General features: G+C 34.1%; 6 protein-coding genes across 7 annotated transcripts in view; 2 read left to right on the plus strand and 4 right to left on the minus strand.

Annotated features, from left to right (window-relative positions):
* The window catches only part of LOC123660554 (presenilins-associated rhomboid-like protein, mitochondrial), a 3274-nt gene extending 2926 nt beyond the window's left edge, over nt 1-348 (plus strand). The window contains exon 9 of the mRNA XM_045595612.1: nt 235-348. Within this exon, the coding sequence (XP_045451568.1) occupies nt 235-325 (91 nt within the window). The 3' untranslated portion in view covers nt 326-348. The remainder of the gene's footprint in view (nt 1-234) is intronic.
* A 187-nt stretch (nt 349-535) lies between these two features.
* Nucleotides 536-4549, minus strand: LOC123665016 (S-formylglutathione hydrolase). 2 transcript variants are annotated; one of them, XM_045599381.1, is made up of 5 exons: nt 4363-4549; nt 2883-3106; nt 2395-2640; nt 1320-1539; nt 536-879 (listed from the first exon to the last, which is right to left on the minus strand). In XM_045599381.1, the coding sequence occupies exons 2-5, from the start codon at nt 3095-3097 to the stop codon at nt 697-699; spliced, it is 864 nt and encodes a 287-aa protein (XP_045455337.1). In that variant the 5' UTR covers nt 3098-3106; nt 4363-4549; the 3' UTR covers nt 536-696. The 2 variants fall into 2 exon arrangements, with proteins under 2 accessions (XP_045455337.1, XP_045455344.1); XM_045599388.1 differs by lacking the exon at nt 4363-4549 and having other exon boundaries at nt 2883-3112.
* Nucleotides 4550-9707: 5158 nt separating this feature from the next.
* On the minus strand, nt 9708-11341 carry LOC123660563 (protein Mpv17). The gene is made up of 2 exons (XM_045595623.1): nt 10927-11341; nt 9708-10849 (listed from the first exon to the last, which is right to left on the minus strand). Exons 1-2 carry the CDS (start codon nt 11131-11133, stop codon nt 10493-10495), a joined length of 564 nt encoding a protein of 187 aa, XP_045451579.1. The 5' UTR covers nt 11134-11341; the 3' UTR covers nt 9708-10492.
* Nucleotides 11342-13115: 1774 nt separating this feature from the next.
* LOC123665035 (dnaJ homolog subfamily C member 5) lies at nt 13116-18780 on the plus strand. The gene is made up of 2 exons (XM_045599396.1): nt 13116-13840; nt 17380-18780. The coding sequence occupies exons 1-2, from the start codon at nt 13249-13251 to the stop codon at nt 17403-17405; spliced, it is 618 nt and encodes a 205-aa protein (XP_045455352.1). The 5' UTR covers nt 13116-13248; the 3' UTR covers nt 17406-18780.
* A 9353-nt stretch (nt 18781-28133) lies between these two features.
* Nucleotides 28134-42599, minus strand: LOC123661574 (serpin B10-like). Its single transcript, XM_045596530.1, has 7 exons — nt 42462-42599; nt 42032-42205; nt 40933-41142; nt 37980-38219; nt 34749-34952; nt 30432-30555; nt 28134-28414 (listed from the first exon to the last, which is right to left on the minus strand). Exons 1-7 carry the CDS (start codon nt 42597-42599, stop codon nt 28305-28307), a joined length of 1200 nt encoding a protein of 399 aa, XP_045452486.1. The 3' UTR covers nt 28134-28304.
* A 4828-nt stretch (nt 42600-47427) lies between these two features.
* On the minus strand, nt 47428-59960 carry LOC123665048 (antitrypsin-like). Its single transcript, XM_045599403.1, has 9 exons — nt 59829-59960; nt 59133-59227; nt 58846-58980; nt 58476-58679; nt 55272-55370; nt 54889-55029; nt 51663-51872; nt 50788-50932; nt 47428-48463 (listed from the first exon to the last, which is right to left on the minus strand). Exons 2-9 carry the CDS (start codon nt 59187-59189, stop codon nt 48339-48341), a joined length of 1116 nt encoding a protein of 371 aa, XP_045455359.1. The 5' UTR covers nt 59190-59227; nt 59829-59960; the 3' UTR covers nt 47428-48338.
* Nucleotides 59961-72089: the final 12129 nt, after the last annotated feature.

Raw genomic sequence — 72089 nt, forward strand, 5'->3', positions numbered from 1 at the left:
CATATCCTGGTTTCCTTACCACCAGGGATATGTCCTTTCCAACAAAAAAGAATTAAAATCGGTTCATAAACGACAAAGTTATCCCCGAACATACATAAATAATATATATATATATATACGGTCAAATTGAGTAACCTCCTCCTTTTTTTGAAGTCGGTTTAAAATAAAATAAATATGTAGTTTATTGTCAAATATTACCTACTGATTAATAACATTAAAACATTTTCATTACAGGGCTTGGTGTTTCTGGGGTAATTCACACATTTGGGGCAACAGAGATAAGTTCCTTCAGTATTACCACAGGCTCAGAAAAGATTCTAGATAACATTCTAAAGAAGACTAAATTAAATAATGTTGAAAAACATTATAGTAAAAATTACAAAAAATTGTTATATTTTATTTGAAATAATATATATGTAATTTTTTAGATAATTAATTATAATGTAAGCTTTAAAATGTGTTTGTTTGTTTGTTTATTAGTTTTAATTAAAACTAACTCATTAAAATAAAACATTTATTTACAAAAATATTTTATAAATGCAAATGTGATATAAGAAAAGTAATATATATATTCAGCATATTTCAATTATTCATTTAAATTTAAATGTGTTAAAAACCACTGTGTTATCTTCATTCATATAATGTTTTTACATTTTTTGTTCATAGTAGAATTTTATTATAATTTAGATTTCAATTTCAAGCTTTTAAAATTTTTGCATGGAAATTGAAATGTTCACCAATGTAAGTGGAAATGTAGTAGTAAGAATGATCATAGCCTTCACGCAGGTTCAAAATTATTGGAACTCCGACAGAACGACAGGCCTCTACTAAGTTTTCAGGCAGTAACTGCTTTTCAATATAAAATTTGTCAGATGAACCCTGAAAATATAATGGAAAAAATACCTAAATTATTGAATGCCAATTAATGTTATCGCAATTTACAAAAAAAAATTACTTTGATGTTTAAATCCACAGATCCCTCATTTTATTTCTTGCCGATAAATAGGAAAAATAAGTAAAAGTGGAATTTATGCTGAGATTGTTATCAAATAAGTTGAATTATAGGGGTTATTTGTTACTAAAATAACATAACAAAATCTACTAAACATAAATTTTATTTAAAATCTATTGTGATATGTAATAAACAATAGTGGAAGAAATACATAATTATTGTTGGGGCATTTATTCCTTACTGTATAACAACTGCCAGTCACATAGGACTTTCAACCAGTCTACAGGTTTATTACATAGACCCTAATACTGTAGATATAAACTGCTTCTGCTTTAAAAAGTTATATACAACAATGTATATGCTGTACCTGATCAATCAGCAAAGTAAGTGGAGGTCCATCATACTTCTTAACAAGTTCACTTGCATCCCACTCTGCCCATTGGCTTTTCTCGTCTCCTAAATATCCTTTAAAGGCCTTCTCACCCCAAGGACATTGGCTTGGGTTGCATATCGGTGCAAATGCACTGACTGACTTATAAAGACCTGGGTTTCTTAAAACTGACACCAAAGCCCCATGACCTCCCATACTGAAAGAAGGTAATTACAATTTTAATTTTAGTTTTGAATAATATTAACTTTTTAAGTAATAAAATTTATTTTTATATTTTCATAAGGCCTAACCTAAATTTAGGGACCTATGAATTACAGCCCAATATATATTAAAATTAGTTTAGAATGGTTGTAGCCCAAGACTAATTTTAACTGAGGTAGGGCACAGCAGGAATTTCCTGCTCAAAATATGGAGCAGCCCGACTGGGGTAGTACCTTGACCTTACAGAAGATCACAGCAAAATAATACTGTTTTCAAGCAGTATTGTATTCCTGTTGGTGAGTCAGGTGATCAGAGCTCCTGGGGGGATTGGGTCGGTAACGCGCTTGCGATGCTTCTGGTGTTGCAGGCGTCTATAAGCTACGGTAATCGCTTACCATCAGGTGAGCCGTACGCTCGTTTGCTGACCTAGTGACATAAAAAAAACTGTCAGCTTCTGGCTGCTTCTTTGACCTCAATAATTTTTAGTTTGAAAATAACAAGTTGACATTATTGAAATTAAAGAAGAGTTCAAGCCTGTGAATATTTTTAAAGAAGTTTTAAATTGTCAGTTTTTTTTTATTAATAAAATAGGTTTGCAAGATCTACTTTAATTTGTGTCATAATTATAGGTAACTTCAATTATGGACAGGCATTTCGTGATTTTGGGAACTGTATTGGGCCACATCATCTAAGTGTTTTTGTTCTTAAATTAGGTCTTTTGGGCAAGACAAGGGACATAGTGTTTGGGTTTTTCATAACTCCACAATATTCGAAATTTTATACATAAATTTTAAGACAAAAACATGAATTCAATCTCTCATCACAGGTTGAAATAAAACGACTGCTATACCTGTGTCCCATTATTCCAATTCTAGTAGGATCTATGTAGTTACTAAATGCTTGGAGGATAAGGTCATACAACTCCTTGTTCAAATAACTACCCATTCTGTAATTCTTGGACCATGGCTCTTTAGTAGCATCAAGATAAAATCCAGCTCCAACTCCAAAGTCCCAAGAATCATCATCACCAGAGACCTTGACTCCTCTAGGAGATGTGTCAGGTCCGACGACAATAATACCATGTTCAGAGGCATACCTAAATTGATTAAATTATTAAATAAGTTGGAAATTTTTATCGACACTTAAATGAAGTCAAAACAATTTGCATAACTAATTTTTTTTGTATTATTTAAAATTAACAATTGCTGTATACATTAAAGTTATTCACAAAGGTCAAGTTCAGTTTCTTATTCATTGATAAACTTATCAAAGTGAACATTTATCAATAATTATATAACTAACATAGACATATTTTATAAAAAATTAAACTGTTATCACCTTTGAAATCCAGATTTTGTTATAAAATTTTGTTCACTACAAGTTAAACCAGATAGATAATAAATAACTGGCAGTTTCATATCACCGCCTTCAGCTTGAGGGGGTAAATAAATTGAAAAGTTCATTTTACATTGCAACTCAGATGATTGGTGAGAATACACTTTTTGGAATCCTCCAAACACCTTGTTTGATGATACTAATTCTAGCCCTTCCATATTCAAATGCTGAAATATTTAAAAAAATGTATAAAATAATAGTGTTTGCTCGCAAACGAAAAAAAAACCGACTTCAATTACATCGACGAGTAACACAACGAAGATCGACGAAAAAATAGTCAAGTAACTACGCGTTATCAAAGATTACTCAAAAAGTAGTTATCAGATCTCGATAAAATTTATATGTGACCACATGATAAACATCAGCTTTCGATTAAATTAAAAATTATCAAAATCGGTACATCCAGTAAAAAGTTATTGCGGATTTTCAAGTTTCCCTCGATTTCTCTGGGATCCCATCATCAGATCCTGGTTTCCTTATCATGGCTCCTTTCCAACAAAAAAAGAATTATCAAAATCGGTACATCCAGTAGAAAGTTATGCGGTATAATACAGCGTAGGTCGACAAAGAAAGCGTCAAGTAAAAACGCATTATTCCATATAATTCGAAAGTAGTTGTTAGATCTCAAATAAATTTAAATGGGACCAAATGACACACACCACCTTTCGATTAAAAGAAAATGTGTCGAAATCGCTCCACCCAGTCAAAAGTTCTGAAGTAACATACATAAAAAAAATACAGTCGAATTGAGAACCTCCTCCTTTTTTGGAAGTCGGTTAAAAAGGTTAAATAAAATTCTATAATTTTATTATAAATTTTTCTATTAAATTATGATAATATAAAATCGAATAAATAACTGCAAAATGTTAAAAATATTCTATAAATCAAATTACGTTCATTTATTTAATTGCATTTATTTGATCAGTCATTGTAATTTTATTAATTATATATAAATAAAATTACAATGACTGAACAAATAAAATAAATGTTATAAATAAAATTAACAATATAAGATATTAATTAAGTCATTGTAACAAGTGAAATCAGATATTAAATAAGGAAATCAATAATAAATAAATTATAATACTCATGTAAAATCTTATTTTTGTATTTATTTAACTTCCAAACTGTTGTAAATTTTATATGATAAAAATAGCACATTTCGAGAACGTTCGACACATTCCGGTTAATTTTTTTTTCAGACAAAAATCGTACTAATGGTGATTGCAAGTGTGTTGGATATTATATAATTTACATCCTTCAGATTAATCTAAAAGGCATTATTATTGCCTAATTTATCTTTTTGGATTATTGATTGAATCAGATAAGAATTTAACAATAATTTATTGTGATACAACTATGTATAGGTTACATTTTGTAGACACTACTATTATTTCTAATAAATATATTCATAATTTCTTACCTTATATCCTCTACCTTGCTTGTTTTCTTAATCCTTACCCTCTTAACGTTTTCAATAAAAATTATATTTTGGTTATTTATGTTCGTCACCCACCGGCAGACGAACCAACCCAAAGTATAATAGCCTAATAGGTAGATTTGATTTTGATAAATAAGTTATATAGTATATTACAGTGTAAAGTATATACACTATACTATATTACTATCTTCGATAATACCTACTTTATTCTATAATTCTATATTGTCAATGAATTTTGTTTGACATTGACATTGTCATAGATTTTCCCGGTTAAATATTAAGCCTAACGTCGACTACAGCAGAAACGCGTCGAATTTCGCGATTCGCACTGTGCGTCTATCCCTGACGAATCGAATCGAATCGAATTGTTCATTCATCGCCAACTCTTCATCAAATTAAGTCGCTTTTGCGTCATGGATAGCTCGGATGAAGAGATGTTTTTGTTTCAAATACTTTTTGATGAAGAAGAGGAAAAATATGAAAAAGGAAACGGCATGCTTCAAAATACTGGGTACATGACATTTATATGAAAAGAAATAACTATGGCGAGTTTCATCATTTATATCCAGTTTTGAAAAGGGATCTTATTAAACAATAATAATAATAATGTATGATTAACCCCAGCCTGGAACCTATTTAGCCCATTCCCGATCCAATTCACCTTATCTACGAGCCTATACACCCCATAGCTTGACTCTAAATATAGGAAAAACAATATGATACTGTCACTTTCATCATAGCTTATTCCGTTTCCAAAAAACTGAAAATAATGGGGAAAACATCACTTTAACACAAAACTTCTGTCCGCTAACCCACATCGAAGCAGCGTGGAAGATTAAGCTCTGATCCTTCTCCCATATGGGGAAAGAAGCCTAAGTGCTCCCGCACACATACAATTAAGTTGGCCGACTACCGAACAACTAAATTGCGTACGTTTACAATTTAGTTGATCAACTTTATTTTGTTGGTTGGTGAGCCGCAGACTATTCGATTTAATCAGTGACAGTGTTGCTAGCGCGGTGCGTATGCGTGAAAATGCGGAAAAAACCGCTCTAATTGCTCTAATAATAAAAAGAAGAAGAAAACAAAAGAGAAAATTTTGGGTGCACCCTATATTAGGTAATAGATTGGAACATGGGAAGCATCATACATTGCATTCTAAACTCAGATGTTATCCAGCTAAATTTTTTTCATACTACAGAATGAGTATTTCGTCTTTGATGAGCTCGTATGTATATCTAATTGGGCCAGCAATCATCAAACAGGACACACCCTTCCGACTCGCTATAGCCGTTGAAGAAAGGATTTTTTTTTTTTTAAATATAATTAATATATATCCACGGGCTTTTGAAACCCATGTCCTTTTTTATTTCTAAAACATGTATTTTTTTAAATTAGGGTTCATCTATAAGTTCTTACTTTTTCGTTTGCAACAACTGATCGGGACGCAGACGTCGTATCCGTCGACGAATATCCGAAAGTAGGGAAATCACGCGTACGCGTGTAGTCGTCTTCCATCTTGCCATACGACTGACCAACTAAGTTGGAGATAGTCAGCGAGCTTGTATAAGGTAACCGTGCTAATGAACAGTTGGCTATTTTTTTTTTATTGTACGTCGATCGGAAGCGAATTTCGATTCTGATGCGATCGGTATCCAATTAATTAGTTGGACAATTTAGTTGGAGAAGATGTGCGGGCTTCCATATGCCACTATACCTATTAGAATACTCTGCGATTTAGTCGGCCAACTTACAATGGTATGTGTGTGGGAGCACTAAGCGCAGCAGTGGGATACTACAGAGTACAGACTAAAGCGCATAGATTATACACTTATATACTGGTACTAATGCGCGTTCTAATACAGCTGAGAAAATTTAAATGTTTTGTGGAGCAAATTTCATAAGTTTTTGAGCTGTAGAGACATCTATCGCGCAACATACTAACTACGTAATTAGAAAAAAACTGACGTATGCTACATCGCACTATCAGAGTTTTCAAAGTAATTGAGTATTTAAACAAGAACCCGGTAATAACAGTTGGGGCGTTAAACCACCAGACATAACAACTAAGGACACGATATCGCAACGATAAGTATCGATATCGATATAGTATCGGTATCGAAACAAAAGTATCAAATTAGTAATAGCATCGAAACTCAAGTATCGATATGAGTAAGTATCGAATAAATTTTGAGTTTCCCTATTACTTTAAATTAATTCACATCCACAACAGAGGCGCGCAGACCATGAATGAGACCTGTTGTGATTCATTAATGGACCACAATGAAAATAAAAATAAACAACTTAGATACAAAAAAAGGTTTTATTTCTACTAAACACATTATGGAGAAGAGATAAACATAATAATTGTGTTTGCGGACAAACGAAAAAAAATCGACTTCAATTACATCGACAAGTAAAACAACGTAGATCGACGAACAATTAGTCAAATAACTACGCGTTATCAATGATTACTCAAAAAGTAGTTATCAGATCTCGATAAAATTTAAATGTGACCACATGATAAACGTCAGGTTTTGATTAAATTAAAAATTATCAAAATCGGTACATCCAGTAAAAAGTTATTGCGGATTTTCGAGAGTTTCCCTCGATTTCTCAGGGATTCCATCATCATATCCTGGTTTCCTTATCATGGTACTAAACTAGGGATATCCCCTTTCCAACAAAAGAAGAATTATCAAAATCGTCAAATCCAGTAGAAAGTATGATGATGTTGATGATGACTGATATATTGACAAATGACAATCGAAAAACAAAATGTCTACCACAGAATGTAAACAGCGGAGCCAAAAGGTCCATGTCCATTCCGTTTCATCGTTTGCCGTCATATTGGCAGTAGTGAAGTGCGTTTATTTATTTTTATGTTTTATTAAATTACGTTCAGTTCAGAAAACAAAGAGTAAAGTCAGAAAACCTATTAAGCAGAGGCGTTAAATTGGTATTTACGAGTTAGTTGCTCGTTTATTTTTTCTTTTTATGGAATCGATACTTGATGCTAAGTACTGATATTAGTACTAAGTATCGAAAGGAAGTATCGAATTTCTGAATACTAGTATCGAATCAAAAGGTAGCGATATGAGTAAAGTATCGGATTCGATATCGTGTCCCTAATAACAACTGTGTCGGAGGATCCTCCCCCATTGATGACGAACGTGATTTTTCACACGGTTCACACCACGGTCCTCTCGCTACTACAGACCCAATGTTTTGTAGACATTTTTTTTTAATGGAAAAGTACCTAAAAACAATGACTGAATGTTGGCAAATTTTAGAAAAAATATTGTAAGCTTCAAATTTAAATCAAAACATAAAGAGTAACGCATAACAATATCAATAAAATAGCAATATAGCAATAAAATAAACATGTGAAAGTGAATAAGGTAGCAAATCAAATTTGAGGTTTGTATAACAATACACCTTCTAGACCCTATTATACGGTAATCAATTTTTTTCCTGCATATTGCATTGGAAAGTCCATTTTGGACTTGGAGCTGGATAGCTAGGAAGTGAGAAAAATAAATAATAAATTGCTGTTTGTAACTTTGAAGAATAACTAATTATGTTATTTGAAGTTAACAGTAACAGACTAGCGCCCGTTGGCGCAGTTTATAGAGACCCTACTTTCTGCTAGCGGGTTGTGGGTTCGATTCCCGCCTGAGTCGGTATAATATTTGTATTTATATATGTAAATAAATAAATATCTACAACATACACAGAAGGTCGTCTGTTCCTAAGGTAAGCAACTTAATGCTTGTGTTATAGGTAACAGTCGACTGGTATAGCTATATACATTTTTTTTTTCGTTAAACATACATATAAATAATTCATATATAAATAAATATATATCACACCATATGTATTATTTCCATGTATATTTATAATAAAAAAAATATTTTGCTATATCAGCCAGCTGTTACCGCTTAACACATTACAACAAACATTAAGTTGTTTACTTTAAGAACTTGAACAGAAGACTGTCTGGGAATGTTATAAGATATTTATTATTATAATTATTTAGTTGTCATAGTTTACTATCTTGTTTCTCGATATCTTCCGCAAAGCTTGGTAATATGTAATGTAAAACAGAACTATGTATATGAAGATTTTTTGTGCCTGTCTGTATGTTCATTTCTGTATCATGCAAATTCTACTGCACGACATTAGACGCCACTTTCACAGTTGTGATCCAGAAGACCTAATATAAAATTTGGTATAGGTTTCATTGAGGGTTTTGCCCATAGTTGCCACGCTGGGCAGGCTGGTTTGTGACCGAAGGGCTGGCTTTATCGCACCGAAGACTGCTGACCGTCTTCGGTCTGTGTATTTAAAAAGTCAGCTGTAGGATGGATACCCGCCATCGTCGGCTTCAACAGTTCCAAGGTGGTAGGAGTAGGGGGTAATTTTGCTATCTTAGTCATCTCTTTACCTTCTGCCGCGAACTTGGGCAGGCATAGGCCTCCCCAACTGGACATAGGTCCAGAAGTGGTCTGCAATAGGATGAACTAACTGACTGATAGGTTTCATTATATCACACTATCCAAAATTTAAACGTATTAGTTCATAAACCATTCTAATAAATAAATAATAAATAAACACCACACATTCAACGGCCCATACTAGAATATTGTTCTGTGCCAGGGGTCTGGAAACAAAATGCGCAAGCACAAATGCCCAGACCACAACAAACACCTTTATGGCCAATCCAAAATGTCTGTTGGAGCAGGGATCGAACATATAACATTTAAATAAAACTACCTGATACTTGTTTATACCTAGCTGCGAAGAAGTTGTGGTCAAGTGGGCAACAAAATTTTGAAAAGACGTTGCTTACGCGAATTTAACTCATTATAATGAAACAATTTTTTCGGATTTCTGCGTGATTTATTAGGTTTTATAGATGCCTCCGAGTCCAAGTCCTACCGTGACCATGGTTGCTGTAAGATATCCGAAACGTCAGGCATAATAAACCTAATAAACCACGATAGAATCCGAAACAGTTGTTTCTTTATAATGAGTTAAATTCGCGTAAGCAACGTCTATTCAAAATTTCTGCACACATTGCTGTGATAATACGGACTAAATATTAATTATCAAAAAAATTTTTACAAGTTTTCCGAAAATTAATTTATTTAATTTAAGTATTTGCAGTTACTTTTTGAATGGCATCCTGGTGATCAATCTATACTCCTACTCATAAATATATGTTAAACTTTGAATTTGATTACCTACATGATGTAGTGGTTTGTTAGCTGGTATTGTTACTCAGACAAAATAAAATATATTTTTTATAAGAAAAAGAACAACTATAATTTCTGTTTTTTATTTGATTTATTATTAGAACTAAAAGTTTACATTTTCAAAATGATTCTAGCATTAACAATATAAAGTACCTAAACGATTTATATTAATCTACTAGAACTTCAATATTTTGAGTGTCTGTACATAACTAAAATCACATTTAAAAAAAATATGATCTCATTATTTTAAATAGTGTAATTTTAGTGAGAGCTTAAAATCATGGCCACAACTAGGGATAATAATCTTTTTTCATTACTTCACCAGAAGATAATATATAATTTTTTTTAATATAATTTTTCTTAAACATGTAATTCTGTTGGTGGTTCTTACTAAATAAATAAATAAATAAATAAATAAAGATCCTTAGGAAAGATGATCCTTCGTAAGTAGTATTCTAGTTATACCAATTACTAAATAACACAAAGTTAATGAGCTCCTTCTAATAGGTTAAGAAGTAAATTACTATTACTGATAGATAAAAAAATTTGCATTTTGAGATTAAAGAACCTAAAGGAAGTTTTACATCCTTATTACTTAAATGTTTAGAAAGGTTTCTTTTCAATACTAAGAAATATTTTATAATAAAAATATTGTTTTTGTTATAAATTCTAGCATAAGAATAAAGATATAATTTATTGCTAAGCTATTTCTAAGTTATCCCTAGTCTAGGGGGGGCAAGAAGCATATAGTTAGCACCTAGTCTATGGGCTAAAAGTATGTAGTTTTTGAACATTTGCTACTTTTGTATCACAATAAAATCATAATTTAAAATGTGTGGTAATATTTAAACCATCTATTCCATTAGCCTTTTACGGTTAGTCTTCCAGGATAAATAAGTATTCCAAAAAAGTGCAACTGACTGTACAATTAGTACTTGATACTGAAGAGGTATATAATAAAAATTAGCTAGCTGAACCCAAGGCCAAATATAATAATTTGTCTTTAAGACATCAAAGTAATTGGCATTCACATCACTTTTTATAGACTCCCAAGATTTCCCTTGCAGTGTACCTATAGCGACTAAAATTAAAAATAAAAATGCTGGTGCAAATATAACTTGATCTACAAATACTTTCTTCATAGCGACTGTTTTACCAATAGCTCCAACATGTTTATTTAATAATCCGTACCACGCACGTAAGGCTGGACCCTGTAATTTAAGTGTTTGATTTAATAAAAAAAAAGTCGGAATAAACTCTAATTCTAATCAGCTTGTTTAATACTTACGCCAACAAAAAAACCGATACTTGAGAATTTTAATGTTCTTTTATATTCAATATTATTGAAACTGTTATTTTCTATTAAAGTTTGTGAAATAACGTCGCCAGCGCCCATTAGCGTTCCAGCTTGAATGGCTTGTACAAGATAAGGTCGATTATTAAGAAGTTTTTGATATAATTTAAAAACTCCACGAGCTTTCGACATGAAATGCATTTTTTCACTTTAGATCATCAATAGTATTAGGGAACAACTATTTTACATTAAATCTATAAAAGAAAAAAATTTGGAAGACATTACAAAATCTTAAAATGATTTCTTCTTTTTATTTATGTAATGTATTTATAGTTGAATATTAATGATCAAATTGCTTAAAATAACCATTACATTTATTTCAACATATTTTCTGTCAAACTTAACCGTCAAAGTCACAGACAATTTTATTTTTTCTTTTACAAAATCTAAATGCATAATCACTACACTATGTATCGGGCTAAGACGTTGTCCATATATGAATAGCATTCTATTGTTTTTAATTGTTTCTTCTGCCTGCCTCAATTTTCGTCTTAACTCCGCTACGTTGCTAATGTTTTTAGCGTAAACTATTTCTTTACAATATCCCCAGACAAAGAAATCGATTGGATTCAAGTCTGGGGACCGCGGCGGCCATGCAATGGGCCCTCCACGGCCGATCCATCTGTCTCTAAATCTTTCTGTTAAATGTTGTCTGACTATTCTTGCAAAGTGGCATGGAGCACCATCGTTTTGGAACCATATCACTCAGTCTAACGGATTTATCATTTTCCTCCGCACGAATACTATGCGTGTGACCCAGCTAGAGCGCCGACAAAACTATTTAACCTTAAAGGAATAATAAATTGAGCAAAAAAATTTTTTTTATTCAAATTGGTAATTTTAAGAATTTTCCACCTTGATGTCTTTGAAGGCAAATTTTAGCAAAAGTAGCCCAATTAAGTACAACTTTTTATTTATGATTATGAAAGCTGAGACTCTGGAGAAGTTTCTAAGCCTAATTAGAAACCATAAAATCGCCTGTTTAGATTTTTAATTCTAAGTTGAAAATTGAAGTCATAGTTCTCAAAACGTAAAATTTTCACTTTACACTTAGATTTTCACAATTTTCATCAAAGTTAAGAACCTGAATCTTTTAAGCGGGAAGCTACAGCTCATGACTCATTTAGATACAACAACAAAAATTCTAAAAAGTCCACAATTTTTTTTTAGAAATTTTTAAAATTGTTCAGGTGGAAAATTCTCAAAAACATATAAAAAAATTCATAACTCGAAAACTATGCAAAATCGCTGAACATACATAGGGGTGATTCGGATACCCCAAGGGGTGCCCTATCTCTGGAATTCCGCTTATCACTACTTTTTGGGACATTCTGTATATATATATATATATATGTATATATATATATATATATGTATATATATATATATATATATATATCATCTATCTATCAGACTAAATGCTGTAATCTGTTAAACAAAAGAGATTCGATATTAAAATGATATTCAAGCAGTCTAAAAAACTTTTGTTAATGTATTTATAATAATTTCATATTTCAATAACATACATATTTAAAACAATTTTATTTCGAACAGATAGCACGAAGGGAGCGATATCTTTAAATGTATTCATTTAGATTTAATGGTCATGTGAAAATGACGAATAAATTTTCATGTTAAGGTTGTTTATGACGGTTTTATATTTTAATCAACAGAATTAATATTGACGGCATGAATTTGATAAAAATAGAAAAGGTACAAGACAAGTTTTACAATCCTGGAAAAAATTTAATATAGGTAATTGTGTCCTTAGATTAAACGACAAATTTAACAGTTTAGTATAATATTCCAAATTATATGTCTTTTTTTTCGCTTTGTAATAAAAAAGTTCAAAGTTATTCATGTTTACCTTCTTAATTCATACTCGTACATTCCTAATTCTGCAAAAAATGTTTTGTTGTTCCGTGAAGAAAGTTCTATTTAGAGTGTATTTTACTTATTCCATTTACTTTTTTTTAATGTCCCCTATTTTTACAGTAATTTTAATAGTATAGAAATAAAATTTATTTCTATTGTTAATAAAAATAAAGACTTTTTAAAAACTATAGACAAAATTACACAATATGTAGACGTACAACTTTAATTCTATGATATAATCTGTTTATTTTAACAAATCTTCCTTCTTGTAAGGAAGGAAAACTGTGGTTTAGATCGTTTTAATGATTTTCGTGCGTGTATAATAATTTAACGTTTCGTAGTTAAAACTTCTTTTGAAAATCGAAAAAGAACAGTGTAAATATGGATAAAAGGAAATTATCAACTGCAGGCGATAGCCTGTATCAAATACTGCAAGTACCGAAAACTGCAACGGCGGACGATGTTAAGAAAAGTTATCGTAAATTAGCGTTAAAATATCATCCTGACAAGAATCCTAATAATCCCGATGCAGCAGAAAAGTTTAAAGAAGTGAACCGAGCGCATACTATATTAAGTGACGCTACAAAGAGAAATATCTATGACAACTATGGCTCCCTCGGATTATACATAGCTGAACAATTTGGAGAAGAAAATGTTAACGCCTACTTCGTGGTGACTAGTACTTGGTGCAAAGCACTTTTCGTCGTCTGTGGTATTTTGACCGGATGTTACTTCTGTTGCTGTTTATGCTGCTGTTGTAACTGCTGCTGTGGCAAGTGTAAGCCGCGTCCTCCAGAAGAGTCTGGTGACTATCATACCCTGGAACGGGATGATTCAGACGGTGTACAACCCGTTACGAGTCAGCCAGGTGGTGAAGGCCGGCCGACGGGCGAGCAAGCGCCGCCTATCGCAATGCCGATGCCGATGCCGGCGCCGGCTCCGGGCGTATCCGAGAACACGGGTCTCAACACAGGTGGGGTTAATTATGGAATTTCGCATTAACTTAATCATTGCCAGTTATAGCATATATACAATGATTGCTTTCATATTATACATTTCATTATATTTTTCATTTAATTTAGTCAGATAATTGAAAAATGTCTACACGATTTTTTTAAAGCTTTTATTGTATATTTACTGTTGTCTTACTACAGTCAGTTGAATGTAAGTTAAAAGAAAGAAGGAGTATTGACTCATCAAGCCTTAAATACTTTATTTAGTTTGAAGTATAAGGTGTTATCTAATCTATAGATTAAGAAATTTTATAGCCAAATGTGTAATGATATTAAATTTAGTACATGAAATAGTACTCTTTAAATATTTATAAAAGTATTAATTCAATCAATTTAATGATTTCAAAATTAGCAATGAATGAAATTCACATACATATATAGGATATTGATTATTATTTTACTTAGAAAAATTATTCCTTTTGTACAGTAAAATGTATTATTTAAATAAAGCTTTACAAAGTTAACAAACTTGTGTGTGTATTGTCACACTGAACATCTTATAAACTTTAAACTATAATGTAATTAGATTTTCTTTGCTTTTACATTAAGTTACAAAGTGAAAAATGTAAATCCCAGTCTTGGATGTCTCATATGTTTGTTAAATATTTAGAAAATAGTTTTTTTTAAATACTGAAAAGGATTTATTGTAATATCCTACTTATATATATATTTATAAAAATGGTTTAAATATAATAAAACTTTTAAGAAAGATTTTCTTTTTGCAAACAAGGATCTAAAACCTAAATTGATATATGTGTTCCATATTATTTAATACACTGTTTAATACAATGCTTATTTATTTTCTAATATTGATGTTTTTATACAAATTAAGCAAGGAAATTACGAAATCAATTTATGTGCATCAATTCAATCAAACTCATTTCCAATCATATAAATATAAGCTTAATTAAAGTTTAGAAATCTAAATTGTAATAATTTTTTTCTTTCATGTTCATTCTCATAATGTTTAAGATTTCGTTTGTTAATAAAAAAAAAACTACTTAACAGAAATACACATCATACTTCACTATGTAGGAAAGTAAAGCATAATTTGGTTTTTATAACGCTTGCTGACATTTAAGTGGAAAAAATCTATACCATAGTGTTTTCGTTGTTGATGTATTTCATAATTTAGATTAAGATTAAATTTACATTTCTTGTATTTTAAACACCTGAGAATGTAGTTGTGTTATGGATTAGTTATTTTAAATTTCTAACTTGAGTGCACAACTTACATATGTTTGTTAATGTTGCAAAAAAATAAACATTCCACCCTTAACTTATCCTAATAAATAACTAGAAAATATTTGTCGAATCACTCATCACTTAATTTTGAAATTCAAAATGTTTTATTTTTAAATAGTTTATGGTAAAAATTGCAATTCACATCTCATGCGCATTTTATATCATACCGTTTTATTTATCATGGTATAATTTAAACCCACATTAGCTAGTAATTAAATTTCGTATTAAATGTATGTTGTTTAAAATATAGCTTAAATTCATTGAAGAAGATAAAAACCACTGTTTGAGATAATTCTCTATATAAAAGTATAAGCTCAATATAACAGTAGTAGCTATTTAAAGTGTTAAAAAGTGACATCATAATGATTAGTGTCATTAAATTTGATTCAATGAAATGAGGTTGGAGTGCACGCAGGGCCTGTTTCACCAGTTGTAGATAACGCTATTTGACGGATGACGATATCTGATGGATAAAAGTGTTTGGTGTATTATTAGTTTTTACCATTAATTGATTCCAATGTATTAATGAGATATTTCTATTTTCAAATATGAATCTTAAATTTATAGTTATGATTGAGGTGAAACATGTTGCTCCTGTTCCTAAAGTCTGATTGTAACTTATTTGCAGAATAAACTCTATCCACAACTGGTGAAACAGGCCCTCTGTATATTAAAGCAATTGAAAAACAATCAATTGGTCCACTTCATTTCACTCTATTCTTCCAAAGTTTATATAGAAATGTGTTCTACAGTTTACTTGTTTAATAACTTTGATTATTTTTTTCAAAATCTTATATGTAATATTATATGTCATAAGGAATTGAGAAAAAAAAGTAGGAATTACTTTTCAATTTTCTACTACCTATCTACTCTTTTTTTCATAGTAAAAGAGACTCATTAGAATTGACTACTGGTTATATTGTCTCTGGGTTAATGACCAAAATACACTTATGACATAATGTTAAGATAACAAGTCTTAAGATAATTGTTAGAATGCTAGAGATGAAAGTTGTCCAGTATTTAATTTGTCTCTCTCTAATACAAGTAAGGTTAGGTTTATGTGTAAGTAGCAGACAGTAGTTTTGTTGTAAAATGGTGGTAGATGATTGTATTATAATAAATTAAGGACGTGGCTTTTAAATATTGTTGACTTTATAAAATGTTACTAATTAATTAGGCAGTAATTGTGTTTTACACTTAATTCATTAAAATATTACAACTTTCACTGATAGGCTTCAAAATCATAATGTTTTTCTTGTCCCACTCAATTCTAAACAAAGCTATATTATATTTAATATTTTAATGTCACATAATATTTTAAAAACACCTGTTTTGAATATAATTAGTCTTAAAATATTATACATTTGTTCACAAATGTATTTGTTATAATTAATTATTTATTTATAAATATTGTTTTCTAGATAGTCAATACAGCCTTTTTCATTATTTCGTAAATATATAATTAATATATAAGTGTAATATGGTTTAATAGATTGAAATAACTGAATATTCTGATATCAAAGATATCATTATAGTTTAGTGTTACGTTAGAAGTTTTTTTTTAATTTTTTTATTTTAATAATATTATCAAAAAACTTTATAGTATTAAAAAAATATAATATCAAAACTGGCCTATACAACTGATTATAGTATGGTGTTTCTGTCATATTATAAAATAGGAATATGGTGATTATTGCTTATAATGAAGTTTAGAAAGAACTATGTAAAGACTACTATGTTAACATTGTTTCAAATTGCATCATATGTAACTGACTTAGCTTGTATCAATGGAATATCTCTTCCGTTTAGAAAGAAAATCTAGTATATTTATCACTTATATAGGATCAATGTATTACATACTACACCCAACGAAGAGCAAAATTACCGTCACATAATATATGAAGAGTCCTGCGCCTTTATAACAATCGACAGTAACAAAAATTTGATTTGGTTGATAGTACCTAATCAAAATTTGTTTGTTTAAATGTACGAACTTTGTAAACTTAATACTTAAGATGTAATAGACAGATTTCCTATACACTTATATTAATGTTATGATACTAGTCAACGAGTATTTATTACGTGAGTGTCGAATTTTAAAATGATAATTGTAATTACACCTGATACTTTCAATTAAATAAATTTCTGCATATTAAAAAAAATCTATCAATTATCCGGTGCCTTTTCATTTCGTAAAATATGTCTGCATTGGCTCGAACTAAAACTTAAAAATGTTTTCGTTTCTTATTTTCAGGGAGCAGTATTCCAAAATACACATGAAGTATTTACGACTAGTCTAACGTTATTTGTAAGAGAAATGAGGAACTGACTACTTATTACCACCAACATGCCAGCTTCTTACAGTTGTAAGCCTAAAGATAGTTTTATGTTTAAGCTTTTTTTTATTTATTATTCTTTATTAATTCAAATGTTGGTTTTATAATCTTATTTTACTTCTTATTTAATATCAATACCAATCCCATTACTTAGTGGCTTGTCTATTTCAATGATGTATAAACGTGATTAACGTTTAAATTTTAAGTGTCGGAAAGATATTTTTCATTTTATTTTTATTTTACGATTTATTTTGATAAATATTTTTTAACATTTAAAAACCACTATGATAAAACATTACTATGCTTAGCTTTCAATATCTCCGTTGTTAGTATTTCATCCTCTAAACGACAAACTAAGATACGTTTGAAGAATAGGTCTTTGGAATACTGCCACTTTTAAACTCGGCCATAGTTGCCTTGATATATTATTGATTTAATTTTAAGGTCATATATTTACAAACATTGAGGTGATCATATTAAGTAACTACTACTTGTAAGTTTTTTTATATCTTTTTGTTAATGCTTAGAACTATTGTAATTCCGATATGTATGTTGAAAACTATTATTTTCTGTACATATAGGCACACTGTAAAAACATTTTGTAAATTACGTTTTATAATTCGGTAACTGAAAATTTTCTTAAGTATATATTTTTTTAAAAAATTTGTAGTTTTAGCGATAATTGTCGGTTAGTTTTATATGAATTGCCTATTTAGTTATTAAATATTGTGTTTAAAGGCTTTATGTAATTATGATTATTAAACTTTACATAATAATTCCAAGATTTTCATATACATCAACATTTAACTGATGTGCCTATTTTTGATTTTCATAGACAGCAGTGATTCTTTGAATAGAACATTCATAAGAATATAGATATATAAAAATCTAAACTTTTAACAATTAAGATTGGAGATTTGTACGTAAATCGAGTTTAGTGTTACGTACAAATCTCCCACGCACTCCATGGGTACGTGAAAGAGATCGGCAAACGTATTGTTCAGCCTGGTAATATTGAGGTTTCGAATCAAGTACGAGTTACGTATTAGTAATTATGTGATGTTACCCTTACCAGTTTAATTCTAGTTATAACGTTAAAAAGACGCCGCATCGAATTAAGATGTTGTGAAAATAAAACCTGTTACCGGTCTTGCGATTAATCTGTCTTTTTAAATAGGAGTTTTGCATATTTTAATGTAATGAATAGTTACTCAAATCTACTAAAGTCTTTCAAATTAAAATCGAGTAACTAGCTTATGCTTTAGCTAGATGTATAATTGTTGTAATGTATATGAAGAAATAAATATACTTAAAGTTAACTCGCATGATCTTTTTGATTTTTTTTTATTATTTCGAAATTTAATTTAAATTTCTTAATAAAAACTTCTTCTTAGTAAAAAAACCGTAGTAGGCTACGGTTTTTTTCCTATACCTTCATGTGGATCATACACAATATTTGCTACCTTTGTAGTATAAAAAGGTGTTTTATCGCGATGCATTTAGACTGAGGTTGTTCGGAAAAATTATACGTGAATAACTTTTTAAATATTAAAAACATTAACATACATTGAAACGATTAGTTGTTTTGACCTACTTCTAACTCTACTCTTAAATCCGTTTTATATTGAATTAAGCCTTTGATAAAATTAAATTAACACAATACCTACTTAACCAACCTGACCGAATTTTGTTTTGAAGTAGGTATGCGGTGAAAAAATTTTTAGTCTATTTTTTATTTACCAGTTCATATTTTTATTTCTTTTGCATAAACAGTTTTGAGTTAGTGGTTCAGTCAATTTTACTTTCGTTCTAAGCATGTTTCTAAGAATTTAAGATAAGTAGGTTTATTTAATTTCAGAAGAGCAAACTTTTTTTTAGCTTTATAACTCTATTATACACGGATCCAGTGTTCCAGGAAAGATCATATCACGAGGAAAAAATAACTTCGCTTTCTCTTGTACTCACTGCATACAAAAAAATTCGGATGGTATGAAGTGGCGGATTTACCAGTAGGCTGAGTGGCTGGAGCCTAGGGCGGCAAATTGTAGGGGATGGCAAATTTTTAGTTTTGAAACATTATTATATAAGTAGATCCAGAGAATTAATGAAATGCCTACAATCTTTGTACAACAATGAATAACTAAAAAAGGTCTACCAAAATATATTTTCCCTCTTTTTGATTATTTTATGTAATCATGAAATGGGCGGCCTAAGAAAAAGATCAACTGAAATAATCGCGACTAGTCTGATCATTTTTCGGGTGGCTATGACCATAACCTTTTTGAGGGCTGGATCCGTGCCTGACTGTACTCCTACTAGAAAATAGGGTATCGAGTTTCAAAGGTCACTAGAGGTAGCAAAAATTGAATAGCCTAGCCGTTGTACCAAAATTTGTAAATCCGCAACTGATGGTATGCATTATTTAATCCCTGTTCATAACAAATATTAATGATGATGATGATTCAGCCTATAACACCCCACTGCTGATCATGGGTATATTTCTCCATGTAGGAAAAGGGCACACGCACTACTGTCCTACTATGAATAACGATCGCTATCAGCCCTATCAGGTGTCTATGACACCTAACTAACAACCGGGACCGACAATTCGACACCAACAATTTATACTACGCCAACTCAAATTTTCGATAAGTTGGTTTTCTTAATGCAACTTGAATAAATGTGTTTTTTTTTTTGTAATAATAAAAATTGTGAAATTACAATTAATAAATTAAATATTAAAGATACCAAATTTCAATTAAGTTTTTTAATTAATATAAAAGGTATCACGTTTTTCCCTTTTATAAGCCTCTATTGTAAAGTTCACTTTTATGAATTACGCTTCAGCCTGTAACATCCCACTACTGGGCATAGGCCTCTTTCCCCATGTAGGAGAAGGATTAGAGCTTAATCTACCACGCTGCTCCAATGCGGGTTGGCGGATATATTCCCTACTATGAGTAACGATCGCTATCAGGTGTACATGATAACAACCGGGACCGACGGCTTAACATGCTCTCCGAGGTCCGGTGGGGAGACCCACAAGGACTGCACAAACACCCAGACCACGGCAAACACCTGTATGGCCAATACAAATGTTTGTCATGTGCGGGGATCGAATCCGCAACCGCCAGCGCAACCGACACAATCCATGGCTGTGACCGTTGCGCCAACGCGGCGTCAAGTTTATGAGTTAGCTTAGTTAATTGAACGTGCTCTCCGAGGAACGGTGAGGGGACAGACAGGCAGATCGGAAATAAATAAATTTTTACAAACACAAATATCCATCCCAAATGAGAATCGAATCCGCGACCGCTGCCGGTGTTTGGGCTGCTACACACACGCGCACAATTACAAACTACAATACAAATGTAAGAAATATGTAAAATATACTAAACAAAATATTTTAATGGCTTACCTACTTACATCAATATAATTATACATATGCTAATAATATAATTTACAATTACGTATGTCACCCTTTTACTCCAAAAATACAAAGTTTACAGTGTATGCCGGACGAATAAGATGTAATATAATATAGTTAATAATAGAGGCATCTTACATCGGTAGCTGATGAAACTATTCATTTAGCTAAGAAGGTATTTTTTCTTTTTATAACCATCAGAATCTACTATACATCTGTCAGAGATATGTCTGTTCGCAATCTATAAATCCTAAGGTTGTAGTTTATTAGTTGAGTTGTATTAGGTCCTACTTTATCTCCTATTGATGAACACTATCAGTAACTTAAGTATGAGACAAACTTTATAAGCAAAAATTTTCTTGTTTATGCTAGATTAGCTTCTAAGAGTCAAGCCAGTAAGATTTAAGTTAAATCTGATCGGTCTGACCTATTTCTACTTGTTTGCTTGGCGTTGTGTAAGATTCCTCGACTTGCCAAATATGGCTCGTTTGACCTGAATCAGAATAAAATAGTGTCCCATTAATTGTTTTAACGTCATAAACAGTTCTTTTTAAGTCGTTATTAGAGATGATGATATAAAAATATGAAATTTGGATGTATATTTTAAATGAAATTATAAAACCTATTTATTATAACGCGTATTTTCTATTCAAGCGGGATTTAGAAAGGGAATGGGATGTACGGATCAGGCCTTTTCTTTGCGGTGCATAGCCGAAAAGTGTTTGGCCAAAAACAAAAAAGTCTATTGCGCGTTCGTGGATTTAGAAAAGGCCTATGATAGAGTGATGAGGAATGAATTGTTGTCAGCATTGTCCGTGAATGGTGTGAGCAGTGTCCTCACACGAGCATTGCAATCTCTTTATAGGGATTCTAGTGCTCGTGTGAGGAGAAACACTGAATGGTTTAATATCGAAAAAGGTGTTAGACAGGGATGTGTAGCGTCACCGTGGCTGTTTAATCTATTCATGGACAATTGTTTGAAAATTTAAAAGAGAATGAAAATAGGTTGAGAATGAATGAGTTACTCGTCAAATGTCTTCTCTATGCTGATGATTAAGTATTACTTGCGTCTTCGCCCGAGAGTTGCAGGAGATGGTAACTGATATGAGTGGAGCTTTTGTAAGAAAGGGAATGAAGATGATGTAAAAAAGACGAAAGTGATGGTGTTTGAAAGAGATGAGGCAGTGACAGACTGCAATATCGTGATTGGAGATGAACAAATTGAACAGGTGAATGAGTTTGTGTATCTGGGTTCAAAGTTTACAAGAGATGGAAAGTGTGAGAGTGATATTGAAAGAAGAGTGAATGCAGGAAACGGGGTGAATGGAGCTTTGCACTCCTTTATGAGCAGTCGGGAGGTGTCTAACAAGGCTCGTTTGGCGTTGTATGAAAGGGTGTTGGTTCCGACACTCGTGTACGGAAGTAAAAGTTGGGTATGGCAGAAGAAACATGAAAGCAGAATGGAGAATGGGTTGGAAATGGGTTAAGAAATATGATAGGAGTTAAACTGAGTGACAGGATAAGAAATAGTGAGATAGGGAAACGTTGTGGCCTGAAAGAAGATGTAGTGACAAAAATTGAGAAAGGTGGTCAGATGGTTTGGTCATGTCGAGAGAATGAGTGAAAAACGATTGACGAAAAAATGTATAAGGCGAGTGTGGATGGAAGGGTTGGAAGGGGTAGACCTAGGCGGACGTTCCGAGACCAAATAAGGGACGTCTTGAAAAAAGGCCAGGTCAAGAGTACCCTAAATCGAAGAGCACGTATGAAAGCCATAATGAAAGTGGACGAAGCGAAAGAAGTATGTAAGGATCGTAGCAAGTGGAAAGAAGTGGTCTCTGCCTACCACTACGGGAAAGAGGCGTGATTTTATGTATGTATGTATATATTTTCTATTTAACACAAAAAGAAGTAACAGAGCAAAATTATAAATCTTACGCCAGTTGTAAAAAAAATACTTACATATATAGGTACCTCTACCTAGTACACAAAAATATGAGAATTCAGTTAAACGATTATTTTATTTTATTTTTTGTTTATTTTATTAATATATGCCTTATAAAAAGTACAAAACTCATTGCAATGCATTCATCCCACTATTAGGCCTATATAGGCCCCTTTCTCCATGAGAAGGGTTAGATCTTAATCCAGCACTCTGCTCCATTGTGGGTTGGCGGATATTATCCCTACTATGAGTAACGATCAGGTATTTATAATAACAATCGGGACCGACGTCTTAACGTGCTCTCCGAGGCACGGTGGACTCACAAGGACAGGAATCCAAACCGGAAAGAAATATTTGAACAAATACAAATACCCATCTCGAGTGGGAATCGAACCCGCAATCTGTTGGTGTTGTTCAACTAACTCCTCTTTAAATGGTTGATTACTAAATGTAACTTTTGGTTAACCACGTTTTTAATCTTTATGCTTTTTAGGCCAGTCACAAGGCCTTTGTTAAGAGTCACATTTTATGTAATAACGACATACATTTATAACAGTTAATATTTATTGATAGAGATAATAAAAATCTTTTTTATCGAATCACCACTACTTAGATATGATAATGTTAAATACCAGAATCTAATCTATATCATGTAAATATCAGAAGCTTTAGCTATCGGTACGATTAAATTTTTTTTTTAAAGTGAAACTTCTGTAGGCGCATGTTGATGGCGCTGGAACGGAAATCTAAAGCATTAGATTTTTATAAATATTGTATAAACGAGATTTAAAAATTACTTAGTTTGCCAAAGAAGTTTCACTTCTGACATGTGTACTTTGCTAGCTTATCATTTCATTGGCGAAACTAAGGCGTTATGTAGGTACCTACTCTGGCGGAGCGCCACGTTCCATTCCAAGTATTTATCGAACAATAAAGCCGAGCTGAAGGAATTACTAGCAACAAATTCGGCACAGCTTGGTATATCTCCACCACACTTAAAACATTTTTTTTATGTCACTAGGTCGGCAAACAAGCGTACGGCTCACCCGATGGTAAGCGATTACCGTAGCTTATAGACACCTGCAACACCAGAAGCATCGCAAGCGCGTTGCCGACCCAATTCCCAATCCCCCCAGGAGCTCTGGTCACCTTACTCACCAACAGGAACACAATACTGCTTGATAACAGTATTATTTTGCTGTGATCTTCTGTAAGGTCGAGGTACTACCTCAGTCGGGCTGCTCAATATTTTGAGCAGGAAATTCCTGCTGTGCCCTACCTCAGTGAAAACCTCATTTAGGTTAGCATGGTATTAAATGAAATGAAATAAAAATATTTATTTCACCGTAAAGTTTTCAAAAAACTAACAAAAACAAAAAGTCTAGGTAGCAAAAATAGCAGTTAATTTAAAAATGCTACATCTTAACATTAGGTAGGTAAAATACAATTAGGTGATATTTCCTATTCTGTCGAGTTATATTTTCAGTTTTGCTTGAATATCTGTACTTTTTATAGCAATGTTTTATCGATCGGCAGAAAACTCGATTGAAATTAAATTTTCATTTAACGTTATCGTTCATTAAAATTTCAGTCGAGGACCGAAATCTTAACCGTACCGTCATTTTAACACTGATCAGCTGATTAATACGTGCCTTTATGTATAGACCGTTTTTTTGGTTAAGTTTCTATAATTACGACCCGCTTCCTGTACTGCACCTAATATCCCATTACCATAGGCCTTGAGAGACCCACAAGGACTAACAACTATGAGACTCTATGAGATCTATATATCTTCATATCATAATTTCTCACAACTCGTTATGAGAATTTGTCCATATTTTATGAGATTTTTCGACCAGACCGAAAATAAATATTTTTATAAACGCAAATATCCACCACGTGTTAGCAGTCATCCGCCTGGGTGGGGCGAGAGGGGTCGCGCTAGCATTCGCCACCTCGCCTCAGCGGTAGGCCCGGACAAAGCTTCCGGGCCCCGGCATGATGGTGGGGTGGCCTCGCTCACAACAAGGCCACCCCCAGACGTATGGGGTCGTGTCGTCCGGCCGGCCGAAGTCCCCCGACTATCGGCCGCCGACCCCACTATTACGAGGGGGGGAGGAGGTGGGCAAACCGCCTTCTCCTTGCCCCCGTACGTCTGCGCCGGAGTGGGCCAGCAGAGGCGTCTTCCTCTCTGGCCCGCTCCGCGGTCTCCTTCTGCGTCATTACCTCTTCGCAGAAGGAGACCACCGCCTGCCACGATCTCTCGCTGTCAAGCATGGCCTTTATGACACTCGGTAGCGAGAGATCCCGTCCGATAACCGCTGAAAGCGTGCGTCGCTGGGGTTCCCAAGTGGCGCACGCCTCCAGCGTGTGGAGCGCCGTATCTTCTGGCGCTCCACACTCGTGGCAGGCTGGAGTCGCCTCCCGTCTCGCGATTTGGTGCAGGTACTTACCGAAGCACCCATGTCCGGAAAGCACCTGCACCAGACGGAAGGTCAGCGGCCCGAACCGCCGCCTCACCCACTTCCGGAGGACCGGCTTCACTGCGTCCACCGTCCACTGCCCGGGGACTGGCGAAGCCAAGTCCTCCGTCCACCGCCGCAACAGGGTGTCCTGCGCCAGCCTCTGCATGCGTGCGAGCTCCTCCCACGTAGGAGACTCCCCCCCGGATCTCCTCGCCGCCACAAAATGATATGTTTCGGCGAGGATCTCCGCCTGCCAGTTCCCAGGGGGGAATCGCCGGCCAGCACGCACGCCGCCGTCCAGGACACCGTCCGGTAACCGCGTATCGCCCTCGTCGCGATGACCCGCTGCGGCCGTCGCAGCTGAATTTTGTTGGCGCGACCGAGGGCGTCCGCCCAGATGGGTGCCCCGTACATGGCCATACCCGGGTCCCCACCCGGACCGAAACCCCATCCACAGTCACCCGCGTACCTGGACGGGGTCCCCCTCGAGGCCCATGGAACAGTAGGGCCTCGGTCTTCGTCAGGGCGACTTCCAGCCCCAGGGCTCGTATACGGCCGATCACAAGTGTTGCGCCAGCCGTGGCCAACCGCATTACTTCCGCGAGGTCCCTTCCTTTAGCCACGACTAGGGTGTCGTCGGCATAGCACGAGACCCGCACACTTGCGGGCAACGTGCCCCGAAGCACCCAGTCGTAGCCGATGTTCCACAGGAGCGGTCCCAGCACTGACCCCTGTGGAACTCCGCACGAGACACGACGTCGCCGCAGACCGTCGCGCCCTGGCAATAGGGCCTCGCGACCCTGGAGGTAGTCGCCCAGCAGCGTCCGCAGATACAGAGGCACCCGGTGGTAGCGGAGTGCCTCCAGTATCGTCGCGTGTGGTATGCTGTTAAAGGCGTTGGCGATGTCAAGCGAGACGCCTTCCGCCAACGCCTTCTCCCCGTCGCGGACCGCCGCCTGCGTCCATCTTTTAAGCCAGAGCAGGGCGTCTAATGTGGACCGCCCCGCTCTGAACCCGTACTGGGCCTCGGATAACCCGGGCTCAGTTCCCTCCAGGTGCCGGACGACACGGGAAGCCACAACTCTCTCCAGGAGTTTGCCCGCGTCATCCAGCAGGACGATGGGCCTGTATGCGGAGGGCGAGTCGACGGGTCGCCCCTCCTTCCGCAACAGGCACAGCCGTCCCTTCTTCCACGGCTTCGGGAATCGCCCAGAGGCGAGGCAAGCGCTGAACAACTCCCGAAGCCGATCACCCATCTCCTGGAGGGCGATTCCCAGCACCCGGCCCGGGATGCCGTCCGGGCCGGGCGCAGTCCTCTTTCCATGCAGGCGGCGGACTGCAACCTCCATTTCCGCCTCCGACACAGGCGGGATGGAGCCCTCGTCTAGCTCCTCGACGAGAGGGGAAACGTCCATGAGCGGGGGGGTGTGCTTGGGGTCTCTTGCGGGGAAAAGCCCGCCCAACACCCTGTTCAGGACCACGGGGTCCAACGACTCGGCGACCGGGGGCGTCTGGTGCCGGAAGTTTTTCCGGGCAGCCTTGTACGGACGCCCCCATGGATCCCTGTCGAGGCTCGCCAGGGCTTCGTTGAAGGCTTGTGACTTGGCCTTGACGATGGCCAGCTGTAGTTTGCGCTTGGCGTCGCGGTACGCCTCGTATAGCTGGCGCTCGACCTCCAACTCCACGGCTGGCATCTGCTCGTCTGTCCGACCGTGGCGTCGCCTCCTACAGTGTCCGTAGGGTCGCCTTGCCGCTGTGCAGGCGGCTCGGAGTTCCGCGATCTCCGAGCTCCACCAATAGACCCCGCGGCGTTCGGGACGGTGCCGGCACCTCGGCATGGCCGCGTCGCACACGGCCGTCACCGCATCGCGGAAGTGGTCCGCCGCAATGTCTACCTCCGGGTGCATAGGAGTAGCGGACCATAATTGGACGATCGCCGCTTCCTTCGCCAACTCCACGTCGAGGCGGGTGACGGCCCAGCGCGGAAATTGCAACGCCGCGTGCCGAGGCGCACCTCGGCTGTGGGAGGTGGAAACCTCGAACCTCACGTACTTGTGATCCGAGAGAGTCTCCACCTCCGACAGAACTCTCCAAGTTTGCACACGTGCGGCGATGGACGGGGAAGCGAACGATACGTCCACCACGGACCCCCCCGTTGTGTCGCACGCACGTGTGGGCCGACCCCGTGTTTAACAGGGTCAAGCCCACAGTGACTGCCCACTCCCTGACCACTTCCCCGCGAGAGTCAGTGAAGGGGTTGCCCCAGTCCCGGGCCTTGAACGCAAATATCCACTCCGAGCGGGAATCGAATACGTCGGCGCTTAGGTGCCGCCGATGTGACACAGATACCTTTATATGCTCAGGCTATATTTTATTTTTAAAAGAGTAACTGCAGAGTTTCTTGCCTATTCTTCTCTGCAGAAGCTACATTTCGAATCGGTGGTAGTTTTAAAATAATAATCACTTTTAAAATTTTAATTTGTAAAATAACAATTCGAAAGCGCTCATGGTGTCTATTTGAATAAAGTGGATTTTGATTTTGATTACACCAGAGCGGTCGTCAAAAATGACGACTCTAAAAATGAAAAACAAAATATTCGTAATGAAAACAATTTTATTATAAATTTTCTTCTACAATGTACCTACAAAATACATTCATACACATACATATATTAATTATTTATGATTATAAGTATTTTTACTTTATTTGCGGAAGACACTAACCAGTGTAGTATTTGAGGTGGTTTAGGGCTGTTTCAACAGTTGTGGATAACGGATGACAGTATCTGAGAGTAAAAAGTTTTTAATTCATTAATTTTTTTTACCATCGAATTCTACTATATTTATGAGGTATTTCTATTCGCATATATTTCTCTGAAAATTACAATTTATTAATTTAGGTTCTACTGGCCCATTCTATCTCCCACTGTCAAAGACTATTTGTATCGTCATCCGTCAAATAGCGTTATCCACAATTGGTGAAACAGGCCTTTAGTAAATTAATTTTTATAATACAAAGTTTCCATTAATAAGAGTGATATTTTTCCATCGAAGATAAAACAGATAAGGTCGGTTAACAACAAATTCAATATCCGGAGCCTCGTCCCACTCAATACCTATGAAAACATTAAAAAGTTACTACAAAACAACAAATTGAATCTAGAAAAATCTTTAATATATTATAAATATTCTATTAAAACAAATGTAATGTAATAATTGGTTAAATATTATAGTAAACGTAAAAAAGCTAGTTATTGAAAAGCTGTTGTAGAAGTTCATGAGTTCATTTTTTATTTAGGAAAGAAACAGTACAATAATTAATACAACAAATTAAAAAACTTATGAAGCTAATACACAAACCGTAATAAAGTTTCTAATAGTAAACAATTCATAAATGAGCAAAAACGCAAACATTAATAAGAAATAATGAATAAATTACACTACTAATTATAACTAACTAATTTATAAGTAATTGAAGCAATAGTAAAATCAATAATTAGATAAACAAATACGAATAAGAAAATTTCATCTAATTATCAATTAAATCTATATAAATAAAAATGAATGTTTCTAAGCGAATAATAACTCGAGAATAACTCGAGAATGGCTCGACCAATTCGACTAATTTATTTTTAACCGACTTCCAAAAAAGGAGGAGGTTCTCAATTCGCCTGTATTTTTTTTTTTATGTATGTTACATCAGAACTTTTGACCGTGTGGACCGATTTCGACAATTTTTTTTTAATCGAAAGGTAGTGTGTGCCAATTGGTCCCATTTAAATTTATTTGAGATCTAACAACTTTTCGAGTTATATCTAATAATGCGTTTTTACTTGACGCTTTTTTCGTCGACCTACGTTGTATTATACCGCATAACTTTCTACTGGATGTACCGATTTTGATAATTCTTTTTTTGTTGGAAAGGGGATATCCGTACTTTGGTACCATGGTAAAGAAACTAGGCACTGATGATGGGATCCCAGAGAAATCGAGGGAAACTCTCGAAAATCCGCAACAACTTTGGCACCGGGTGTACCGATTTTGATAATTTTTAATTTAATCAAAAGCTGATGTTTATCATGTGGTCACATATAAATTTTATCGAGATCTGATAACTACTTTTTGAGTAAACTTTGATAACGCGTAGTTACTTGACTATTTTTTCGTCGATCTACGTGGTATTACTCGTCGATGTAATTAAAGTCGATTTTTTTTCGTTTGCGAGCAAACACAATTATTTTGTATGTTCCCTAAGGCCCACGGAAGGTTTTAATACAAAAAAATATATATTAAAAAATATATATTTTTACTATAAACTTTTGAAGAACGACAAAAAATAAAAGACAATAAATAAAATTTTATACATTACAAAAATCAATCATACCAACTTCTGATTCAATAGAAATATAATTATTTAATTAAATTAATTTAATATAAAATCAAACCAACCTTCTAGAAATTTCTGAATTATGTAAATAAGTAATAATAATTTACAAAAATTTAGAGCATTTCGTAATTTCCTCCTTAAAAATGGCACTGTACAAGTAGCAAAATCATTGTGATGAAAACATTGGTTGGTAATTTTATAAGATCTAAAAATAAAATTGTTTTGGGCATATTTGATGTTAGAAAATGTTTTGATAAGAATTCAGAGTCACATTCCTGTGGAAAGACTTCGATATAAAATGTTAAGTTCCATTGGGGATCCTGATCTAAATCAAAAAATGCCCAGATAAAAATTATAATTTAACGTATCAAATTTGAATAAAGTATTTGGAATCCCTGTTTGAAATACAATATTTTACAATAACTTCCCATCAATCATCGTATTTTATTTGGATCTATCTGGAACTTTCAGCCGAAATACATGCTTTTAACCTATTTGTTTTCAATAATTTGTAATTGTATGTAACATAGTATTGCAATGATACTTAGGAATGCAGTCTGACTATACTTATGTCTGTTTGTTTATCTTTATTTTTTGGGTATCTCCAAGCTAGTAATAATACCTCGTTCGATACACTCACTCGTTAAAGACACTATCGAAGCTCCTGATAATTGATAAATCTCCTGGGGTAATACCTAAGTGTAACACGTCATTAATTAAACGCTTAAGAACTAAAATTCACATACCGTCATCTTTAAAAGCATTACGCCCTGCTTCCGCCCAAAACATAAGGCGCTGAACTGCATGGGAAAGTCTTATTATGTTGCAGCGATTGGAATTATTTATCTCTGTTAAACGTGACATCCCCATCTGTAAAGAGTGTAAGACAACTTTATTAAGCTGCTTACATAATTAAAGAGACAGATAAACCCATCCTAAAATCATCTTTGTCGACCTTAGAACCTGTTTGAGGTCTAAAACAATTATCAATAAGTGCACAATTCAATTCAGCTAAAGTAAGTACTTGGGATAGTCTGTTTGCTAAATTAGGAGTAGAAGTAGGTACTTTAGCTCGCAGACTGCCACTAAAGTTAGGTTGTTCAAAAAAAAAAAAAAAGACTTCTGCATTATAATAATACAAATAGTGAACATTGTAAATTAATTACACTATTGTAGCGTTTGTGGACACTCTTTTGTCTTGAAATAAAAGTCTAAGTCATACTTAGTTTCATAATCTAGAACGATCCATTAACAAAGAAGATATTTAACTTTTTTTTTTAAATAGGACAAGGTCCTAAAATTGAAATAAACAAACAAAAGTTCACCAGATCACTTTCATAAAATTTTTAGTGATATGCAACCGTGAGCATCGAGCATATAATTAAGAAAGCATAGTATTTTCTAGCAAAAGAAATTCTATACTTGATATTTTTTTACCAAATTTTTACTTTTCTAATACATATTTACTTCTAACTTAATATTACGTATTTTCATGGAATAGCATTAAAACTGATATTATGAGGGAGAACGACTGAATTTGTTAAATGTCGGCTTCAATCTATAATCTATAATATATATAAAAGCGAAAGGTCACTCACTCATCACGAAATCTCCGAAACTATAACACCTACAAACTTGAAATTTGGCAAGTAGACTCCTTATAGGACGTAAACATCCGCTAAGAACGGATTTTACGAAACTCGACCCCTAAGGGGGTAAAACGGGGGTTGGAAGTTTGTATGAAAGTCCTATGTTTTTAAAGTAAGAGACTTGAAATTTAAAATGTATGCTCTATAGATGATGAGAAGGTGTCCAAATAATATATCTTTAGAAATCAACTCCCTTTTGGGGTTAAAACGGGGGATGGTAGGTTGACTCACTTATCACAAAATCTCCGAAACTATAACACCTACAAACTTGAAATTTGGCAGGTAGGCTCCTTATAAGACGTAGGCATCCGCTAAGAACGGGTTTTACGAAACTCGACCCCTAAAGGGGTAAAACGGGGGTTGCAAGTTTGTATAAAAGTCCTATGTTTTTGAAGTAACAGACTTGAAATTTAAAAGGTATGCTCTATAGATGATGAGAAGGTGTCTAAATAATGTATCTTTAGAAATCAATACCCTTTTGGGGTTAAAACGGGGGATGGTAGGTTGACTCACTCATCACGAAATCTCCGAAACTATAAAAGCTATAAACTTGAAATTTAGCTGGTAGGTTCCTTATAGGATGTACACATCCGCTAAGAGCGGATTTTATGATACTCGAACCCTAAGGGGATATAACGGGGGTTGGAAGTTTGTATGAAAGTCCTATGTTTTTGAAGTAAAAGAGTTGAAATTTAAAATGTATGCTATATAGATAGTGAAAAGGTGTCCAAATAATGTATCTTTAGAAATCAACTCCTTTTTGGGGTTAAAACGGGGGATGGCAGGTTGACTAACTCATCACAAAATCTCCGAAACTATAATAGCTACAAACTTGAAATTCGGCAGGTAGGTTCCCTTATAAGACGTGACATCCGCTAAGAACGGATTTTACGAAACTCAACCCCTAAGGGATAAAACGGGAATGGAAGTTTATATGAAAGTCCTATGCTTTTTTTAGTAAGAGACTTAAAATTTAAAATCTATGCTTTATAGATGGTGAGAACATGTCCAAATAATGTATTTTTAGAAATCAACTCCCTTTTAGAGTTAAAACGAGGGATGGTAGGTTGACTCACTCATCACGATATCTCCGAAACTATAAATGTTATAAACTTAAAATTTGGCTGGTAAGTTCCTTATAGGGTGTAGACATCTGTTAAGAACGGATTTTATAATACGCGACCCCTAAATGAATAAAACGGGGGTCAGAAGATTGTATGAAAGGCCTATGTTTTTAAAGTAAGAGACGAAATTTAAAATGTATGCTCTATAGATGGTGAGAAGGTGTCCAAATAATGTATCATTAGAAAACAAATCCCTTTTAGATTTACAACGGGGGAAGGTTGACTCACTCATGACAAAATCTCCGAAACTATAACAGCTACAAACTTGAAATTTGGCAGGTAGTTTCCTTATAGGGTGTAGGCTAAGAACGGATTTTATGAAACTCGACCCCTAAGGGAATAAAATGGGGCTTGGAAGTTTGTATGAAAGTCCTATGTTTTTGAAGTAAGAAACTTGAAATTTAAAATGCATGCTCTATAGATGGTGAGAAGATGTCCAAATAATGCATCGTAATCAATATATATAAAAAGGTCACTGACTCATCATGAGAACTCAAAAACCGCTGGATGGTCCATCCATCCAGGATGGACAAAGATGAAATTTAGCAGGGAGGTAGATTATAGTTAGTAGACGTCCGCTAAGAACGGGTTTTGCGATATTCCACGCTAAAGGGGTTTAATTGGGGTTGATAGTTTGTATGAAACATATACAGCAGCTATAGGATCGCCTGATAGGTTATTTATACTGCAGCCTAAAAATAAAACTAAAAATGTGGTGTATAGAGAGGTTTTATAAAAAAAAAAAAACTATTAAATTATACTAAATTGTGCCTTTTAAAAAGTTACTCAGTGTGATAAGCATTTCAAGTGACTGAAATAAAAAAATAATTTGCGTTAAGCATCTTATTAGTACTACATATCTTCATAACCACATGGATGTAGTCGCGGGCAACAGTTAGTGTATTATAAAACTAAGTCCCCAAAAGTGTATGTGTTCGATTCCTTCAAAATCTACTAGACGGATTTTCATGCAGTTTCACCAATGGAGAGAGGGCTTCAAGAGGAAGAGAGATGAGAGTTTCACTGGAAGTTTGCCGGGAAAATTTTGTTACACACTGATTTCAACGCGGGCGAAGCCGCGGGCACAGCTAGTTATACTATATTTTAGATTATACTATGTATAGATTAGCAAGCCTGTTTAAAGGTGAGGTGTAACTAATGAAGGTCTGACTATTTTGTCCATTTTCAAAATTAAATTGAGACTGTTATCTCAATCACACTGTAACACAAATGTTTTTCGTGTCTTCTCTATTCTATTTCTACGTGACATTGGCGGAATCAATGCTCCACTGGGACAAATGAAAACCAACCTATCAATAAATATGGGCTGTTTAAATGATGACTATATTATACTTGTCAATAATAAATAATTTTAGAAGTTTCTTACTTTTTCCGATATAACTGTTAACAAAATAGGAATTTAACTTAATATATTTGCGTAGAAAAAAAGGGCTTGTAGAATTTACTTTAAGCTTAAGCCGGCAGACATTGTCTTGCCCGGAAAACAGCTCATAATTTGATAGCTTACATACAAATAGCAGCGCCACCTACCGGGTCCATTTGAGATAAAAACTACCATATCCTCCAAGTCAGACTAAATTATAAATGCTTACAAAACTTGATAAAAATTGGTTCAGTAGTTTCAGAGTTATATACTGATAGCAGCGCTATCTATCAGGTCCAATTGAGATAAAAACTACCCTATCTCACAACTTGGACTAAATTACAGATGGTTACAAAGTTTAATAAAAAATGGTTCAGTAGTTTCGGAGTTACATACATTTTAAATTTTCATTGTTAACGCCCACTCCTGCAATCCTTATTGGGGATGAGTTATAAAATCCGCTCATTGATCATTTCTTCATCACATATACGAGATTCCTTTCAAATTTAGAGTCGTTAGGAGCTATAGTTTAAAAACGAGAATTTTTCATTTTTCACGCCCCAACAAACCCCTGTTTTGGATGGAATTTCTTAAAATTCGTTCTTAGCTGACCTCTACTCGGCGAATAGGATATTCCTACCTTTGAAGTATCTACGCCTTATGGTTCCAGAGATATCGTGATGAGTCAATATATAGGTGGAAATCTCTTATATATGTATAGATATAAGATTCGTTACGTTGTTTAATTGTTTTATTTTATGATGAAGTTATTTTTAATCAATCGAAACAAAGATGAAATGGGGTAAATTCCACGTGTATTGTCGAATACTAGGCGTTCCTAATTATATGCATACGATTATATATTTATATTAATTTAGATACAAATATTAAAATTTTATTACAAACCGCTTTCAGTTTTTCTGGTAGCAGTAAAGTCATACGTAAAGTGTAAATGGGCAAAGTTGCGGCCACACGCAACTTACGCATCTTCGTAGTGATATCCCGTATATTGGTATAAGTCATTATTTTTGTTAAATTCTTGAGTGAATATCCTCGAGGTACCAGCAACAAAATGGTTAAATTAGGAATCCCATAGCTAATTTCGATGGCCTAAAAAACATTTATAAAAATGGGCATGCATGGGTACGCCCATCCGCACAATTAATTCTAGTGGTGTCGATATTAATATTTGAGTTATTTACAATAATTAAAAATCAGATAATTTATAGAAATAATGAAAATAATGACTAGCCCGTTGGCGCAGTTTGTAGTGCTTTCTGTTCCGCGGGTTACGGGTTCGATTCCCACCTGAGTCTGGATGTAATATTTGTATTTATATATTTATATATTTATATATTTATATATGTATTATTTCTATGTATATTAAAAAAATACTATAACAGTCGGCCGTTACCTGTAACATAAGCATTAAGTTGCTTATCATAGGAACAGATGACCGTGTGTGTATGTTATAAGATATTTATTTATTTATTTATTAGTAACACTTATCGATACTGATTATTAGTAACATATAACGGTACATATATCAAGAATTAGAAAGAAACGTTTTATTGTTACTTTGCTTATTTCATCAATAAAGTTATTACTAATAATAAACTTTGTCCAGGTTTTCTTCAATAAGAACAAAAACTTTACACTAACTTATAAAATTAAGTTCTTCAAACAGAAAGAAGCAGAAGTGAGTTAAGCCAGTTGAGGTTATTTATAGGTATATTCCTAAACTTTTAGTATCCACAATGTTGACCAAAATTTTACTTTTGGAAGATCATGTTGGCACATCACTAGTTATACCCAGTTTTGTTCATTATAACGTATCAAATTAACACAGATATTAATATCTTTATTGGATAGCACATGCAAATGGTACATTAGATTATATTGGGGGCGGTAACAGAATATCAAATTAGCTGATTATGCCTTTGGTCGCTGTTAAAGCTCTCGATTCTATTTAGCTTTCAGCAATGTTACGATACGGCATCTTCGCCTGTTTATTATTGATTCATTCAATTCTTGTTCGGGGCGACTGCCCTGCTGAACGAGAAGTAGAACTACATGATGAAGCTAAATTACACAAAGATTTGTTATGCGCTTACGATACAAGCTATCGGCCTGTGAAGACTCATAAAAGTGCCGTGAACGTGAAAGTACGTTTCGCATTAAAATACATTAGTTTCGACTCCTTGGAAGAAACGATTACTCTTCATAGTTGGGTAGCTCTGAATTGGAAGGACGAATATTTAAAATGGACGCCGAGTGATTACAGCAATATTCAAGAAATCCAAATGGAGAGTCATAATATTTGGACGCCTGATATGGCTCTATTTAACGCAGATGCAAATTACCAATCGAGCTCATTTTTTACAATGTGTTTAGTGAGTAGCGAAGGAACGGTCACTTGTGTTCCGCATCTAGCTCACACAGGTATTTGCCGTACAATGTTGCGCAGTTGGCCGTATGATGTTCAGAATTGTACACTCTACTTCGGTTCGTGGATGCATACCGGCGAACAGGTTAATTTTACATTTTATAATACTAAACCAGTCGTAATGGATGATTTTCAAAACGGTCCTGGCTGGAAACTTCTAAGTGTCGCGCACGAACGTCTACCAGGATCGTATGGATGTTGTCCTAACAGCACCTATCCCATGTTAAAATACACATTAACTTTGCAAAGGGAAGCAGCCGGACCTGCTGCTTTGGTTGTAGTTCCATCGATTGTGATCGTATTGCTCACCCTTGCTTCACTTTTGATGGATATTAAAGACAATACTCGATTGGTATTGTTATGCTTTAGTTTGTTTGGACATTTTACTTTTATAACTGAAATCGGGTATGTCGTACCTAAGCTTGGTTCGGATACACCAATAATTTTGTTGTTCATCCGAGATTCGATGATAATAACACTGTCGGCAATTTTGATGACATTATTATTGATGTCCCTGAGAAATCGAACTTTACCGACACCTATGTGGGTCACATGGTTAAATCGTATTGTGAGCAGCGGTCCAGGAAAATATGTTATTTTCACGGAATTCGATCCCAATGTATCAATGGAAAGTAAAGTACTCACTGAAGACTCTAATTCTGCATCTAATAATGAAAAATCAAGCATTGCTCTCGACTGGATCCAATTCGCAAATATTCTTAACGCTTTTGCGTTTATTGTTTCATTTGTAGTTTATATCATTTTGATCTGTACTTATATCCCAACTGATTAAATGTTAGTTATAATATGTGATTTTAATATCTAGAAAAACTGGTGGAATTTTAATTTAATAACCATTAAAATAACTAATAAATAATTTTAATGGTTATTAAAATAAAATATTATATACAAAGGTATGGTAGCCAAATGTGATCATGTGACGTACACTCGTATGTTTCCGTATTGTAAACATTTTTGTATTTATTGCAAACCGTGAAATTGTTATCATCTAATACGAAACATCTGTAACATAATTTTTTACTATACCAACGTCGACAAATTGTTATAATAAAAATGTTGTATACAGATTGAATGTGTTATTTTTACCCAGGTTCGAATTACTTTTCTTATTATTATCTATTGCAAATATATATTGTTTGAGTTGTCCCTAATAATGCGCATTTAATATATGTTTCCGGCTACGTTACATTGTATTAGGTACTTGTCGATGTAATTATTTTAAGTCGTTTAAAAATGTGTGTGCCTTAAAACGTAAATTTATATGACTTCAAAAGACTGGGTAAGAATTTTTTTATGTTTATAAATTTCTTCTAAAATTAGGTACCCAATAATATGTATGAATAAATACATAAAATCAATTATATAATTGTTTTTCAATTTAAATGTTTCAGAATTTTTATATGTACCTAACGTAAGTATGTACCATAATGAGCATTTTGAAAGTAAGTAGGTACCAACTTAATATATTTAGCTCATATATTAAAAAAATAAAATTAAAAAAAACTAGGGTTGTTTGTTTTACGTGGAAAGTAACGAAGTGAGTGATTAGAATTACAGTACCTACTCCCAATTGGAAGGAATGCAGTTAGGAGTTGAACATCCTGTATAATTATATTACTTTGTTGATACTGAAGGTACGCTACAGTAGGACATAGAAGATAATTTCTTACGTCAGAATCCCATTCGTCTAGAGCTGCGTACTGCATTACATCGTTTATTCGTATCATACGAACGGGGTGTTGATTTGATTCGCTAGTATCATAGAACGCTCTAGTGCCATTGAGAACGGTGGGTGCTGATCGCCACCGAGGACGTATGTACATCGTAGTCAACAGTATTGAACATATTTCCTTTAACATGTCGTCCTCTTCAAATGTATTATGCATTGTTCCACCTGAATCTTTCTCAATCTGAAAAATATGAAAAAATAAAATAAAGGAAGCAATGGTACCTATATATACCTATACCAGATATGGAGTCCAAATGCTTAAACCGCTGATTTTCCAAACTAAGCTAAATTTTGAAACTCACATCGTTCTTAGCTATATAAAGTACTATATATATAGTAAAATTCATATTTAGAGACATTTTGACACAAGTATCCATGTCTATCAGATAAATCTGCACCATATTTTGATAGATTAATTGCTATTTACTGAAAAGGATCCAATGCCAAGTAATCTAGGTTTTTATAGTATTGTAAATTCTTCACTAGCTTACTTTTGTGTTGTACTACATGAATCAGACATTAATCAGACATCTCACAGCTGATTAACTCTATTTTTAACCGACTTCCAAAAAAGGAGGAGGTTCTCAATTCGACTGTATTTTTTTTTTTTTTTTTTTATGTATGTTACATCAGAACTTTTGACCGGGTAGACCGATTTCGACAAATTTTGTTTTAATCGAAAGGTGGTGTGTGCCAATTGGTCCCATTTAAATTTATTTGAGATCTAACAACTACTTTTCGAGTTATATCTAATAATGCGTTTTTACTTGACGCTTTTTTTGTCGACCTACGTTGTATTATATCGCATAACTTTCTACTGGATGTACCGATTTTGATAATTCTTTTTTTGTTGGAAAGGGGATATCCCTAGTTTGGTACCGTGATAAGGAAACCAGGATCTGATGATGGGATCCCAGAGGAATCGAGGGAAACTCTCGAAAATCCATAATAACTTTTTACTGGGTGTACCGATTTTGATAATTTTTAATTTAATCGAAAGCTGGTGTTTATCATGTTTTTAAATTTTATCGAGATCTGATAACTACTTTTTGAGTAATCTTTGATAACGCGTAGTTGCTTGACTATTTTTTCGTCGATCTACGTTGTATTACTTGTCGATGTAATTGAAGTCGGTTTTTTTTTTCGTTTGCGAGCAAACACAATTATAAATATTGTAATGCTTTCAGTTACCTGTATCAAATAAATTTACTTTTAGGAAATTTATTTTTAATACCAAGTATTATAAGTACCAAAATTATTTAAAATGGGTTAAATTATCATTAAAAACATAACATTTCCTCTTATTTTTTCATACCACCTAGTGCAATAGTAGAACCTCTATAATATATTCACAATAATGTTACACAACATTTTCTAGCTACATATGTTATATACAATCTATTTTTTTTATATCGAAGCATCATATTTTGCTAGTCTGTGTCAATTACTGCCGAAGAATAATTGGATCGATAAAAGATCTGAGAATTTAAGATACCTAAGCTTAATAAAATAATAAAGTTATTTTTATGATCAATTCACGTATAATCACATGACGTTATCGCTTATTATATTTATACCTACGGCAATAAAATGTCAAATGCTTTATAATTACATGTATAACATTATATAAGTATTTTTCTCAATGTCGTTTGTACCTATAATTGAAGACACTTGTTTGTTCTTCATTTTTAATTTTTTTAATGGATAATTTCTTATTTGTTATATTTTAGTATTATATGTATACCAAAATAACATTTTTTATAATTTTTGTCTGTTTGTTCCGGCTAATCTCTGAAACGGCTGGACCAATTTGGACGGGACTTTCACTGGCACATACCCGATGTAATAAGAAGTAACTTAGGCTACTTTTATTTTAGTTTTTTTTTTACTGTGCTAACTGGACAATAACTATTTTGGTAAATTATACGCGGATGAAGTCGCGGGCACAGCTAGTAAGTATATAAATAACTGGAACTAAATAATTCATATTTATACGAGTAGGTTGGTACATACCTACATAATACATTATAATGCTAGTGAAAAGCCGCGAATTCATTCTCCTGGATGTAAGTTTTGCTTTAAAAAAATAATACAAATTTATTTTATTTTTTTCAAAAATTTATCTCTAGTACAAGTTTCAAACAAATTCTCTTTGTGATTAAGACTCTTACGTTACGTTACAAAATAAACCTTAACCTTAAACTTACAGGCGTTAATATCAATAAAAATCTTATTCTAATATCTAAATTAGGTTTGATTTTCCGTTGTCCAAATATCGTATTGCGTTACAACTTCTTATATCTACTATACACCCTACTACCCTAGCCCTACCCATTTCACGATTCAGTCTGTACCATCCCTGTGCCGGGCTCTCTCCATATGGTAAAAGGATTGGAGCTCAATCCACCACGTTCCTGCACTGTGAGTTAGCAGATATATTCCCTACTATGATTAACGATCGCTATGGGGTATTTGTTGATAACAACCGGGGCCGACGGCTTACAGGGACTACTAGGACAGACATCCAAACCGGATAGAAATTTTTGTACAAATATTGAATTTTGAACATTGAACCCGCAAACCATTGGTGTTTAGGCGGCTACACGCACCACTAGACCAGAGCGGTTGTTACTCACCCCTACCTACTTATAATCAAGATACTTACCCGTACATAGTTTACCTATAAATCACTAGCTTATCCCGTGGGTATGTCGGGAAAAAACTAGCCTATGTGCTAGGTATTCTAGATCCCTAGCTATCTACTATATCCTGTCTCCAGTAGTTTTTGCATGAAAGACTAGCAAACATAAATACATACATACATCCATCCTCACAAAATTTCGCATTTATAATATTATCAGGATGAAATAGCTCAAGATATAATTTACACGTACTATTCGATTAAGAGTGTTTGATATAACGTCCGGATGTTTGGTGTCATTCAAATGTGTCACATGTAGTCTGACTGTTGCGCTATCCTCGACAAATTCTTGGCTCACCGGCGTCTCGGAGTTTAGTATTAGACGGAAGGTCCACCGGAATTTCATATTTCTGTTAGAATTGGGTAGCCATGATATAATTTCTCTCAAGATATTCATCTTGTTCTAGATGTGGAAAAATAAAAACAAGATTAAGCGATAATCTAACGATAATATTTATAAATGAATTAATTTGACCTAAGCTAGGCTAGGTACTAAAATGTATAGGTGTAGGTAATGTTTATGAAGGTAGGGCACAGCAGGATATATACCGCTTCACTAGTACGAATAATTGTGTTTGCAAGCAAACGAAAAAAAACCGACTTCAATTACATCCAAAAGTAAATAGTAAAAAATAGTCAAGTAATTACGCGTTATCAAAGATTACTCAAAAAGTAGTTATCAGATCTCCATAAAATTTAAATGTGACCACATGATAAACACCAGTTTAAAATTATCAAAATCGGTACAGCCAGTAAAAAGTTATGCGGATTTTCGAGAGTTTCCCTCGATTTCTCTAGGATCCCATCATCAAATCCTGGTTTCCTTATCATGGTACTAAACTAGGGATATCTCCTTTCCAACAAAAAAAGAATTATCGAAATCGGTAAACCCAGTAAAAAGTTATGTGGTATAATACAACGTAGGTCGACGAAAAAAGCGTCAAGTAAAAACGCATTATTAGATATAACTCGAAAAGTAATTGTTAGATCTCAAATAAATTTAAATGGGACCAATTGACACACACCACCTTTCGATTAAAAAAAATGTCGAAATCGGTCCACCCGGTCAAAAATTCTGATGTAACATACATAAAAAAAATACAGTCGAATTGAGAACCTCCTTCTTTTTTGGAAGTCGGTTAAAAACATATGTAGGTCTTACACAAATGTTTGTCATAAGCGGGGTTCACTCACTTCTCGTGATCACTGCTTTATTTGATATTTAGTTTATGTGAAGTTTATGATCATAATTATTTATAATAATACCTAATAATCAATGTTCAAGTACTTACTATTTTAGATCCCTCGTAATTTAAGCAGTTCTCGATTTCTACCCTTGTGAAGTGATCAACTTCTGTAGATATCGCCATAAGAGCTAAATATAAGAATAGAGCCGACTGTATAAAACTTATTCCATTTTCTTGACGACCTGCAGGACTTATTGATAGAAGTTTGTTAAAAGTGACCTAAAAATGTAAAAACTAGCTGTAACTTATAGATTTTGATGACTTCTATGAATATAAATTTTAGCGGCCGTCAATGAAATCATAATAATTTTTCATAAAATGATTTCATTAAAATAAAGACACTTTTTTCAATGGTTGTTAAGTTTTTTATCCCAAAAACGTAGTAGGTCAATATTTTTGTAGTAAAACGTGTTACAACATAGGAAAAACATAGGTACTATCACAATAGCACAGATTTTTTTATAATTAAACTTACCTGATAAAGACGACGTTCAAATTGTTCTAAAGATTTTGAAAAATTATCAAATAAAAATATATCTTCGAATTGTTGATGCACTGCATTATTACTTATTTGGCCACGGTCTATTGTATTTATTTCCGTAGTTAATATCATTGATTCGTCTGATAACAGTGTTAGTCCAGTATGTACGGTAGAGTAAATAGGAGTAGTAATCTGATGAAAATTAACCTTTCTATTCTTTATCAATAAACTACTGGATAAACTTTTAAAGATTTTATTTCGATTAATTTGTAGAAGATTTAAATCTTTTAGCGGAAAGTAACTCTTTGGTGACGATGGAATAACAATGTTTAAGATTCCTTTTAAATATGTAGGCAAAGAAGGATTAACACGTTCCAAAATAGGATGTGTAGAAGGTACTAGTGAATGATGTGTGTTATGCAAATGTCGATAATTTCTTCTAATCCTCGGTCTTTCCAACGATGTCAAGTCTAATGTATCGGACTGCATATTCGGCCGGGAATTTAATTTATAATCTTGAATTTTTTCCAACAAACCGTATTCATATTTAGCTCGAATCATTTTCAAAGGCTGAACTTTTATTGTTAAGTTTGTTACTTCATAAGTTTTTACTCGAGAATATATTCCAAACACAAGTACAAATCCTAACATCGCGCGGTTAATCATATCAGTTGTAAACTTGAAACAAACTCGCGCGCGTGTACAGAATGTACCTAAACACAAATATTCCTAGTGAAATACTTCAGTAAATAGTTTGAAAACACACATTAGAAAATATACACCTGGGTGTGAACTGTCTAAGTGAGAGTCGTTTACTAATAGTAGTTTCTGTTTACGCTAGCAGTAAAATATTTCTGCTGCGTGTGGTTCAAATAGCTATTTAACAATGAATAAATAATATTAACTACTTCGCCGCGTGTTTCAAATCGATAAGCAGCAAAAGAATCTTATTTCGCGATAAATCTTTGGCATGGTTGGCTTTTATAGATATTATGATATTATGTGTATGTATGTATGTATGCATTTATATGTGTATTCTGTATAAGTAGTGGTGTGTATGTATTAGCATGTAAGTTTATCATATAACTGCACCACCTACCCTGTCTTGAGATTATATTAAATTTATCCTTTCTTATATAAGTCCGCCCATTGTACTTCTCTGTCTGTAAACGTTTTTAAATGTGTTTATTGTTTAAAATGTAGTTGTGGTGTACAATAAAGTATAATTAAATAAATAAAATTATTCTTATTACAAAGCTTAACATTTTATATAAGAACTAACTATTCCCGGCGAATTAGCAGGCGTATGAATTTATTACTTTTACAAAGAAGTTAGCAGTTTTATATAATTAATTCCAATATCGCAATAAAAAAAATTTGCAATTCTTTTATATATAGTTTTGTATTTTCAGCACTTAATGAGAACTTAATTATTGATGCTAACTCATAGTTCTGCTTTATAAAACTTAAGCGTTATAACCGGCAGTACAGTGCTAGCTTACGTAAACGCTAGCAGTTTTATAACTTTGATGATGCTATTAGGGCGTACAATTTGATTTTGCAGCACTAAATTAGCACTTACAAAGCACTAAATTTTTAGCAAAAAATTTACTGATTCTGCCCCTTTTACCATTCTAGCTTTACAGGCGTAACGTTTACTGAGTACCTACTTATTAAATTAATGAATTAATAGTAAAAGATGTGAAGCTACCGCCGATTTGGAATGTAGACTCTTGCTACGAGGAAACGACAAGAAACTTAGCAGTTACTCTTTTTAAAAACCATAAGTTATATTTGTCATTTACACAATTATATGTAGGTATACTAAGTTATATGATTTTATTCTATCATTACAATTTAAAAAATATGTGACATTTACTAAACAATATAACGCATATTATTAGAGCTCCAAGGTACACATGTGACTGTGTAGGTACTATATGATATAACTAGTATATTAGATAGTCTATACGTTCCTGCATTTATTCTTCTTTCAATATCAATCTTACACTTTCCATCTCTTGTAAACTTTGAACCCAGATACACAAACTCATTCACCTGTTCAATTTGTTCATCTCCAATCACGATATTGCAGCCTATCACTGCCTCATCTCTTTCAAACACCATCACTTTTGTCTTTTTTACATTCATCTTCATTCCCTTTCTTACAAAAGCTCCACTCATATCAGTTTCCTGCAACTTTTCGGGCGAAGACGCAAGTAATACTTGATCATCAGCATAGAGAAGACATTTGACGAGCAACTCATTCATTCTCAACCCATTTTCATTCTCTTTTAAATCTGTCAAACAATTATCCATGAACAAATTAAACAGCCACGGTGACGCTACACATCCCTGTCTAACACCTTTTTCGATATTAAACCATTCAGTGTATGCCCCATTTATCCTCACACGAGCACTAGAATCCCTATAGAGATTGCAATGCTCGTGTGAGGACACTGCCCACACCATTCACGGACAATGCTGACTACAATTCATTTCTCATCACTCTATCATAGGCCGTTTCTAAATCTACGAACGCGCAACAGACTTTTTTGTTTTTGGCCAAACACTTTTCGGCTATGCACCGCAAAGAAAAGACCTGATCCGCACATCCCATTCCCTTTCTAAATCCCGCTTGTACATCCCATACTTTATAGTCTGTTTCATTCACAATCCTCTCAATCAACACTTTTGCATACAATTTACCGACGACGCTGAGGAGGCTTATACCGCGGTAATTCCTTCAGTCCTGCCGTGACCCTTTTCCCTTGTACAATGGGACGATTACGGCTTTGCACCAGTCTCCCGGTACTTGCCCATTTCACCAATTTTTCAATTTGTGCAGCTGGCTAGCCACTATGCCATGTCCAGCCTTCAGCATTTCGACGGTAATCTTGTCATACCCTGCAGCGTTACCTAATCTCATACTTTTCAACGCTTTCACTATTTCATCCATGCTTATCTCACTTTCATCACCACTTATACTCTCTTCCATGGAAGGTGCCGTATGTTGTACCTGCACATCCTCTCTTTCGAACAAACTTTCAAAATACTCTTTCCATCTTTTTAACACACATTCTTCTCCTTTTATAATGCTCCCATCTTGACTCCTGATTATACTCCGTTTAGAACTTTAGAACAGAGAAAAAGAAGCAGATAATACAATTTGCGTGTCTTTGTTTTATGTTATCTTATATAAAATAACAATTAGTTTGTAGTTGTTTTAACATAATACTAAATAGCTGGAAGAGGGTAAATAAAACTTACATGTACATCAAATTATATATTTTCAAAATAATATAAATAAAAATATAAACTTCACAAACAATACCGAACTATTAAGTGCACTTTGTACAGCAATTAAATATTTTATATATCTCTTAAATAATAAATGCTTCACTGTTATAAAAATACTGAAACTTTTTTATAATCTATTGCTTATAGCGCAACAGTACAGAACAGTATGAAACTTTAAAAAATGTGTATTTATAACATTTTATGAACAAAAAATTTCATTGTATGAAATTCATAAACTCTCTAAGTGTTTCTGAGCTAGATCGATAAGGTTAGATCCAGGAGTAACCAAGACAAAAATAGCGAAACAAAGTATTAGCGAAACAGTCTATTATTTTATATCTTTCTATTTCTTTTTAAAACAATACATATTTAAGTATATTGAAATAGTGTAAGAATCCTTCTTTATTTAGTATTTTGTAGGCTTTATTTAAGTATGACAAGGAACAGAATATTTTATATATTATACTAGGGAAATATACAATTCAAAGGAAAAAGTCTTTATATAAATGAATAAACTTTTCATGTTATCAAAACTTTTAGAAATATCAATAATAACTATACATTTCAAAAATTGTTTTTATACGATTTGAAATTTCGAGGTGTTCTTTTTTTGTCATTGGTGTGCTTAAATTATTGACGTTGATTTTATTGTTTTTGAAATCATTTAAACAGAACGTATAAGTATTAAATTGTCATGTTTGCTGCCACACGATAGTAAAAATTGGGTTATCATAAAACATTTACATAGCAACATTAATGTAGCGCCAATATAGTATAATGCGCTCATTAAATTTGACGCTTGACCAACAATACTGTAACAATTACTTTATTTCACTAAATTAAAAAATATATATTGATTTTTATTCATTTTAAAATTTTAATTTGATTTTTAATTGCAGTTTAAATCGACATTGCAAACCAACATGTTAATTTTACTTTGAACTACCATTGCGTTACGAAAAAAATCTATATATTTAGAAAGAAAATTAACAAAAATACATTACTTTTTCAAGTATCAAACTGAGTCAGTACTAATATACTGTAGATTAATTAGCGATACTTGAACGAGACGTTATTTATTCGTTACGATTTTTAGGCTCTACTATCATGCTTCAGAATGTTTTAAATTTACTTTCCGCGGTAAGTTGCCATGAAATACACAGTATTGTAAGATACGATAGCGGCGACGAACGGACGGTCCGCAACGAAGAGCGGCGTCGACGGCTCGTCTATCATCGCAGAACAGAGTTCGATGCCCATTACTGTAATGAAACCCGATCAATTTTGAGTAGATTCAACCTTCTAAACCATATTTGACGACATGGACAGTGCACTTCGAAGCGTCAGCATATTAAGCGTGTAGAGACATTTCGAACATTACTCACTAAGCACATGGAATTAAACCATAAATTAAGTCCATACAAATTATTTTGTAACAGTTAACACCGTTTAGTATTCGATATGGTAATATACCGATGTAAAATTTACTTGTAAGCTTCCGGCGACGAGGTCTTCGGCCTTGCAGTAGGGGTTCGCTTATTAAATTATATATTAATCTACTATACAATTCTATGAAAGTAGACTATATATAAACTGACATAGTTTTTTATACGGTAAAATGAGAAACATCGATATAATAACAATATAAATTAAATAATAATTTTATATGTCAACGATTTATTATTTTAAATAATAAATCGTTATTCAATTTGTCATTGGTTTCCTTACAATAATTAAGTGATTCGTTGTTTTAAAAACTATGTATTTCGAAGTCGAATAAACTGTCATATATATTGACATACGATTGTAAAAGTTGAGGTAATTACAAAACATTTTATAGCAACATCAAAACCCACTATAATATATTGCACTTATTAAAGATTTACACTTAACCAAAGATACTGCAGGAGTTATTTATTTCAAATAAATTAGAAATATTAATTGGATTTTAATTAAATTCAAAAGATTTTAAAATCGATATTACAACTGGAAAGATTAATTTTACATCGAACTACCTACTACAATAATAAACATACATAATTTTTTCAAGTATCAAACTGAGTTAGTACTAGTTGTAGCGGTAACCAAACGTCATTGTATGGAGATGTTATTTAGTTGTCACGATATTCAGGTTCTACTATCATGTGCCAGAAAGTTTAAATCTACATTCCGCGGTAAGTTGCCATGAAATACGTAGTATTGTGGGATATGATCACAGCAACGAACGGATGGTCCGCAATGAAGTGCGGCGTCGGCGGCTCGTCTATTATTGCAGAGTAAAACGTGATGCCCATTACTGTAATAAAACCCGATAACTTCTAAGTGGATTAACCTTTTCAAACTTCATTTACGCTATAGATATTGCATTCGAAAGCATCAACATATCTAACGCGAACAGTCATTTCGACCATTGCTCACTAAGCACATGGAAAACTATAAATTAAGCACATAAATATTATTTTATAATAGTTATCACAATTTGTTATTCGATCGGGTAAGATGTCGACGTGCACTTGTAAGCATGTAACAAAGCAGCGCTATCGGCGATGAGGCTCCAAAGACTCTTAGAGTCTAGGGCTTGCGGTAGGCGCCCACGAAGAGCTCGGTACGTTCCTGAAGCAGCACGTAGAGGAAGGGCCGGTCGACGAAGAATTGCACCGACGGCATCGGAGCGCAGCGCAGCATCATCACCATGCCTGCACGCACATTAGTGATGCGACTCAATCGTTCTTTTTAATCGAGCGATTCGAAATGATACATTGCAAACAAACTCGATCTATTTTGCAAGTATCAAATCATTAAAACTCTTGTTTTTTTTTCTATTATGTATGTGTGACACATTTAAATGATTGTATTTTTAAGCAGCCTTGATAATATAAAATTAGTTTTGCATCCTATATTTTTATGTAAAGTTAGTTTTATATCTGTAAATCAATGTAACTCCCGTGTTTTTCAAACTCGTTTATAACGCGAGGCGTATGAAATCGATACGAATGACTCGAGTAGAAAAAGAACTCGAGTCGCATCACTAACACACACGCACACGACATTACGCGTCTACAGGTCTGAGCGCGCGGGGGCGGGCGCGGGGGCGGCGGCGGGGACCGGCACTGCGGTCAGCAACACCAAGTCCCGCGCCAGTATGCTCCAGAGCGCTGGCCGGTCTACCCGTACGCGCTTCGACATCCGCAGCGAGCGCGTGACGCGCACCACGCTCCCTGGCCGCCAGAAACCCAAACACTTGTACATACGGTCACAGACATACGCGCCATGCCCGAAACCGAAAGCTTTGTAACTGCGGTGTGCTATTTAAATGTTATGTTGTGTCTTATCATGCTGTAATGTGATGTGCTAAATGCTGCTGTAATAAGCGTTAATTCTTCTATTATGTACGTTAAAATACATTTTTCACAGGTGTTAAGAATGCAGCGCTAGACTGATGAAGTAGTATAAAGCTATAGTGAGCTTTAGACGAAAGAACCATAGCAGAAAAAATTTTTTGTTTATAAGCACATAGAATTTTAAATCTATGCTTTAAACTCGAAAGAGTTGGGTTAGCCAAGTCCATTTCCTAACGAACTTATCAAAACCATAAGAGTTTTGAATGTCTCGAATAAAGCGTTTCTGTTAATATAAAAGGCTGTAAAAATTATTAATTCAGTTGGGTCAACGTATTATAAAGTCTAACTTATAAGAAGAAAGAAGACGCGAAAAGACTAGACTTATAAGCTGACGGACTAGAGGGAAAGAGTAAGACTCCAAAAGGCATAGATTATGAGAAAAATCTTGCAATAAATGTCATTGCAGACTCTCGATCATCTCTGCTTTTATATCGAATGTATTGTGAACCCAAATGATGTGTAGCTGCATAATTTAGCTCCTACATACCAATTTAACACTTCAAAACCTGAGATTAAGTAGTAGTGCAGACAATTCTATAGCACAATAAAACACTAGCTGAAGAATTGGCTTCATAACTAAAGCCAAACCTGTTTAACACTTTTCAGAATGAGACGACGAAATGTGGACGTCCTCCTTGCTGGATGACTATCTACGTGAGAAGGTTGGGGAAGCAGGATGATAATAACGAAAATTCGAAATGTTTTGTGCGAGCTTTGGGAGGCTTATGTCCAGCGGTGGACTGCGATAGACTGACGTGACGACGACTGAGAATGACGGAAGGTTGTTACGTAATAGATACTCGTCGTAATCTACGCTCGGAAATATGGAGATTCGTTGAGCAACCGGTGTAGCGAGTGGCTACGACAGTCAGCAGTACATGTAGTTTAAAGAACCGATAGTCGCCTTGTCCGACAGTTACGCAGTTTCAAAACGGGATTTGCTGATTTCTGGTATTGCGAGATCACTTCAAAAATTCAAGAATGAAGCCCTTTATGACGGCGGCTATCAGTTAACGACAACAATTACGTTATTAAATAGATATTAGGGTAGGAATTATATGTTGGGGTCAGAATACCAAAACGCCAACACCCAGACTACGAAAAACATTTGTATGAACCATAACAAAACTAATATTTAAAATTCTCGTGTCGCGGTGTTTGTAGTTAAACTCCTCCGAAACGGCTTGACCGATTCTCATGAAATTTTGTGTGCATATTGGGTAGGTCTGAGAATCGAACAACATCTATTTTTCATCCCCCTAAATGATAAAGGTGACCCACCCCTAAATATTTTTTTTATTTTTACTTTTTGACAAAACTTTTTAAATTTTTATATTATTATGATTTGGCATTGAAAAATACATACAATACAAAATTTTCACCCTTCTACCACCAACCCCTATTTTATAACAGCGTTTAGCAGCAAGACAACGTTTGCTGGGTCAGCTAGTATTTATATCATGTATCATGTATATCATGTGGGGGAATTGAAATTCTCTATAATTAAAGCTACAGTGTACGACGTAAAAATAGAAGCAGCCCGAAGCATAACAAACATGTAAACATTTACTTCCGATACAATATATATATATTACAAATCCATAAATATAAAAACATACCGGTGGCGGCTGCGGCCTCAGCGCCCTCTTCATTAACTTCAATAAAAGCTTTCTGGATGGCTTTGGTCACGCACAACGTTTCTGGTTTGTTTAGGAACTTGGTGATACCAGAGTTGTTAGATTTGAAGATGGAACTGATTCCTAGCTGAAATTACATGAAAGAGAGATTTAATATATGTTTTTTGCTTCCTTTTTACTTTCTCTTGCAAGCACTCAATTTAAGAGAGACAGATCTACGAATACTTAGTGGTAAATAATTCAGTAAGATTATACATTTTTATATAAAATATAACAAATGTTTAAGTAGTGAGTAATCTAATTGACTCATTTATCACCAAGTAATTTAGTTCGTAATAATAATATAATCTTATCATTTAAAATTTTATCTGACTTTTAGATATTCTATACTTATCGTTTTAATTATGATGACATATTTTCATAATAATTGCCAAATAGTCTAAAATTACAAAATAAATTAAATGTTATAATACGATTTCAGATCAAATTTGTACCCCTTTTTACGAAAATTGCGCGAAGGGAGGAATATGAAATTTCTTTATAGTTTATATAGAGAACAAGTGCAAAAAGCTAAAATTATTTTAAAATTATGCATAAAAAATAAATTAAGTTAAAAGAAACAACATTACACATACTACCATGTATTAGACATACACACGTATATATACTCATTTGTTTTTTATTATAGAAGTATAGTGTTTGACAACTGAATTTTAATAATGTTTAAACTTATAATTTACATTAATTATGGTCGAATTTCCACCACTAGTGCATTGAAAATAATAATTAAGTAATTTTAAGTGCCACACAGACAAAACCAAGAAACAATTTAGAAACATTACTTATTTGATAATCACCTTGGGTAGGAGTTCAGTAAGATCGATTTCGGTCTCGATCTTAAATTTAGGTATGGAGACTTGGACTTTCGTCTTGTACATCTTATCAACTTCCCCGAGGAGGTCATAACCACCCGCCAGCTTCTTCAGTACGGCGTCAAGCCCCGTGATCTCGTTGGGAAGGACTATGAGCATGCTGGCCTCATCGCCCACATACGGTATTTGAAGAAGCTGCAATTAAGTTACAATATTAAACAATATTTAAATATTTCTTAAGGGGATCCCAGACAAATTCGGCCGTTTTCATGTGCTATAAAGTATACGTTAAAGTTACGTTAAAAATATCAAATAAATATATGTTGTAACTCGGATTCAGTTTATTAATGTGACTGTAAGATAATTGTATAAAATTCTCTAAATAAAGAGAAATAATTGTTTACCTGGACCTCCTTTCGCGTACAAAAATCGTATAGGCTTTCTAATTTTACTACTTACAATAGTGAATATTTTTTTTATTAATTAAGAATCCTGTACTTAATATTTCTACAGAAGGGTTTTTTATTAAGTGTAGTATTTTATTAGAAAATCGTAAAAATATAATTTTTGGTTATTTGCCGGGTGACAGACGGCCCGCGGCAGACGGCCAGAGGCCTTTGTACGGGGAACTTGTGTCGCTCGTCATCGCACGCTGCTCTTGCTTACGCGCAAATCTATTTACTTTTTTTAATCCAAGATAGGCATCAAAATGTAACAGGTAGACAGACTTACTGTTGAATTTTGCAATTGTATTTACTTCAAATAAAAAAATAATTTAAATTATTAATTTTGAGCTGTGTAAATGTAAATCTGCTTAGCTTGTGGTCTAAGATCCGAACCTAAAGTCGATCTTCACCGAGCCGATAATAGAATAAAATATAAATTTAGTATATCTATACAAATAAAATTGGAGCGGCTGCATTTAATATTAAAATAACCGCTTTTTACTAAATTCATATGGATGTATACACAAAACATACACAAAAATAGCATTTTGACAATTTTTGTCTGTCTGTATGTCTGTTTGTTCCGCCTAATCTCTGAAACGGTTAGACCGATTCTGACGGAACTTTCACTGGCAGATAGCTGATATAGTAAGGAGTAACTTAGGCTACTTTTATTTTAGAAATTTATTTATTTTATAACTGCGAACTGAACAACAAGTAACAACTAGTAATTAATATAATTTTATAGCCTAAATGATCGACACGACAAGAAGAAAATTAAATAATAATTATGGATGATCACAACTTGTACGCAAGCTCTTGGTCTAGGAAACGGATCAATCGCATGTCCTAAGTAGTACACGCTAGAGCCGGTAGATGGCCGAGTTTAATAACCTTTACGTAATACTGATCAGGTGAAGTGCGGGTGGGTGGGGTGTGGCAAAGTCTAAATGCTCAAGGTCATTGAGAAGGGGGAGCTTCTTAAGACGGGTTTCCTTTCACGCCCTCTGTTCCTTCAGCTAGCAACCGCATTTGTGTTCCGTAGGAATTTTTTATGGACAACAGATATAATTTAATGTTCAATCCTCTACACGTTTGATGGCCCATTATTATGATTACATTACAATAAAAAATATTAACGGATCAATATGTGTCGCCAAATGCGTTGCTAAAGCGCTCGTTGTTGCTAAACTCGACGACTGGATCATTGCGGTTAATTCTTATTTTTTTTTTTTTTCGTTTTCTATTTATATGTATTATTTAGATGCGCTCCTCTGTAAGAAAATAATTTCTGAGTCGGTCTCCTCTAAGTTTTGATCAAGATCTTATCTACCTTGCCCTACCTTCATAAAACATTAACGCAATTAAAACACGAATTCAATTTTGACTTAGGGGTTTTTTAGAAATCGAAGTTTACGAGATGGAAGAACATTTTGTTACTCAAATATTATAAATATTAAAAATAACATTTTAAACCAATCGTGCAGCGCCAATACATAGCATTGAAACAATATTTGACGTTCAAAAGCGTTTATTTTTAGTCTACGTTTACAAAGTTTTCACGATCGTTTAAACTATTAGAACAATTTTTTGATATAAGTGCGATTGGACATATTCCAGACTGTTCGATGTGTTTATTTCTTTATTGTATTTTTGGAAGAAATAGTTTCAATAAATTTCTAGACCGAATCCCAAAAAAATGTTTTGATTTTAACGTATGAACTGGTAGCACTCTGATAAGTTTGTATAATGTTATTTTCTGTCGTGTAACTTTTAAATACGTCACCAACCCGCCTGCCCAGTGTGGTGACTATGGGCAAAACACACGAGTTCACACCATTTTTGGCGTGTACTTGTGATCGGCTGAAATGACGATATATATATATATATATATATATAATCCAACTACCTTAAAAAGCTCATATAAATTTTTGTTTTAATTTTTATTCATTGCAAAATTTTAAAGTGAATGAATTGAAACAATTTTAAGTGCTCTTTTTTTTATAGTAACACATTTTTATCTTAACTATAATAAAATTATTAATTAGTTAGGACATGTTTATATGATAGTAAAGTACAGATAACCGTCAATAAGCCAGTCATATAATGGTAGTAAATAGTCTCCTATTTATGAAAACAAACTATCACCTAAAAATCCATATAAAATGAATCGCAAAATGACTCGATAACGGCTGCATGGAGAAGGCTAATTTTTTTTTGTTTCTTATGTAATGTTACTAGTTCTTTGCTGAAATTGGAAAATTTCAGATGACCTTACGATTATTTCAACTTCATACGTTTGGCAATTCACAAGACAGGACGTCTGTTGTGTCAGCCAGAAACAAATAAGTTTTACTGAGGTAGGGTACATAACAGGAAATATCTTCCTAAAAATTGAGTGCAGCATGACGAGGGAACTACCTCAATCTTACAGAAGATAGCATATAGATATTTAAGATACTGTTTTCAAGTAGTATTATGTTTCTGTGGTGAGTAGGGTAACCAGACTTGTTTGACACCTTTGTAGTATAAAAAATGACGCTTAATATGTACGATTTTTATTTTTGTGTACCCACACATTAGGAATTCTAAACATTTTTGAATATCATATCAAAAATTGACCGCTCCAGCGGGATTCGAACCCGCGTCTCCGACTGACCGTGTCGGCGCTCGGTGTTCAGCGCCGACACGGTCAGTCGGAGACGCGGGTTCGAATCCCGCTGGAGCGGTCAATTTTTGATATGATATTCAAAAATGACGCTTACCTGAGCTCCTAGTCCCGAGCTCTCTCCATAGAGGTAATTATCTTCTTTGTACATCATAGGAACTTCAACCGTAGTTTCTTCAGCAATGAAGAATGGTTGGTTCAAAGTGTTCTGAGGGTCGAACTGTTTCTTCCATGTTCCCTACAAAAAAAAAAGAAAATTTTTGAGATGTTCAATAAAAGTGTTAGAATGATTTGGGTTCTTTGTTTAAAAAAATGTGATAAAAAAATAAAAGCACTTGATTTAAAAGTCAAGATTTAAGTCAAAGATTTTGAGTGTTAGTTTTGAGCCCTTACTTCCTACAACTCAAATATTTCGAATTTTATCATCAAAATATTGGATTTTACAGTTTATAACTATAAACAATTAATTAAAAAACTTACCTTAAAGTAAATAGCATTCAAGAGGACTAGACGTGTGTCTTCGCCAAGACTGTCAGACGAAATAAGATCCTTTATTTTGTTGTTTGTTTTACCTTCAACCTGAAAATACATTTATTTTAAATACATGTGTACATTCTTTAACATCTTCACTTATAGCTATTGGGTTAAGATAATAACTATATAATTATATTTATATAAGTAAAAAAAAATCTAACGATCATTTAGAAAGCTATAGAAGTAAAAACAATTATATATAAAATTTCTGTCTGTCAAAATTGCATGCGATTTGTCAGAAGCGAGACTTTGAGGTCTGACTAAAAATCTATTATACGTTTTATCTTAATATTAGAAGTGGATTTATGATTCTACAAACAACTGATTTACTTCAACACTCGTAACGAAGTCGTTTTGTACACAAATACACAGTAACGAAATGAAAATATTTATTTCACCATAAGGTTAATAAACACACCTAACGACGATCAAACCCTGGAAGTATTGGCCTCACATAATGAGGTAATCCTTCAGTGGATAAAAGGACATAGTGGATCACACGGAAACGATGCCGCCGATGAGCTTGCAAGACAGGGGTCCAATACAAAGGTTGCCGGCCCAACCATCCTAATGCCGCTACCATTTGAACAACTGCGCTCGTGTGTAAGGCAACGGACACGTGCAACTCACGATGCCCTTTGGGCAAACCAAACCGGCTAAAGACAGTCGAAAATGATACTCACGGAAATATCACCGCACCTATCGTGCCGACTGCTCAGTCTAAACCGTCTGGACATCAGAATAGTTGTTGGCACGATTAGCGGCCACATGGCACTTAATCACCAACTATTCACTATGAATGCAACAGACAGTCCTCTTTGCAGGGGATGTCTGGCTGCTAAAGAAACAGCCGCCCACGTGATCCTGGAATGCGAGGGAGTGGTCGCACACCGGGCTACCACCCTTAAGGAAATAAGGACGCTCCGAGAAGCCGGTGAACGCCCCGGGAGGCTTCTGAGCTTCTGGAAGGAGCTGGGCTGGCTGAATTAGTTAGCCCTCTTTTCACGCATAACGGACCACCTTTGTGTCTAAATGCGGAAAACCGAGCCTACAACAAAACAAAACAAACATACACACCTAATGACCGCCGAAAAATAATTTATATTCTCAAAAATAAAACAGGAAAAATAAAAAATTAAAATTGGTTTTCTGTAAAGTTAAGTTGATAGTTTAACGTGACAACGTCATAACAAAACATCTTCTCGGACGCATAGGCCAAATGCCAATAGAGTGGAAGAAAGATAGATGCGGCGCAAGCGTACAATGAGCGTAACGCTACAATAAGCACAATCAATCATCAATAAGTCATCCTTTTTCATGTACGCAGCCGGCGTTCATCGATTTATTAGACGTCACGACAAAAAGTTAAGGTAGCAAAACATCAATCAATAAAAATAAAAATTTACATCTAAACATTGCGAACTAAGATAATGTACCTAGTGTTATCCAGCAACCTGAACTTAATCACAATACTTAATTAACACAAAACCCTAACGTTTCGGTAGACATTACCTGTCCTAGGCTTTATTCAGTATTAGGTACAATAACTTAAATAATGTCCCTAGTGTAGTTAGAAAGGAAAGAGCCGGAGAAACAAACTCTCGGTACTTTCAATACAAAAAATTCACTTAACAGAATGACCATAAAATGATCACGACAAACAACGACAGCCAGTCATGTGTGTCGAGATCACCACATAAGGTGGGTCAGACATAGCCACTGACATGACTTTGTTAATATATTGGATACACATGTATAAGTACAGCATTGGTTTTCTTTTTTGTTTTTTTTTCCATGAGTATGTTACATGTATTGTTTCTGGTTGTACAATAAAGTATATTTTGTATTGTATTGTAAGAAAAAAAACTACGTTTTTTTTATAAACTGAACTTCATATTCAATCTTATTTGACAAATAATTTTTACGCCTTATTACTTAGTATTTAAAACGAACACTAAATTTATACTAGGCGTGAAACATTAAAAATTAAATATGAGTAATTCGAAATGCTCGTTGGTGTGACTAATTATACTTTACTTGTAATCTTAATGTACTTTGACATTCTTTAGTGGAAATGTTTAATTCTGTTTGAGGTGATTATAAGTCTTATCTGCCATGACTTATTTTTCTAGACATTTACGAATAATACTACGAAAATGTTGCTATTATTATGTCTTATCTTGGTTAGGCAGATAACTATAGAAATAATGATTACTTTACTTTAGCACACATAAATAGTGATTTCTACATAACAGTATAAAGCTATTGCAGAAATTAAAAAAAAATCTAATATCAAACTCACGCCCACAATGACGTCGTGAACAAAATTTGTTGTGGTCGAAAGTGATAGAAATTTTATATTCCGAATTACAAAACAACTATTGTTTACACAGAACTATCACTGAAGTTAAAACAGGTTCATGCATTGACGTTACAATAAAAACAATAAAAAAAACTATATATTTCTTATATATTTACTGGAACTGAGTTTTCATAAAAACAAATTCACTACAGCTGTGTCCCTGTTCTCAAAGAAAAAATAAGATTTTACTGACAACAACTAGTCATTTATATACAAATAATAGTTATTATTACATGTTACTATGTCACAGTTTCTGTCCTTTTTGGTATGGGCAAATTCAGCATATTTATGACATAATTTGCCACCTACTGTACTCTTACTCCATCACTTCATTTTAAAATCCATCCTTATATAGAAATGGATTTCAAAGAAACAATTACAATATAGTATACACTCACTAGAAGCTGAAAAACCCATTTAGTCATTTGTCTTTGGTAGCTGTTTACAGATGTAACAAAACCGATAGTGTTCAAGGTTGAATGTAAAAATTTGCATATTGCTCAGTCGTAATAGACAAAGATAGCAAAATATCAAACAATAATTCCAATTTTATATACAATAATACTAAAATTGATAAATTATTATAATACTATTATAGTTACACCTTACGGTTTACCCCGCATCATTTCCGATGATGGAAAACTCTTGTTAAAAAGTATCTTTTGTGTTGTTTTGTACCTTTAGCTATTACATTATACATACCAGGTTTCATTGCAATTATTTCAGTATTATTTGGGCGAAAGAGTAATAAACATTAATCAATTCAGTAGTAGAATGTATAAACTCACCCATTTGTTAATAGCATCAGCAGCAGCTACACTTTTATTAAAGTCAATCTTTTCAAGAGCAGCATCAAACACTTTGACAGCATCTTCTTTCATATTCTCATTTAAATCATAATCACCTTCCTTTATGTATACTTTATTTGCAACGTTTAAGGTTACACCTTTTATAGATTTTAATTTTTCTGCTACTGAAGAAAATGAGCGAATCTAAAATACAAATTGAAATACTAACATATGATTACACATAGGTAAGCTATTTAAATATAAGTATATTTTTATATATAAATTTAAAATAGATGAAGCTGATTATGTTGTAAAATTATATGATATTTGAAAATAATAAATAGAATGAAAAACTATACAAATAGCTTACAGCATTGTCATTAGGGATGCCGAGTGCTGTCAATAATTCCGAGTGTGCTGGATCACTGGTTCCCAGAGTTAAGAGAGCCAATACAAATTCCGCAGAAAGAGGAGACGACACCACACTAGTGCTTTTATCAAGTTCCTAAAAAAATTTAGTAGTGCTCATTATAATTTTAAAAGTTTAAAATATTTTAATATATTAAATAATTATATAAAAAAGTTTGCAAGTATAAAATTACATTATAATCCAAACATTTTTTAAAAATATATTTAAATAGGTGCAGTAATACTTACATTACAAAACTTCATCGAAAATTGGGCAATAGAAGAGGTAAGTGCTTTGGAGTCCATGGTTTGGGTGTAAACACTTTTTGCAACAAATGCAAGCGCTAAAACAAATAAATAATTTAAAATATCAATGACTTAAAGTTTACTCAAATAGAGTTAGAGACAGACTGAATGAAGAATCTATTCTTTGGCGCCGGGCGATCCAATCGTTTATGTAGACAGCGACGTTTGGGGGGGGGGGTATGATGTCATCAAACAGACCACCCAATCCACTAATGAAAATATTCACGAAATTGTTCTATTCATAGCGTGACTCACGGTTTGATTTCAAGGTCATCGAAACAAAAAAGGAAACAATAATATAAAAAAATAATTACAGAATAAAAAAGTTTTTCTGATCCACATCGACGGTTACAACTGATTAACGTTCAATATACGTAGGTAAGGTATTTATTCGATAAATTAAAAGATAAATCTAACCAATCCACGTCGGTTTACCTTATCGTTATCTTATCGATTTATAACTAATTTTTTCACTATTGTACATTAATTTACCAAACTTTTGTTAGTTTAAGTATTGTTTCAAATTTTAAAGTAGGTATATCTACGATGCCGTCACCTTAATTTAATAACAATAAGACAATTTTTAATTATCATTTATGTACTTATGATTGAAAATTAATATTTTTTCGGTTTGTTTACTGTCTGTAATCCCAAAAATATCCAAAGTTCCAAACAATACGTAAAGTCGTAAACATAAACTGCTTGTGAACTGCTTCAAAGAACTGCTTGTTTGTTTGGTTTACGGGCTTGCCTATATACCTATACAAAGTACTCTGTGGGGCTTGCCAATGTCACGTACGACGTAACACGAAGGGCGCGTTCCACCTAAGGCATACAACACCATCGACCACGACCGATAAAGTTCCCGCTTGCGAGTTGCGACTTTGCGTTTCAACTTTAACTAACTTGAAATTAAAAACCACCGCGGGCGTTGTGCGCGAATTTTATAAGTGGAACGCATATTTGGGCGATGCCAATTTTCAGGTACTCAAATCATAGGTTGACACCTATGCTGTGTTTTGGCTGTGTGGCATGGTGAAAACATCCAGCAACATGGATTCCCAGGAATTTATCGTTACGTTTTTGCTAAATCGAATGAGAGATAGCGAGATAACATTCATAATTTGACAGACAGTTATTTTTGTAAAACGCCAATGTCTTGATTAATTCCTCAGTTTGAGTCTTTAATTCTGTGAATTTGGGATAATCAGCTTATTAACTAACATGAAATTAAAAGCAAAAAACAGTCCAAGAGCGTAGTTTACAAAATGCATTTGGCATTTTATCAAAGGTTTTGGATATTTCAGCGCAATTTTACTCTGTGGTACCTATGGCTATTATTATATTATTATTATTTATTATTATTTAGGCTATGTTCCGATATGCTCTGCGCCACCTACCCCACCCCAGCCTGCAAAATAATGATATTTGTACAGAACAGATCCACTTCCCTTAATTTTTAAATAAGCTATTAAAAATAAGCTATTAGAAATGAGCTATTAAAAATGTATCGATTAGTATTTTTTTTTTTACAAATATCAATATTTTATTTGTTCAAACTATTTATACTTATTTAAAAATTAAGGGAAGTGGATCTGTTCCAAACTATACTTGAGCAATTATAAATGCAACTTGAGCAGTTTTTTAACACTTTGAGCAATTTAAAATATTGTATACATCGAAAGATATAGGAGTTTGAAAATATTGATAAAAGAATTTTTTTCAACGACTTTTTTTGATTTTTAATTATATAATTTGAGGTGAGCAATTTAAAAGGCCAACGTAGTTGAATTGAGCTATTGAAAATTGAACGATTAGTTTTTTTTTTACAAATATCCGCAATTTTTTTGGCTTCCCATCATTGTCTATGCGCATCTGCAGCGCTCACTTTATCGATATAAACGTTAAATTTGTTCCAACTTTATATATTTATTTAAAAATTAAGGAAAGTGGAGCTGTTCAAATCTGTACTTGAGCAATTATAAATGCAACTTGAGCAGGGTTTTGACACGTTGAGCAATTTAAAATAATGTATACATCAAAAGATATAGGAGTTTGAAAATATTGATAAAAGAATATTTTTCAACGACTTTTTTGATTTATAATTAAATAATTTGAGGTGAGCAATTTAAAATGACAACGTAGTCGAATTGAGCTATTGAAAATGTATCGATTAGTATTTTTTTTTACAAATATCAATATTTTATTTGTTCAAACTATTTATATTTATTTAAAAATTTAGGGAAGTGGATCTGTTCCAAACTATACTTGAGCAATTATAAATGCAACTTGAGCAGTTTTTTAACACTTTGAGCAATTTAAAATATTGTATACATCGAAAGATATAGGAGTTTGAAAATATTTGATTTTTTTTTTTAATTTTGATTTTTAATTATATAATTTGAGGTGAGCAATTTAAAAGGACAACGTAGTTGAATTGAGCTATTCAAAATCTATCAATTAGTATTTTTTTTATTACAAATATCATTATTTTGCAGGCTGGGGTGGGGTAGGTCACTGCGCCCACTGTACATTGGTATAGTGTGACGTCAATTTAAATACTTACAATACTGGTTACTTTTGAAAACGGAACGCAATTCCGTATACTGTCAGTCGCATTTTTTGACGCAGCATCCGAATTTCAAATAAGTGTATTAAACAGTTTTCTAGTACATCAAAAAAACTGTTTTTGGAGTACTATCAATATTAAAATATTTTAATTAATATTAATTGTAAATTGAATATACAATATAATAAAAGTAAGTAGTTTTTAATTAAAAAGAATACGTTTTTCATTACTCAACTTATATTAACTTTGATGTCGCTACAAGTTAATACACAGAGGCTATGTAGAGTAAAATTTAGGAGTTTTTTTTTAAATTAATATCATCATCATCATCATCATTGGCCTTAGTCCGTCTATTGCAGACGATTTAGACAGTGTCAGACAGACACTCTGTCACCTAGGACACTCTTCAGGAAAAGTTGCCTAAGCTCTGCGCCACCCTCTCGATCTCGCTGGCTAGGCCCACAGGAACGACGAGTCGATACATGTGGAGTCAGTTCGGCTGCAGGAGTCTTTCGCATTTTAGAGCTGTGCCATGAATGCTTGCCGGAGACCCCATTCCGGTTTTCAAATGAAGTTTTCCTTCTCCAGGACCCTGATGATTTTGAACCAGGTTTACCCCTCGGTCGCCTTTTACGACCCACACGGGAAGAAAGGGGGTGGTGCTATTCTACTCGGCCGACACCACACGACATACCACAATACATTAGTGAAAACTACATCTAAATCGGATAAGCCTTAAGATTAAAACATGAATCATCAAAATCGGTATACCCAGTGAAAAATTATGCAGTATAATAAAATTCAAAAATCAAGATAAAAATTAAAAATAGCTTTATTCAAATAGGCTCCAAGAGCACTTTCGAATCGTCATTTTACAAATTAAAACTTTAAAAATGAATTATTATATTTGTAGAAGTAAAGCTACCACCGATTCGGAATGTAGATTCTGCAGAGAAGAATCGGCAAGAAACTCCGCAGTTACTCTTTTGAAAAATAATTTAAAAACTGTGTTTTAGTACAAAATTAGAAACATGTTGCATAAAATACAGCGTCACTAAATCCACACATCTTTATCGACTATGTAATCCTGCACCGAGTAATAAGTTTTACCTATTAATTTTTTTTTTAATAAAAACTTTAAATTTATGTTTAGACAATTCCTAAATCGTTTGTGGTATTTTATTATACATGCCAATACCATGACCCAGAAAGGAAACGTTTACTTTGCGCAGTCGGAAACTTGGAGTTACAATTTTGTTATTCCTTCTCGTGTTTACAATGTGATTATTACTATTTATTTCAAAATAATGAATATTTTGGTGAATATACATAATATTGTTATAAATATACTGCGACGCAATCGTTAATATGTCTGCCTTTTGGAAAACATCCCGTAGGGAGACTCGATCTCCAAGATCGTAAATGCCGCGAATAGCCTTTTTTTTGCAAGATAAATATAGTCTCAATATCTGCAGCATTACCCCACAGTAACAGGCCGTAAGATACTATGGAAATAGCTAAAATAAATTAAGCGTGCAGTTGCAACGTCGGTCAGTTGTCGTACTTTTCTAACTGCGAATGCCGCGGAGCTGAGTCTACCATTCAAGGATGACAAAAGGGAATTCAACTGAAGTTTTGAGTCCAAATGTATCCCTAATATAACTGTAGTATTATTGACAATAAGCCTCTCGTTATTTGTTATACAATTTTAAGTTGGATGCTTAACATTAGGTAACGAAAACACAACGCACTTGGTTTTTTTGGCGTTCAAAACCAAGTTGTTTATTTTAAAACAATCTTGAATTCGCGATAAAGAAGCGTTCACGTCATCATAATTTACTTTTTTTACTATCAACTTTAAATATTAGAGAAGTGTCATCTGCAAATAGCACTATATCACAAATATATTTAACATAAAATGGCAGATCATTTACACATATTAAAAAAAGAAATGGACCCAGAATCGACCCCTGTGAAACGCCCATTTTTAGCACAGATCCAGAAGACTTCGTTCTGTTTATTGATACGTGTTGAATTCTATTAGATAGATATGAAGCAAGTAGATTAAGAGCTTGACCATGAACGCCGTAATACTCAAGTTTACTTAATAAGATACAAACGTAGATCGACGTAAAAATAGTCAAGCGTATACGCATTATTAGATATAACTTGAAGAGTACTTTTAAGATCTCAATTAAATTTAAATGAATATAAATATAAATTAATACGAATAATCAAAATCGGTAAACCCAGTAAAAAGTAATTCGGTATAATACAACGTAGGCCGACGAAAAATAGGCAAGTAAATACGTATTATTAGATATAACTCGAAAAGTACTTATTAGATCTTAATTGACGTGATCTTAATTAGATCTTAATGGGACCGCACGACACGTACCACCTTTCATTTAAAAAAAGAATCGTCGAAATCGGTCCACCCAGTAAAAGGTTCTGAGTTAACATATAAAAAAATACAGAGGATTTGAGGAACCTCCTCCTTTTTTGGAAGTCGGCTAAATATAATAAAGTTGCATTAGTTGTAACAAGTGGCCTTATCGTTAAAGCAGTGATTTCTTCCAAGCGACTCTTGGGCAGAGGACTAGAATTGTTAGTGAGGGAGAGGGGAGCAAAATATGTACTATAAACATAAATCTATATCTATATCTATACATTATATAAAAGCGAAAGGTCACTCATCACGAAATCTCCGAAACTATAACACCTACAAATTTGAAATTTAGAAAAACTAAACGCAAAAGTATAACTTAACACACACTGGCACGTACACACTAGATTTACCCTTGAAAACGAGTATTTTGCTTTTTTTAGCGTTATATGTAAGTCCATGCGTCCAGCGCGTATGATGCACAAATATTCAACAACCTGCGAATGGCACCCACCGTTGGTCCCAGCAGCAACATATCGTCCGCGTAACTAATATTATTGACACATACGATGTCGAAAATATATAAATCTCGTGATCTACCCTGCTGACAGAAATAAAACAGTATATACCGGAATTATACAATTATCTTCTTCTCAGTTACGCTGACCCAACAAAATTATTATATCGTTCTAATGAACTGTCCTCGGAAGTAGGTTGTCAACAGGGTGATCCCCTTGGGCCTGCAATTTTTAGTTTAGCTATAAATCCGATAATTAAAAATCTAAATTCAAAATTCAACGTCTGGTATTTGGACGACGGAACCCTAGGAGGTGATGTGGATACTGTGTTTTCGGACCTTTTTTTAATCAAAAATAAATTTGAAGCCATTGGTTTGGAACTTAATTTTAGCAAATGCGAACTTTTTTATAACTGCGACTTAAATTTAAATGACGTAAAACAAAAATTTAATATTTTGGCTCCAAATATTAAAATAGTTAACAGTAATTCGCTTTACCTTTTAGGTTCTCCAATTTTTGATGAATGTATTTCTGAATATATTAATAATTCATTCACTAAATTTCAAAATTCAGTTGACCGTCTCCTTGAAATTAGTCCACATTATGCACTTTGCATCTTAAAATATTGTCTTTTCGTCCCTAAATTTACGTATGCGCTCCGTTGCTGCTCCTTTTGGAATCACCCAGATCTTTTAACACAAGTAGACGACTTAATCAAAATTAGCTTAGAATCGATTCTCAATATGCAACTGAACGAGCAATCTTGGACCCAAGCGTCCCTACCTATCCGTTATGGTGGTTTAGGGATTCGCAAAATTTCCAGTGTCGCTTTACCAGCCTTTCTATCTTCTGTCCATAGTTCAGCAAATCTCATAAGTAAAATTTTAAGGGCATCCCCTTCAAACTTTGAGATTGCTGGTTTGGAAGAAGCTAGAAACGCTTTCTTAATTGCATGCCCAGGTCAAAATTTTCCAGTTTCTCCAAATTCACAGAGGAGCTGGGACGACATAAACTGCAAATTGACTTATGAAAATCTTTTAAGCTGTAGTACAGGCTCGGCGCGTGCTAGGCTTTTGGCCGTGGGTACGCATGAGGCTGGCTACTGGCTTCACGCGTACCCTTCGACAAATACAGGAACATTTCTTGAGCCTGACACGCTCCGAATCGCAACCTGTTTACGGCTTGGGGTTCCGGTCTGCGCTCCTCATAAATGTCCCTGTGGCAGTGATGTCGATAAGCTAGGACATCACGGTCTGTCATGCCTAAAAAGTGCAGGCCGCTTCTCGAGACATGCCGCACTTAACGATATCATACGCCGGTCCCTTGCCACCGTCAACGTGCCAAGTCTACTTGAGCCGACTGGTATTGCAAGAGACGATGGCAAGAGACCGGACGGTATGAGTTTGATTCCATGGAAGATGGGCCGGGTGCTGGTATGGGATGCAACCTGTTCAGACACGCTGGCCCCTTCCCATCTACATGGAACCAACAACAGAGCTGGTGCGGCTTGTGAAGCGGCGGAAAAAACAAAAGCAGACAAATACAGGGGTCTAGGCTCCGAATATGATTTTGTCCCATTCGGTGTCGAGACCCTTGGTCCGTGGGGTCCTAGTGCTATAACCCTTTTTAAGGAAATATCTAAAAGGTTATTCGACGTCACAGGAGACCGAAGAGCTGGCAGCTACTTCGGACAAAGAATTAGTCTAGCTATTCAAAGGGGGAATGCTGCCAGTATCTTCGGAACCTTGCCTAAAGGGACTCCTTTTAATAATATTTTTTAATTATTATATTATGTATATATATACTTAAGGTTTTTTAGTTTAATGTTATTTATCTAATTATTTCAATTAATTTATTATATATAATAATTTAAAAATATTAATAATCTTATATAAATCGTTAAATTGATATTTGTTATATTAAGGTTGCACTGTACTGTAATTTACCAAAATAAAGTACTTAATCTCGTGTCACAATGTTTGTCCTCAATGGACTCCTAAACTACTTAACCGATTTTAGTCAAATTTGCACACCGTGTGCAGTTTGATCCAACTTAAAAGATAGGCTATATTTTATTTTGATATATTATGTTATTATTATATTTCAGAAAAAAATAAGGTGATACGAAGTTCGCCAGGTCAGCTAGTCTTAATATTATATAAATCTCGTGTCACAATGTTTGTCCTCAATGGACTCCTAAACAACTTAACCGATTTTAGTCAAATTTGCACACCGTGTGCAGTTTGATCCAACTTAAAAGATAGGCTATATTTTATTTTGATATATTATGTTATTATTATATTTCAGAAAAAAATAAGGTGATACGAAGTTCGCCAGGTCAGCTAGTTATAAAATAAGTAGTAAAAATTATTGTATTTAAATTGTAATATCGAAACGCTATTGGATTGTTTTTAAAAATCATGGTTTACAAAAGTACATTTTGCAGAGCGTTTATACTGCAGGTACTGAAATATTAAAATTTTTGTTAAATTTTCGAGACCATTTTTCTAGAAGTAATTAATTTAAAGAAGTTTTTTTATTATTTCTGTATGATAAAACAGTTTGGGTCTTTGGGTCAAATTTGCCACCCTAGGCTCCAGCCTACTCAGCCTACTGGTAAGTCCACCACTGAATTCGATATACATATTTGTGTTATATTAATGTGAATCCATCTTTGGGGGCGTGAGAAACGTGTGTTGAGTTCCTCGTCCGCCATCGCAAAGGAAGGATCCTGCGATCGACGGATGTTGAGTCTGGTGGGCTACTGCCCCCGACGGTTGTTGTCGGGTTCTTGTATATATGTTAAATCTTCGGATAACTTTGATATCGCGATGTAGGAAACGTCAGTTTTCTCTAGTTTTTGTATGTCGCGAAATAGATGTCGCCACACATCCATCCAATCCGGTCATTACGCAATACATAAAAAATAATTGTATTGTCAATATATTTTACGTTAATTGGATTGGACTTCACCAGCGCTCATTAGAATGAGCCGCCTTTGATTAAGGGAAATCGATTTTAATTTATTTAGGTAGGTATTTAACACATTTGACTACATTAAAAAAGCGAAGATATTTAGTTTTATTAAAGAGGAAAAAAAGTTATTGTACCTAAGCTATACTATAAAATTCAAATTCTGGGAAAAGATTTTTATTTATTTATTTAAGCATACTAACAATATACTAATTTTTACATTGATATAAACACATTAGGTATATAGTAAATACATACCTATATCTATAACTAGCATGCATAACATTCAATTTCATTTTTCAGCTTGCATAACACAAAATAAAGCTATTAATTAGGTACTTAAAAAAAGGATTACAAAAGAGAATATTAATTAAGAAAGAAAAAAAAAACATTATTATTTGTGAAAATGAACAATATTCCTTTAAAATGTAAATAAGGATCACCAATTATATTTTTGTTATAATTCAAACACAGTTTTACCACGGGCGCCTGATTTCTCATATGAGTTTTTGATTGTTGAATATAAAAGATGTTATGGATTTTATTTCTTGGGTACCTACGTGCGACTGAAAGAGATTAACGCTCGGCCAAGTTGCTACAATGTACATCATGATGCAAAATGTTATGTAAAAAGCATAGATCGAGAAGTGCGCGCCTGTCCCGAAGGTTCATCATCCCCAACCAAGCCAATCGTTGATTGAATGGCTGTCTGTGTGAGATGCCACTGGCAGAAAAAGCAAGATACCTCGTAAAAGTACGTTGTATACTTTCCACGCGTTGTGAGTGCACAAGGTGGGGCTCCAAACCACACTAGCATATTCGAGAAGGCTGCGAACCAAGGCATTATACAAAACTATTTTTGTAGACCAAGAGAAACCGTTGGTATTACGTCTAATAAACCCCAGCAAACGAGCCGCTTTCGTAACCACATTGTCAATGTGGGATGTAAATGTTAATTTCTTACCAATAATTGACTCCCAAATCTCTAATTTCCGCCACTTCCTGAAGTGATTTATTACCAATTAAGTAGATTGAGGTATTATAATATAGTTATGACAAGGTTGGTCTAATGACTTACATATTTATTGATCCAAAAAGTAAATTCAAAGTAATACAAAGCGAGAATGTTTTGGTATCTTATCTCTTAATACCTACTGTTTTTATTTTATAAAAGCTAGTAATTTAGGGTAAAACCTTACATAGCGTGTTCTCTTTGAGAATAGGAATTAGAAATAGAATATTTTGATATTGTATTTTTTACTAACACTGGTAACAGTATCATGGGAAACCACTACTAGAGGTTTTCCATTTAACAATAAATCATCACCATCCCAAACTTAGTAATGTTGCGAAAAAGCTTATGTATGTTTCTAAGCTTGGTTAGCGCTATTTTTATTTTATGTCATGAATTAGAGGTAACACACGAGTGACTATCACGTAGGGTCCATAAATAATTCCTTGTATTTAAAACTTATCACGGATTTAAGTAAAAAAAGGCCAAAAATAAAATTGTGATTTAAGATTTTCTGTTGTTACTTTAACACTTAAGTCTCAAAACTTTATTAGTTCGATCAGATTTTTTTTTTTGTTTAACACAGCTCATTTATGGAAGAATATTAAAGGCTAAGATTGGCTAGGATGAGTAGGCTATGATGGAAGAAGGCTAGGATTTATTAATAAGTACCTTATAATGAATTTCGACCTTCCAAATTTGTATCGAAAACAAAACTTAGTAAAGCCTCGTAGAAACAGTCTTTAATAAGAATGATGTTCTTTAAAAAATGAACACATAATCTATATAAATAAAAATGAATGTTGCGAATCGCATTACTCGAGAATGGCTTGACCAATTCGGCTAATTTATATTTAACCGACTTCCAAAAAAGGAGGAGGTTCTCAATTCGACTGTATTTTTTTTACGTATGTTACATCAGAACTTTTGACCGTGTGGACCGATTTCGACAAATTTTTTTTTAATCGAAAGGTCGTGTGTACCAATTGGTTCCATTTAAATTTATTTGAGATCTAACAACTACTTTTCGAGTTATATCTAATAATGCGTTTTTACTTGACGCTTTTTTCGTCGACCTACGTTGTATTATACCGCATAACTTTCTACTGGATGTACCGATTTTGATAATTCTTTTTTTGTTGGAAAGGGGATATTCTAGTTTGGTACTATGATAAGGAAACCAGGTACTGATAATGGGATCCCAGAGATATCGAGAGAAACTTTCGAAAATCCGCAATAACTTTTTAGTGGGCATACCGATTTTGATAATTTTTAATTTAATCGAAAGCTGATGTTTATCATGTGGTAACATATAAATTTTATCGAGATCTGATAATTAATTTTTGAGTAATCTTTGATAACGCGTGATACTTGACCATTTTTTCATCGACCTACGTTGTATTACTCGTCGATGTAATTGAAGTCGGTTTTTTTTTCGTTTGCGAGCAAACACAATTATTTTGTATGTTCCCAGGCTTAAGGCCCATGGAAGGTATAAATAAAAAATAATAATAAAAAATAATTTTTACCAATAACTTAACAGAGACTACGATGAGTTTTCTATTCTACGTAGGCGACAAAAGAAAATCCAAGCAAAATGTTACGATTCGTATCAAGAATATATACAAATAAATCTTAAGAGGAACCCTAAATACCTGTGGTCATACTTGAAATCATTACGTAGCAACAACACAGGATACCCCAACGTACTCACATTAGGTGATAATTCTTACCGCTGTGAAGCAGAGGTCTGCGAAGGTTTCAGCCATTTTTTCGAGAGTGTATTTCAAAAACCAGCTTCTCAATACAATCTCCCACCACTAGCGGAATCAACTGATACAATTCATAGGTTAAGCTTCTCTGAGGATGTGGTTTTAAAATTACTAAAAAATATTGATCTTAACAAGGGCCGAGGTAGTGATAAGATCCCCCCAACGTTTATAAAAAACTGTGCTTCTTGCCTAGCTAAGTCATTGACCTTAATTTTTAATCTTTCTTTAAACGTTTTTGGCACTTTTCCTAGTATCTGGAAAGAAGCGTTAGTTATACCCATTCATAAAAGTGGTTCCCGTGGTCGGATTGAGAATTATCGGCCAATCTCAAAATTAAACTTATTTTGTAAAATCTTCGAAAAATTAGTATACGAATCTCTAAGTCCGTTAATTCTCTCTTCGATCCCGGATGAGCAACATGGATTTATGAAGAGGCGTTCCACTGTAAGCAATTTAATGGTATTCACAGATTACATCTTTCGGTCAATGGATGGTGGTATTCAAGTTGACGCTATATACACAGATTTTGAAAAGGCTTTCGACAGAGTTGATCATGTAATTCTGTTACACAAGTTGCATGCCCTGGGTATAAGAGGTGACCTTTTTAGATGGATAAGCTCGTACGTAACAAATAGGAGTCAAGCCATAACTTTGGGAAGAGTGCAAAGTTCTTACGTTTCAGTTATTTCTGGAGTTCCTCAGGGGTCTATACTGGGTCCATTACTCTACAATGCGTATCTCTACGATATTGGTTCATGTTTAACTAACTCTAAATTTATAATGTTTGGTGACGACAAGAAGATTTACTTAAAAATTAATAACATCACTGATTGCCACAAAATACAATGTGACCTAAATAATCTATACATATATTATTTAACTAATCGTATCACTGTAAACACAGCTAACTGTGATCAAATTACTTTCACTCGTAAAAAGAATCCTATATTATATACTTATTCTATAAACAACTAGCTGACCCGGCGAACTTCGTATCGCCTAACACAAACTTTATCGTATGGTATTAAAGTTCAAATTGACTTTTAAGTATTATCACAAATCTTTTGTACGGGAGTATAGAAAAGTGTTGTTTTTAGACTGTTTCAGGAAATTTAAACTTTTTTTTTAGAATTTTTCTCTCCGTAAGAACCATCCTCGTACTTCAAGGAATATTTTAAAAAAAGAATTAGCGAAATCGGTCCAACCGTTCTCGAGTTTTGCGCTTAGCAACACATTCAGCGACTCATTTTTATATTATAGAAGATGTCCCCATATTAAGAGTCGATTCTGTTCGAGACCTAGGGGTGATACTAGATTCCAAAATAACTTTTGTAAATCATATCGATACAATAATTTCTAAAGCATATAGTCAACTAGGTTTCATATCATGAGTTTGCAACACATTTAATAATATAGGTTGTATCAAAATTTTATATTTCTGCTTCGTTCGAACTATACTGGAATACGCTTGTAGTATATGGACCCCTGTATACAATGTACACATCGACAGGATTGAATCACTCCAGAAAAAAATTATAAAACTTTTAAATTTCAAAAGTTACAGAATCTGTCCCACCTATGTTGATTCATGTAAACACTACCAAATTGAATCACTATCCCAACGTCGTAAGCAGTACGATATTATCTTGTTACATGATATCGTGAGTGGG

The sequence above is a fragment of the Melitaea cinxia genome, chromosome 2, assembly GCF_905220565.1.
Source record: "Melitaea cinxia chromosome 2, ilMelCinx1.1, whole genome shotgun sequence".
Lineage (NCBI taxonomy): Eukaryota > Metazoa > Arthropoda > Insecta > Lepidoptera > Nymphalidae > Melitaea > Melitaea cinxia.

Coding starts and splice junctions, on each gene's coding strand:
- LOC123660563 (XM_045595623.1), bottom strand. CDS start 11,133: ATGCATTTCATGTCGAAAGCTCGTGGAGTTTTTAAATTATATCAAAAA. Junction 10,850..10,926: donor GTATCGGTTTTTTTGTTGGC/GTAAGTATTAAA, acceptor CTTAAATTACAG/GGTCCAGCCTTACGTGCGTG.
- LOC123661574 (XM_045596530.1), bottom strand. CDS start 42,599: ATGATATTAACTACGGAAATAAATACAATAGACCGTGGCCAAATAAGT. Junction 41,143..42,031: donor ATTACGAGGGATCTAAAATA/GTAAGTACTTGA, acceptor TTCCACATCTAG/AACAAGATGAATATCTTGAG. Junction 38,220..40,932: donor CAAACACTCTTAATCGAATA/GTACGTGTAAAT, acceptor CATATTTTTCAG/ATTGAGAAAGATTCAGGTGG.
- LOC123665035 (XM_045599396.1), top strand. CDS start 13,249: ATGGATAAAAGGAAATTATCAACTGCAGGCGATAGCCTGTATCAAATA. Junction 13,841..17,379: donor GAACACGGGTCTCAACACAG/GTGGGGTTAATT, acceptor TCTTATTTTCAG/GGAGCAGTATTCCAAAATAC.
- LOC123665048 (XM_045599403.1), bottom strand. CDS start 59,189: ATGGACTCCAAAGCACTTACCTCTTCTATTGCCCAATTTTCGATGAAG. Junction 58,680..58,845: donor GCATCCCTAATGACAATGCT/GTAAGCTATTTG, acceptor TTTGTATTTTAG/ATTCGCTCATTTTCTTCAGT. Junction 48,464..50,787: donor TGAGGCCGCAGCCGCCACCG/GTATGTTTTTAT, acceptor ATGTGCGTGCAG/GCATGGTGATGATGCTGCGC.
- LOC123665016 (XM_045599381.1), bottom strand. CDS start 3,097: ATGGAAGGGCTAGAATTAGTATCATCAAACAAGGTGTTTGGAGGATTC. Junction 2,641..2,882: donor ACAAAATCTGGATTTCAAAG/GTGATAACAGTT, acceptor TAATCAATTTAG/GTATGCCTCTGAACATGGTA. Junction 880..1,319: donor TTACTTTGCTGATTGATCAG/GTACAGCATATA, acceptor TTATATTTTCAG/GGTTCATCTGACAAATTTTA.